The sequence below is a fragment of the Saccoglossus kowalevskii genome, chromosome 1 (genome assembly GCF_978046115.1).
Source record: "Saccoglossus kowalevskii chromosome 1, keSacKowa6.1, whole genome shotgun sequence".
NCBI lineage: Eukaryota > Metazoa > Hemichordata > Enteropneusta > Harrimaniidae > Saccoglossus > Saccoglossus kowalevskii.
Window position 1 is genome coordinate 14,565,183 of NC_140641.1, and position 72,089 is coordinate 14,637,271.

General features: G+C 36.0%; 3 protein-coding genes and 1 long non-coding RNA gene across 4 annotated transcripts; 3 read left to right on the forward strand and 1 right to left on the reverse strand.

The window, feature by feature from the left end:
- The first annotated feature begins 1,013 nt into the window (after window positions 1-1,013).
- On the forward strand, window positions 1,014-7,979 carry LOC146750379 (uncharacterized). The gene is made up of 2 exons (XR_014929939.1): window positions 1,014-1,167; window positions 7,111-7,979. It is a non-coding gene; the product is annotated as an uncharacterized LOC146750379 (long non-coding RNA).
- A 12,487-nt stretch (window positions 7,980-20,466) lies between these two features.
- Window positions 20,467-26,088, reverse strand: LOC102800687 (uncharacterized). The gene is made up of 9 exons (XM_085496478.1): window positions 26,002-26,088; window positions 24,558-24,650; window positions 24,046-24,144; window positions 23,392-23,490; window positions 22,640-22,738; window positions 21,971-22,069; window positions 21,744-21,842; window positions 20,767-20,865; window positions 20,467-20,472 (listed from the first exon to the last, which is right to left on the reverse strand). Exons 1-9 carry the CDS (start codon window positions 26,002-26,004, stop codon window positions 20,467-20,469), a joined length of 696 nt encoding a protein of 231 aa, XP_085352604.1. The 5' UTR covers window positions 26,005-26,088.
- A 1,557-nt stretch (window positions 26,089-27,645) lies between these two features.
- On the forward strand, window positions 27,646-28,191 carry LOC102800576 (transmembrane protein 79-like). Its single transcript, XM_006813444.1, has one exon. It carries the CDS (start codon window positions 27,646-27,648, stop codon window positions 28,189-28,191), a length of 546 nt encoding a protein of 181 aa, XP_006813507.1.
- Window positions 28,192-30,816: 2,625 nt separating this feature from the next.
- LOC102800460 (transmembrane protein 79-like) lies at window positions 30,817-31,365 on the forward strand. The gene has a single exon (XM_006813443.1). The coding sequence runs from the start codon at window positions 30,817-30,819 to the stop codon at window positions 31,363-31,365; it is 549 nt and encodes a 182-aa protein (XP_006813506.1).
- The last annotated feature ends 40,724 nt before the right edge of the window (window positions 31,366-72,089 follow it).

The following is a 72,089-nucleotide window of genomic DNA, read 5'->3' on the forward strand; positions in this document are numbered from 1 at the left end:
TATGAATCTTGTTTTATTTCAAAGTGTATTTATAAAATAAAAATTGTTTATGAAAATGTTTTTTTATACTTTTTCGATGGATTGAATTCTGATAGTTTAGGCTTTGTGTTCTTTCGAAAGAGAAGACATTTACTGGTGTACAGTGGACATCGATAAAAGCAAACGTATTTCGACAGTTGTGAAATCATGGTACTGTTTTGGCATTATACAACTTGCAGTTCCCTTTTGATGGATTTTGTGTGACTGGCCATGTTATCGAACTGTTGTATTATGTAAATCTGCCCCGGGAAAATCTGCAACTGCAAGTTTATATTGCCATTTTCACGCTGCGTTATAACGTGGAGTCGTCATCTAAGTATGCACAATTGTTCGTCTGGTGTTCCCCAGCACATTTAAAAATCCCTTTTGAATTTCGGGGACTGACCGTGGTGTTTGTAAACTTTAGTCAAACTGTAGTAGTGTGTAAATTTGCAACAACGTGGAGTTGCCACCGTGTCTTGTTTACTAACTCATTTAAATACGTTTGTGCCTCAACGAGGACTGAAAAGTGATTTCCATTTACTTCACTGTTATAAATCAACTGTATTAGCTTCCCTCGAACTTCCTATTGCCATCGGGATTATGTCTACTACACTCGGCGGTGTAGTGCGTATCGATCTTCTTGTATGAAACGCACCCGAACTTGGAAATCGACGGCAAATCGGGATGGTCTCGTCATGTAATTTCTTGCCTTGTGCTTGACCGCAGTACGCTTGGCAATTAACTTCCATATACTCACGTTTGTTAAGCCACTATTTTGGTATTTGTCACTATTTTGGTACCCGGGAAAATTAAAACCAACGTTCTCTTGCTTTTTGTTATTATTTTTCTTCACAAATCAATAAATCTCATAATTCTGAATAATTCTGGACAGTTTGTGTATAATTTGGAGTAATTTGTTATGTTTAGTTTAAGTTTTCTTTGCTTGCGCATCTTTTCCGACCGAATTGTCATCTTTTTGACGCAGACACAGTGACGCTAACTTAGGGGGTATTACAATCAGCTGTCCTGACAGCCATATCACGGAGCTCAACTCAACTGTCGTACTTTTAAAAATCAATTGTATAGCATATCCGTCGCCGATTGAAATGGTATTAGTGCATCGAAACTGTTCGGCGAAGCTGCTAGGTAAGTATATGGCGATTCAATACTAATATTGATATTTACTAGCTAGCTATCCCACTATGACTTGTTCAGTGTGCCTGCTCAGACTGCTGCGGCGTCTCGAGTCGTCCATTTGTTGTGTTCAATTCCAATTTTAAATGTGCATCGATTTCTCAAAACAGTAATTTATAGACATGTACATGTATATAGTTCATCTGATCCAGAAAGTGATAGTTTAAACTTCATGTACATGTCCAGCTTGAATTTACATGTAAATAATCTATATGCGGACGTTGAGCAGGCGGACAACAACAGAGCCACCGAGCGAAATGATATTTTCAGTTTTGTGTTTCTTCCATTTGAGATGCATTTCTGTAAAATATTCCATATATGATGACTTTCCAGAATTCGCTGGTGTTGTCAAGAGTTGTAGCATCCATTCTGGAAAATCAATATTTTAGCAGCTATTTATTTTCTTGAAATTAAAATGTTTTAATACGCAAGATTTACAGTAATTAATGAGGTCTTGATGTTAGTAATTTATATCCATAACCTCAATGGTATTCTTGTATAAAACATGTCAGTCACTTTCTTATTTTATCATATTTTTCTCTATAACATGACGAGATAAAACAATTTGTATAATATATTATACACTTGCGTAAATGACAAAGGTGTGTCAATAGTCAATAGTCAATAAAACAGCCTTGGCAATACTATGGTCAGTTAGAAAAGACGTACAATTTTGTTATTAATCTAATTATCTTATCTTTGTATTACATTTTAATTTGTTTAATAAGTTTTACAATACAAAAACCATCTTTATTATTGCTGCATTGTGGATATACATTTGTAAATGTAGCTCCAGAATGTGAGTAACCACTTGGAATTCCTACTGAATTTTGGGACGCCATGAATTCACAGAAATGCTTTCTTAATTTCATTTCGAAATACTTGCTGTGATAGATGAATGTTTAAACTATACTTTATACATGTACCATAAGTGAATGAATAATATTACTAAAAAAATCCTTTGAAAATAAAAAAGTTTGCCATGCAATCTATTTGTATCTAACTACCTTGGCCTGTCTCACTGACCTGATGATCAATGGGATAGTGGCTTCCTATAGAGGAGAAATGTGTTAACTCAATATTGGATTTTGCAAAGAATTGTGGGATTGAAAATTCAACTGAACAATATAACCATAACATTTTTAAAAATAACTTGCACGTTGCTTGAAAACAGGAGAGGTAAAAAGCTTATTTTAACGGAGGGCTCTATGGAAAAGATGTGAGCCCCCCTCCCCCCAAATGCCCTCTTCAGTTCAATTATCTATCCCACAACTTTTTGCAAAATCAAATATGGAGTTAACACAGTTCTTCCCTATACATGTATATCTAAAACTGGATATTATGAATCACTGCCTTAACTATGAACCAAATAATAAGGTATAATTATTCCCTTAGAACCTAACCTGACTCACTGCACTAACAACCAATAAGACATTTGTTACTCATAATTAGGACTAGGTATTATTATTATTTTTAATAATTTTTTTGTGCCAGGCAACAGTTCCGGACATTGAATGTCACTGTTGTCTCTCCTGACATTTTTTTATGTGCAAATTGCAAGTGCTGACACATAGTGCATTTTTGCCACAGAAGTCATATTCAAGTTTGGGACTACATGACAGGGCTGTGCAGCCATTTTCCTATCAAATGGCAATTTAATGCGCTATCCTAGTGGACCTTAATCAAGGTTCCCCCAAAGTCGCATTTGTTAGTGAATAAATCTTGGCCAGTGGAATTGGGCTTTCCATGTTCAGCCTGAGTAGGATTTGAACTTGGGTCTACAAATCATGAGTCTGATGCGACAACCACTATGCTACCAGTGACCGGTAGGACTAGGGATGATTAATCGAAGACGACCTGACCCGACTCACTGCACTAACAATAAAACTAATAATAAGGTATTATTATTCCCCTAGAACCTAACCTGACTCACTGCACTAACAACCAATTGGACATTTTTTACGTACATGTATAACAACAGTGTTCTCCCCAGACCTCTAAAGCGTCATAGTACAGTGATGTGACCCTGTGAGAAGTTCTTTCAAGGGTGTGGCCAATCTAAATCCAAATCAAATACTAGAATATTAATAATTTGCCCATTGCACGTAACAGCAACAATGTGACAAAATAAGTCTCACAAATCACAAATGCTGCATACGTCTGGAAAATATACTGATTTGGTACACTTCTGTTATTTGCAGTTTTTGCTTTAATTTAAAAAAAACAAGTGAAATTAAGTCCCTTTGAAAATAAAACTGTGCATAAATCGAAGCAAAAATTATTCAACTGCAGGCGAGATCGCCAAAGAAAAAAACTGACTGGCAACACTATTGTTTGGAGGTGTCAATCTGCCCAACGAATGTGTGTCTCGGCTACGCTGGTGGCTCACGCTTTGCCAAATTTTGCCGAATGGCGAGTACACACATTGAGTTTTAAGTTGAGTTGCCAAATAATATATTTTATAGCCAAAATTGACCATATTTTTGGAAAGTAATGATTATTTGAATGTCTAAATCATCTTTATAGTAATGTTCTTGAATGTATAATAAAGAAAAATGAACGACTTTTACCATAACATTTTTTCTGATAGTCGATTTTTCTAGGATAGTTGACGTCGCCATGTCTACAACAGAGCTGGTATTATGTTACTGTATTTTGCCGATCATGTATTAAAAAACTCTTGAAAATATGATACATCAGGGCAAAATGTAAGATAAAATATTAAACTTCGGTCTAACCTTTTGCATCACTTCCTGTTGAAACACCATAGTTCCTCACAAAGTCGTATGTTATCGCATGACTTTGTGGACATTTTTTTTATCATCCCCAGTTCTTTCTAAGATTAAAACATTAACTCGAGACACATGTTAGATCAAAAGAAATACCTGGATTGCCAGTCTGTTTATTAGTGGTTCTAAGATAATCGCCAATGAATCATTTTCAGGAATTTTTTAGCTCCGCTGTCGACTTTGTCGAGCGGAGCTTATCATATGAGTGATTGTCTGTCGTCGTTTGTGTCAATGTTTTACTTTTTCGACTTCTTCTTGAAAACTACAAGCCTGAATGCTTTGATACTTGGTGTATAAGTACCTTGGGTAGACTTCTCTTAGATTTGTTCATTTCATGATGATATCTTCAATTCTCTAATTTTAGTGAATAATTTTGTCATTTTTGGTAAAAAGTGATATTTTCGACTTCTTGTTAAAAACTGCTAGTTCGATTGCTTTGATATTACATATATAGGTACTACATGTGGACCTCTCTCATATTTGTTCATTTTATAATGATATCTTAAATTCTCTAATTTTGGTGAATATTTTTGGTAAAAAGTGATATTTTTGACTTCTTGCTGAAAACAGCAAGTCTGGTTGCTTTGCTATTATATATATATATATATAAGTGCTACATATGGACCTCTCTCAGATTTGTTCATTTTGTGATGATATCTTTAATTCTCTAATTTTGGTCAATATTTTTGTAATTTTTGATAAAAGGTGATATTTTCGACTTCTTGTTAAAAACTGCAAGTCTGATTGCTTTGATACTATACATATAGGTACCTCAGGTAAACCTCCCTCAGATGTGTTCATTTCATGATGATATCTTCAATTATCTAATTTTGATGAATATTTTTGTCATTTTGAGTAAAAAGTGATATTTTTGAATTCTTGTTGAAACAGCAAGTCCGATTGCTATACATACTATATTGTTCATTTTCTTATATGATATCCTCAGTTCTTTAATTGAAATGTGCCTTGTTAACAGCGGAGCTATCTCAGCCGACAGGCTGCTTGTTTTGCTGTTCTATTTCAAACTTTATTTGACTTGATAAATACATAAAAGACAATGGAGTAAAATGATATAAAATATCAGACCGTCTCGTCTTTATTTAATTGTAGATAGATTGTTAAATAATTTTATACCAACAGTTATTGTATCAGAATGTTCAATGGGGAAAATCATGCAAATTAGATACAGTGTTTGACATGGGGTCTGGGGAGAACACTGAACTTGGACTGGATTTTATTAATCCTGAGGCCCTGACCTGAATCTCTGCACTAACAACCAATGAGACATTTGTTATCTATAACTAGAACTGGGTTTTACATGTATTAATCCTGAGACCCTGGCCATAATCATTGCACTGATGACCAATGGGACACAGGTTACCTATAACTAGAACTGGGTATATTAGTTTCAGAGGACCTGACTTGACTCAGTGCACTAACTACCAATGGGTAATTTGTTACCTATATCTAGGACTGGGCATTATTATACCCAGAGAACCTGACCTAACTCACTGCATTAACTAGCAATGGGACTTTTGTTACCTATATCTAGGACTGGGCATTATTATACCGAGGGAACCTGATCTGACTCACTGCACTAACTAGCAATGGGACTTTTGTTACCTATATCTAGGACTGGGCATTATTATACCCAGAGAACCTGACCTAACTCACTGCACTAACTAGCAATGGGACTTTTGTTACCTATATCTAGGACTGGGCATTATTATACCCACGGAACCTGACCTAACTCACTGCACTAACTACTAACTACCAATGGGACTTTTGTTACCTATATCTAGGACTGGGCATTATTATACCCAGAGAACCTGACCTAACTCACTGCATTAACTAGCAATGGGACTTTTGTTACCTATATCTAGGACTGGGCATTATTATACCCAGAGAACCTGACCTAACTCACTGCATTAACTAGCAATGGGACTTTTGTTACCTATATCTAGGACTGGGCATTATTATACCGAGGGAACCTGATCTGACTCACTGCACTAACTAGCAATGGGACTTTTGTTACCTATATCTAGGACTGGGCATTATTATACCCAGAGAACCTGACCTAACTCACTGCACTAACTAGTAATGGGACTTTTGTTACCTATATCTAGGACTGGGCATTATTATACCCACGGAACCTGACCTAACTCACTGCACTAACTACTAACTACCAATGGGACTTTTGTTACCTATATCTAGGACTGGGCATTATTATACCCAGAGAACCTGACCTAACTCACTGCATTAACTAGCAATGGGACTTTTGTTACCTATAACTAGGACTGGGCATTATTATACCCAGAGAACCTGACCTAACTCACTGCATTAACTAGCAATGGGACTTTTGTTACCTATATCTATGACTGGGCATTATTATACCCAGGGAACCTGACCTGACTCACTGCACTAACTAGCAATGGGACTTTTGTTACCTATATTTTGGACTGGGCATTATTATACCCAGGGAACCTGACCTGACTCACTGCACTAACTAGCAATGGGACTTTTGTTACCTATATCTATGACTGGGCATTATTATACCCAGAGAACCTGACCTAACTCACTGCATTAACTAGCAATGGGACTTTTGTTACCTATATCTAGGACTAGGCATTATTATACCCAGGGAACCTGACCTGACTCACTGCACTAACTAGCAATGGGACTTTTGTTACCTATATTTTGGACTGGGCATTATTATACCCAGGGAACCTGACCTGACTCACTGCACTAACTTCATGTACAAATCAGACTTTTGTTACTTATACCACCGGACGGTGCTTATACTAATACTGGGTATTATTAATCCCTGAGGCTCTGTTCTGGCATTTGTTAATGAGGGCTGGGTTTTATTAATCCCAGAGAACCTGACCTGACTCACTGCACTAATGACCAATGAGTCATTTGTTACTTATAATTAGGACTGGGTACTACCGGTATTAATATTAATTCCCTGACCTAACTCACTACACTAACTACTAATGGAAGACTTGTTACCGATAACCCTTAGGCCCTGTACCGGGATAAATTAGCATAACATACAAGCTTTGTATTTTGATAGATATTTTAACAATTTTTTTTTTTATTGTAGGAAACTTGGAAATACTATACAGAGAAATGAAAGAATATGGTATCAATGGCTTCAGTACCCATAACAATGATTTAGTAATTGTTTAGTGTCACTGAGAATGTTCTAGAACCGTACTGTGTCTGGGTGGAATATTCTAGATTTTGTTTAGAAACTGGTTGAATAGGTAATAGAACACTGTAGGAGGTAATAGAAGGTAATGGAACATTCTAGAAATTGGTAGTAAGTTTCAGACTCATTATGTATGCTGATGTAATGGTCTATTCATAGACAGTGTGGGTATATATAGGGGAGTTGTTCAGCACTGAGTTCAGATCGGAGATCTCGTTGAATTGTATTAGTTATTGGAGTAGTGGTGTTTTACCGCGTTATTGTACTTGATGTTTGCAGAGTATAATAATACCAGTACCAGTTGAAACCTCATCTGTTGGCTCCGTGTTCGTATTTTATCATCGCCGCCAGGGAAGTCTTTCTGTTACTGTTGCCATTTTGGTATTTGAATCATCACACCTGTACTATACCAATTACGGTAATATTACGTTGCGTGTGACATTTAGTAATTTTTAGTAATTGTATTACCACTTTTTCAGTTTTCTGATTATTTCGTGACTACTAGTATATGGTGTATTTTGTTATAACATGATGATAATAACAAAAATATTATAAAACTGTATTACAAGTGTATTACATAATGAGTGAGATAATAAGTAAGATGGTGCATTGTTTATTTTTAAGCATGCTATATATTAAATTGCTCAGTACTATGGAAAATTCTATAATATTTGAAATTGCAGTGTTGGATTCTTTAATTGGGCAAATAATACAGTTTGTACACCTACAAGAAAAAAATATATTATTTCTGATTCTTGCAATACCACATTGTGTTGTGTTTATATTCTACAAAATGTTTGCTTTAAAAATTTAAACTTGATTGAAGCATAAAGCTTTGATCTCTATGATTTATGTCTAATAATTTAAAAACAACTGTTCATATGTACCTGCATTGTTAACATGCCAGGACTGCTAACATTCTAACTGTACACGTGCATCAAACATCTTGTGATATACCGGTATATATCAATATGTATATACATTGTGCTAAAAAAAGAATTAGATATTTCTATCATTCTGAAACCAGATTCTGGTCGTGTGTATGGGGTTCTTTCAAATTTGGTATAAACATGGGATCATCCAATATGACAATAAAATAGATCATATGTGGGGTCCAGTGCCCTTTAGTTTAGTTCTATATTTTCTGATAAGTCAAGTCTACTCAAAAAATGTAGCCCAAATAGAAAAATTCTTGTTATAGATAAGTATATGAGGTGACTGAGGTGGTACAATAACCTCAGTGTAGATCCACTGTTACACTACTGCCACCTGCAGCTGTTGATTCATTCGTCGAGCAGAGGGCAGGGATATTAGGTAGGGTTGCAAATTCCACACCATGCCAAAGCATCATTAGATTACAAGTGGGAACATCAGTACTGTATTTTTGGTGACAAACCAGATTGTAAAGGAGACCCTGTATCATATGATCCAGTACTGTTGGTGGGCCCAGATGTACCATTCTTTTGCAAAGAAGAATGTCTAACCTTGCGCATGGTGTTAAAGAAATTTTAATTTCCACATAATTTGCATTTTTCTGATTTACCAAGTGCTGCTGCAGTCTCTGGCTTTAAGCTGGCACTCAATGGACAATACAAGAATTTGCTGATCGTAACATGTCCCTTTTTTTACACGGCTAACATCACCCAGAATGTTGTATTTATGGTAAAAGGATATTCACTGAACAGGGGCATGCAAAACTATTTTGATTCAATGGGACCAAATATAAGGAATTAGTTTGGCCCAGTCCTGCCTATGTAGCTTGCCATTTTGAGGGCCTCAACAGAGGCAGCAGTCAACCACATTGCCAGAACCAATGATGCTAGGCATAGATGCACCAATATAATATGTGTTCTAAATATGGTAATCTGAAGACAGATACACACGAACAGTAATCTCATTCATAGGGTCAGAATGCCCAATAATGACAGTCTGGTCGAGGGGAATACAGGAACAATCATAGCAACCAAGGAAATGATCGTTGAGGTGGATGTGGTTGGGGTCAGGTGTTTTCAGTGGTATGAATTAAAGGATTCATTTTGTTTCCCAACCCTTATTTCCTGTGGCCTTAAATTGTTCAGTTACCGTAGCAAACTGGCTAACTATCACAATGACCCTGTAGGACCTTTCAGAAGTCAAGCACAGCTACAAGATCAAGTTGGCCAAAAAGCTTCAGTTGACTACATCACCAGTGTCTATGGCTCTGATTTTCCAGGAAGTGGGAGAATTATTGGCAAATGGCAGCAGTGCGCAGTGCCTGTTATTCTCCCATATTTTTGGTAAACAATAAAGAACAATATAGACCCAAGCCAACTGAATCAGTAAATTCTCTCAGAGCATTTCATGATGGTGACCCCAGCAGAGGTACACTGCTGTGTACATCAGGGGATTTCCTGATATCACTCAATCTCATACATTTGATTTAAGATATTAGTTCAATGTTTGCCCATTGTAGCCTCACAGGTTTTTTCCAAAATTAATGGTAGTGCCAGTTTTGTGGCTGCACAGCAGGCCAACAATGTGAATCCATTCTATCAATATCTGGTTGATACAAGAGCAGTTATTTTAGCACACATCCTTCAAACAATCACATTTACGGTAGTATTTCCGGGAATGTATTCTTGGGAGTGTTTCAGGTTGAGAGACCCGGCAGCCACACTTTTTAGCATGCAAGCACAGCTCAGACAATTAATGAGCTTTGTGGAAATGGCTCCATCTATGAGAGGCCTTGTGCCTCAAACAGCTCTCAGGAGTATGCTCGTCCAGGTCCACACACTCCAGTTGTGTGGGTCGCCACATGGGAAATATCATGGATCCCACAAAACTTGACTGCCCTCAAGTGGATGGACTCAACCAACATAAGACGGAGATAACAGATTGCTCCATCAACTCCGGCTATAACACTGGTCATGGACGCCTTGAAAATAGAATGGGGAGTGGTTCCCTTGGAAAGCACAGCTCCACATAAACATACCTAATATGTTGGGAGGGCACTAGATTGCTTTCTAGATGAAGTATAAAATAAAACAGTTCCCATCCATTGCAACAACACAACTGTATTAGCATATATCACAAAACATGGGTGGACAAATCCCACAAACTAGCCAGCTAGTGGAGGAGATAAAGAGTGGGAAATAGAAACAGTGTGGCCAACACAACGTGCAATGCTGTGTTGCACATTCCAATCTTGTGTTTCAGTTTATATGTTCATATATGTGCCTGTAATTTTGAATAGATAATTATTTAGCTGCGCCCCTTTCCCCGTTTTGGAATTTACTTGAGGGTCACTAATGGGCTTGAACTCCCGCAGTTCACCCACCACCAGGGTATACTTTGTACCCATTGAACATACATACAATACATTGGTTTTGGCAAGGTAGGTATGGCTTCACTATGCAAAATTTCGAATAATTCCCCGGGAATCTGATAATGCAATGATCAGTACATTAACAAAGGGAATTATGAATTGTTTTGGGTCATGAGACAACAAAAGAATGCACACTCCTATGTTGGCACCTTTCATATATCGATTAATTACAGATCCCGACAAGAGAATAATACATGCCACTATTTTCGTACCAATCGTATATTGAATAATAACAGATCCCGACAACAGAATAATACATGCCACTATTTTTGTTCCAATCCAATATCGAATAATAACATATACCGACAACAGAATATTACATGCCACTATTGTACCAATCCTATATCGAATAATAACAGACACCAACAACAAAATAATACATGCCACTATTTTTGTACCAATCCTATATCGAATAATAACAGACCCCAACAACAAAATAATACATGCCACTATTTTGGTACCACCCCTATAGTAAAGTATAGCAGTTCCCGCCAACTAAATTATATGTGCTACTATTTTGGTACCATCACCATAGTGAAGTATAGCAGTTCCCGTCAACTAAATTATATGTGCTACTATTTTGGTACCATCCCTACAGTGAAGTATAACAGTTCCCGACAACAAAATTATATGTGCCACTATTTTGGTACCATCACTTTAGTGAGGTATAGCAGTTCCTGCCAACTAAATTATATGTGCTACTATTTTGGTACCATTCCTATAGTGAAGTAAAGCAGTCTCTGACAACAAAATTATATGTGCTACTATTTTGGTACCATTCCTATAGTGAAGTATAGCAGTTCCAGACAACAAAATTATATGTGCCACTATTTTGGTACCATCCCTATCGTGAAGTATAACAGTCCCCGACAACAAAATTATATGTGCTACTATTTTGGTACCATCCCTATAGTAAAGTATAGCAGTTCCAGACAACAAAATTATATGTGCCACTATTTTGGTACCATTCCTATAGTGAAGTAAAGCAGTTCCAGACAACAAAATTATATGTGCCACTATTTTGGTACCATTCCTATAGTAAAGTAAAGCAGTTTCTGACAACTGAATTATATGTGCCACTATTTTGGTACCATCCCTATAGTGAAGTATAGCAGTTCCTGCCAACTAAATTATATGTGCTACTATTTTGGTACCATTCCTATAGTGAAGTAAAGCAGTCTCTGACAATAAAATTATATGTGCTACTATTTTGGTACCATTCCTATAGTGAAGTATAGCAGTTCCAGACAACAAAATTATATGTGCCACTATTTTGGTACCATCCCTATCGTGAAGTATAACAGTCCCCGACAACAAAATTATATGTGCTACTATTTTGGTACCATCCCTATAGTAAAGTATAGCAGTTCCAGACAACAAAATTATATGTGCCACTATTTTGGTACCATTCCTATAGTGAAGTAAAGCAGTTCCAGACAACAAAATTATATGTGCCACTATTTTGGTACCATTCCTATAGTAAAGTAAAGCAGTTTCTGACAACTGAATTATATGTGCCACTATTTTGGTACCATCCCTATAGTGAAGTATAGCAGTTCCCGCCAACTAAATTATATGTGCTACTATTTTGGTACCATCCCTATAGTAAAGTATAGCAGTTCCCGCCAACTAAATTATATGTGCTACTATTTTGGTACCATCACCATAGTGAAGTATAGCAGTTCCAATCAAATAAATTATATGTGCCACTATTTTGGTACCATCACTATAGTAAAGTATAGCAGTTCCAGACAACAAAATTATATGTGCTACTATTTTGGTACCATCACTATAGTGAAGTATAACAGTTCCCGTCAACTAAATTATATGTGCCACTATTTTGGTACCATCACTATAGTAAAGTATAGCAGTTCCAGACAACAAAATTATATGTGCCACTATTTTGGTACCATCACTATAGGAAAGTATAGCAGTTCCCGCCAACTAAATTATATGTGCCACTATTTTGGTTCCATCCCTATAGTAAAGTATAGCAGTTCCCGCCAACTAAATTATATGTGCTACTATTTTGGTACCATCACCATAGTGAAGTATATCAGTTCCCGTCAACTAAATTATATGTGCCACTATTTTGGTACCATTCCTATAGTAAAGTAAAGCAGTTTCTGACAACTGAATTATATGTGCCACTATTTTGGTACCATCACTATAGGAAAGTATAGCAGTTCCCGCCAACTAAATTATATGTGCCACTATTTTGGTACCATCCCTATAGTAAAGTATAGCAGTTCCCGCCAACTAAATTATATGTGCTACTATTTTGGTACCATCCCTATAGTGAAGTATAGCAGTTCCCGACAACTAAATTATATGTGCCACTATTTTGGTACCATCAATATAGTGAGGTATAGCAGTTCCCGTCAACTAAATTATATGTGCCACTATTTTTGTACCATCCCTATAGTAAAGTATAACAGTTCCCGCCAACAAAATTATATGTGTCACTATTTTGGTACCATCCCTATAGTGAAGTATAACAGTCCCCGACAACAAAATTATATGTGCTACTATTTTGGTACCATCCCTATAGTGAAGTATAACAGTCCCCGACAACAAAATTATATGTGCTACTATTTTGGTACCATCCCTATTGTGAAGTATAGCAGTCTCTGACAACAAAATTATATGTACTACTATTTTGGTACCATTCCTATAGTGAAGTATAACAGTTCCCGCCAACAAAATTATATGTGCCACTATTTTGGTACCATCCCTATAGTGAAGTATAACAGTCCCGACAACTAAATTATATGTGCTACTATTTTGGTACCATCCCTATAGTGAAGTATAACAGTCCCGACAACTAAATTATATGTGCTACTATTTTGGTACCATCCCTATTGTGAAGTATAGCAGTCTCTGACAACAAAATTATATGTGCCACTATTTTGGTACCATTCCTATAGTGAAGTATAGCAGTTCCAGACAACAAAATTATATGTGCCACTATTTTGGTACCATTTCTATAGTAAAGTAAAGCAGTTTCTGACAACTGAATTATATGTGCCACTATTTTGGTACCATCCCTATAGTAAAGTATAGCAGTTCCCGCCAACTAAATTATATGTGCTACTATTTTGGTACCATCACCATAGTGAAGTATAGCAGTTCCCGTCAACTAAATTATATGTGCCACTATTTTGGTACCATTCCTATAGTAAAGTAAAGCAGTTTCTAACAACTGAATTATATGTGCCACTATTTTGGTACCATCACTATAGGAAAGTATAGCAGTCCCGACAACTAAATTATATGTGCTACTATTTTGGTACCATCCCTATAGTGAAGTATAACAGTCCCCGACAACAAAATTATATGTGCTACTATTTTGGTACCATCCCTATAGTAAAGTATAGCAGTTCCAGACAACAAAATTATATGTGCCACTATTTTGGTACCATTCCTATAGTGAAGTAAAGCAGCTCCAGACAACAAAATTATATGTGCCACTATTTTGGTACCATTCCTATAGTAAAGTAAAGCAGTTTCTGACAACTGAATTATATGTGCCACTATTTTGGTACCATCCCTATAGTGAAGTATAGCAGTTCCCGCCAACTATATTATATGTGCTACTATTTTGGTACCATCCCTATAGTAAAGTATAGCAGTTCCCGCCAACTAAATTATATGTGCTACTATTTTGGTACCATCACCATAGTGAAGTATAGCAGTTCCAATCAAATAAATTATATGTGCCACTATTTTGGTACCATCCCTATAGTGAAGTATAACAGTTCATGACAACTAAATTATATGTGCTACTATTTTGGTACCATCACTATAGTGAAGTATAACAGTTCCCGTCAACTAAATTATATGTGCCACTATTTTGGTACCATCACTATAGGAAAGTATAGCAGTTCCCGCCAACTAAATTATATGTGCCACTATTTTGGTACCATCACTATAGTGAAGTATAACAGTTCCCGTCAACTAAATTATATGTGCCACTATTTTGGTACCATTCCTATAGTGAAGTAAAGCAGCTCCAGACAACAAAATTATATGTGCCACTATTTTGGTACCATTCCTATAGTAAAGTAAAGCAGTTTCTGACAACTGAATTATATGTGCCACTATTTTGGTACCATCCCTATAGTGAAGTATAGCAGTTCCCGCCAACTATATTATATGTGCTACTATTTTGGTACCATCCCTATAGTAAAGTATAGCAGTTCCCGCCAACTAAATTATATGTGCTACTATTTTGGTACCATCACCATAGTGAAGTATAGCAGTTCCAATCAAATAAATTATATGTGCCACTATTTTGGTACCATCCCTATAGTGAAGTATAACAGTTCATGACAACTAAATTATATGTGCTACTATTTTGGTACCATCACTATAGTGAAGTATAACAGTTCCCGTCAACTAAATTATATGTGCCACTATTTTGGTACCATCACTATAGGAAAGTATAGCAGTTCCCGCCAACTAAATTATATGTGCCACTATTTTGGTACCATCACTATAGTGAAGTATAACAGTTCCCGTCAACTAAATTATATGTGCCACTATTTTGGTACCACCCCTATAGTAAAGTATAGCAGTTCCAGACAACAAAATTATATGTGCCACTATTTTGGTACCATCACTATAGTGAAGTATAACAGTTCCCGTCAACTAAATTATATGTGCCACTATTTTGGTACCATCACTATAGTAAAGTATAGCAGTTCCAGACAACAAAATTATATGTGCCACTATTTTGGTACCATCACTATAGGAAAGTATAGCAGTTCCCGCCAACTAAATTATATGTGCCACTATTTTGGTTCCATCCCTATAGTAAAGTATAGCATTTCCCGCCAACTAAATTATATGTGCTACTATTTTGGTACCATCACCATAGTGAAGTATAGCAGTTCCCGTAAACTAAATTATATGTGCCACTATTTTGGTACCATTCCTATAGTAAAGTAAAGCAGTTTCTGACAACTGAATTATATGTGCCACTATTTTGGTACCATCACTATAGGAAAGTATAGCAGTTCCCACCAACTAAATTATATGTGCCACTATTTTGGTACCATCCCTATAGTGAAGTATAGCAGTTCCCGACAACTAAATTATATGTGCCACTATTTTGGTACCATCAATATAGTGAGGTATAGCAGTTCCCGTCAACTAAATTATATGTGCCACTATTTTTGTACCATCCCTATAGTAAAGTATAACAGTTCCCGCCAACAAAATTATATGTGTCACTATTTTGGTACCATCCCTATAGTGAAGTATAACAGTCCCCGACAACAAAATTATATGTGCTACTATTTTGGTACCATCCCTATAGTGAAGTATAACAGTCCCCGACAACAAAATTATATGTGCTACTATTTTGGTACCATCCCTATTGTGAAGTATAGCAGTCTCTGACAACAAAATTATATGTACTACTATTTTGGTACCATTCCTATAGTGAAGTATAACAGTTCCCGCCAACAAAATTATATGTGCCACTATTTTGGTACCATCCCTATAGTGAAGTATAACAGTCCCGACAACTAAATTATATGTGCTACTATTTTGGTACCATCCCTATAGTGAAGTATAACAGTCCCGACAACTAAATTATATGTGCTACTATTTTGGTACCATCCCTATTGTGAAGTATAGCAGTCTCTGACAACAAAATTATATGTGCCACTATTTTGGTACCATTCCTATAGTGAAGTATAGCAGTTCCAGACAACAAAATTATATGTGCCACTATTTTGGTACCATTTCTATAGTAAAGTAAAGCAGTTTCTGACAACTGAATTATATGTGCCACTATTTTGGTACCATCCCTATAGTAAAGTATAGCAGTTCCCGCCAACTAAATTATATGTGCTACTATTTTGGTACCATCACCATAGTGAAGTATAGCAGTTCCCGTCAACTAAATTATATGTGCCACTATTTTGGTACCATTCCTATAGTAAAGTAAAGCAGTTTCTAACAACTGAATTATATGTGCCACTATTTTGGTACCATCACTATAGGAAAGTATAGCAGTCCCGACAACTAAATTATATGTGCTACTATTTTGGTACCATCCCTATAGTGAAGTATAACAGTCCCCGACAACAAAATTATATGTGCTACTATTTTGGTACCATCCCTATAGTAAAGTATAGCAGTTCCAGACAACAAAATTATATGTGCCACTATTTTGGTACCATTCCTATAGTGAAGTAAAGCAGCTCCAGACAACAAAATTATATGTGCCACTATTTTGGTACCATTCCTATAGTAAAGTAAAGCAGTTTCTGACAACTGAATTATATGTGCCACTATTTTGGTACCATCCCTATAGTGAAGTATAGCAGTTCCCGCCAACTATATTATATGTGCTACTATTTTGGTACCATCCCTATAGTAAAGTATAGCAGTTCCCGCCAACTAAATTATATGTGCTACTATTTTGGTACCATCACCATAGTGAAGTATAGCAGTTCCAATCAAATAAATTATATGTGCCACTATTTTGGTACCATCCCTATAGTGAAGTATAACAGTTCATGACAACTAAATTATATGTGCTACTATTTTGGTACCATCACTATAGTGAAGTATAACAGTTCCCGTCAACTAAATTATATGTGCCACTATTTTGGTACCATCACTATAGGAAAGTATAGCAGTTCCCGCCAACTAAATTATATGTGCCACTATTTTGGTACCATCACTATAGTGAAGTATAACAGTTCCCGTCAACTAAATTATATGTGCCACTATTTTGGTACCATTCCTATAGTGAAGTAAAGCAGCTCCAGACAACAAAATTATATGTGCCACTATTTTGGTACCATTCCTATAGTAAAGTAAAGCAGTTTCTGACAACTGAATTATATGTGCCACTATTTTGGTACCATCCCTATAGTGAAGTATAGCAGTTCCCGCCAACTATATTATATGTGCTACTATTTTGGTACCATCCCTATAGTAAAGTATAGCAGTTCCCGCCAACTAAATTATATGTGCTACTATTTTGGTACCATCACCATAGTGAAGTATAGCAGTTCCAATCAAATAAATTATATGTGCCACTATTTTGGTACCATCCCTATAGTGAAGTATAACAGTTCATGACAACTAAATTATATGTGCTACTATTTTGGTACCATCACTATAGTGAAGTATAACAGTTCCCGTCAACTAAATTATATGTGCCACTATTTTGGTACCATCACTATAGGAAAGTATAGCAGTTCCCGCCAACTAAATTATATGTGCCACTATTTTGGTACCATCACTATAGTGAAGTATAACAGTTCCCGTCAACTAAATTATATGTGCCACTATTTTGGTACCACCCCTATAGTAAAGTATAGCAGTTCCAGACAACAAAATTATATGTGCCACTATTTTGGTACCATCACTATAGTGAAGTATAACAGTTCCCGTCAACTAAATTATATGTGCCACTATTTTGGTACCATCACTATAGTAAAGTATAGCAGTTCCAGACAACAAAATTATATGTGCCACTATTTTGGTACCATCACTATAGGAAAGTATAGCAGTTCCCGCCAACTAAATTATATGTGCCACTATTTTGGTTCCATCCCTATAGTAAAGTATAGCATTTCCCGCCAACTAAATTATATGTGCTACTATTTTGGTACCATCACCATAGTGAAGTATAGCAGTTCCCGTAAACTAAATTATATGTGCCACTATTTTGGTACCATTCCTATAGTAAAGTAAAGCAGTTTCTGACAACTGAATTATATGTGCCACTATTTTGGTACCATCACTATAGGAAAGTATAGCAGTTCCCACCAACTAAATTATATGTGCCACTATTTTGGTACCATCCCTATAGTAAAGTATGGCAGTTCCCGCCAACTAAATTATATGTGCTACTATTTTGGTACCATCCCTATAGTGAAGTATAGCAGTTCCCGACAACTAAATTATATGTGGCACTATTTTGGTACCATCACTATAGTGAGGTATAGCAGTTCCCGTCAACTAAATTATATGTGCCACTATTTTTGTACCATCCCTATAGTAAAGTATAACAGTTCCCGCCAACAAAATTATATGTGCCACTATTTTGGTACCATCCCTATAGTGAAGTATAACAGTCCCCGACAACAAAATTATATGTGCTACTATTTTGGTACCATCCCTATAGTGAAGTATAACAGTCCCCGACAACAAAATTATATGTGCTACTATTTTGGTACAATCCCTATTGTGAAGTATAGCAGTCTCTGACAACAAAATTATATGTACTACTATTTTGGTACCATTCCTATAGTGAAGTATAACAGTTCCCGCCAACAAAATTATATGTGCCACTATTTTGGTACCATCCCTATAGTGAAGTATAACAGTCCCGACAACTAAATTATATGTGCTACTATTTTGGTACCATCCCTATAGTGAAGTATAACAGTCCCGACAACTAAATTATATGTGCTACTATTTTGGTACCATCCCTATTGTGAAGTATAGCAGTCTCTGACAACAAAATTATATGTGCCACTATTTTGGTACCATTCCTATAGTGAAGTATAGCAGTTCCAGACAACAAAATTATATGTGCCACTATTTTGGTACCATTCCTATAGTGAAATATAGCAGTTCCAGACAACAAAATTATATGTGCCACTATTTTGGTACCATTTCTATAGTAAAGTAAAGCAGTTTCTGACAACTGAATTATATGTGCCACTATTTTGGTACCATCCCTTTAAGTAAAGTATAGCAGTTCCCGCCAACTAAATTATATGTGCAACTATTTTGGTACCATCACCATAGTGAAGTATAGCAGTTCCCGTCAACTAAATTATATGTGCCACTATTTTGGTACCATTCCTATAGTGAAGTAAAGCAGTTCCAGACAACAAAATTATATGTGCCACTATTTTGGTACCATTCCTATAGTGAAGTATAACACTTCCCGCCAACAAAATTATATGTGCCACTATTTTGGTACCATTCCTATAGTGAAGTAAAGCAGTTCCAGACAACAAAATTATATGTGCCACTATTTTGGTACCATCCCTATAGTGAAGTATAACAGTCCCGACAACTAAATTATATGTGCCACTATTTTGGTACCATCCCTGTAGTAAAGTATCATTTGTGTGCAATTTTACTGTTAAAGATTTTTTATCATCAAATCCATTTTCAAGAAACATTTAATTTGGAACACACCTTCAATTTATTTTATTTTCATGCTAAACGTTGATACTTTTACAATCCACCAATGTCCAAACAAGCTGCAAGTATTTTGGTTACTAGTGGCGGTCTTTATTGTCGCAGTAGTTATTGTCCGCTTGCTCATTAGTAGTACATGTATTCAATAGGCTTTACTGCCACCTCTTAGGTCGCTCATTATTGACACGGTACCAAAATAGTGGCAAATACCAAAATAGTGGCTTAACACATGTTTATATGAATAGTGCATCGTGGGTAATACTGTACTGATCGAGGTGAAACAAACATGGCTGCCGTAATGCATGTTGTTCGACTACATCGCTCGCTCAATGAGTATGCGCAGTTGATTTACCCAGAACTCGAATCCCCCTTGATTCTGGCTGCTAGCCATTTTCGTTCATGAAATCGTCGGATATCATCAGAAAACGCGGGATTTGTGCAGTTTTGAATAAAACCAAGCTGTCGATTATGTACAATGGTTATTAACGTAACACCAGATCCCCTCAAAACTTTTTGTTTCGCATTTTAAGGTAAGAAATCGAAATTTGAAACCGACAAGGTGTCGATTTACTAGGTGCCATGTTTCACAACTTGTTTATTTATATGCGTATAGTGGATGATTTTTTTTTAAATTAGAATTTATTGATTTTCAGCCCCCAAGTGACTGTGAATTAAACGTCCCGAGTTGAACGTAGTAGTAGTCATTTCTAAGATTCAAAATAAACAAACATGATTATTTAATTTAGTTTAATTCCTTCAGTTAGAAATTGAGTTTCCAAAATTAATAACACGTACCCTCATGTATACTTCAAGTTTTCATTGAAACAAAGTCAAAGTCACTGAAATTGCTTTCCTGCCTGTTCGCCAATCCATTGCTCCAAAACACACCTTTAAATACTTTTTATTTTCCCAGCATCGAGATGGCTCTGCCAACTCTTGTTACTTCTAGAAATGTTTCAATACAGCGGACCTAATGTAGGATGTATGTGATAGATACTTACCTTATTTCGTACATTTATAAGGCAACCAGCCAGAACCAGACATCTGATCACCTCTGTGTTATTGTTCCATGCTGCCATGTATAATGCCGTGTTACCATTCTACATAAAAACACGGAAAATAATATATCCATGACAAACTTGCACGTATAAAAACACGTGTACTTGTTGTTTGTTTCGAGCCAATTAATCCACATGAAAACACAACATAGCAATGGTACGAATAACGCAATGATAACTTTACGTCACAACAGTGAAATAATTTACCCCTCTCGCACATTAGAGTAAAAAAAAACATATCCAACCGTTACGTAGATCATTAAATTGTCACAATAAAAAGAATATTTTTTAGACACAATACAACTACAACAAAACACGCACCGTAAAAAAAATTCACATGAACCTCAAGGCATACAGTGAAGAACTAAAGTCGAATGTTCGAAGACAGTGGACATAGGCTGCATGTGAGTCATAATCAACGAGCGTCTATAAAACAGGTTAAGTTCTGGCTCGTGACATTGATGCAATCTGAGATCACCCGTGTAACAGTATGTGACACCAAACGCTGGCGTAGTCGAAATGTTATTTACCAAGTTACATTTATGCCTACTGAGAACATAGTCGTATTCATGTTTGCCATACACTCATGATATCTACCAAACATTATATTAATTGTCTGGAAGAGAGACAAGTTTAAACGTCTAGCATATGTACTACAGCAAGACATGGAATAACCATATAGCTGGGAAATGTGTAAACAACTGGAGTTAACTACTAATAATGCACCGTGACTTGCCATTGATAGTTGTCAAACATTCAATACTGATGGACAATTACAAATTTATACATACAAAAGATAACATGTAAGAGAACTTAGTATAATATAATCAAACTTCAGGTGAAGTTATAAATGTAATCTTTTTGGAAATGTATCATTTATTTAAAATACATCAATAAATTCCAATAGTAGACAAACCTACCTCATTTTGAATATTTAAATCAGCGCCAGTTTGGATGAGGTACTTTAGGGTGTCAACACAATTGAATCCTGCCGCGGTATACAGTGCTGTATTTCCTTTCTAATAAACCCAAAAAAACATGTCTATATTAGAATGGTATTCACTCGAACAAACTTTACACAAAAGGCAATTGATCACGATCCTGTTTATTGATGCATTCACGCATGCGCAGAGACAAAGGTAAATACCTTATTTTGATGATTAATGTCGGCGCCAGCACGTACAAGATATTTCATCATTGTCGCATGGTTATTCCCCGACGCTGTATATAAAGGTGTATTACCATACTGTGTAGAAATAATAAACGTATATCTTACAGATACGTATGTATATATAGATAGATTGAGCAGGTTAGCGTATTCACATCCGGGACAACTCAAGATATATGAATGTTTAGTTTTTAAACAGGTGAGACTTGTTTAATTTATAACCCCAAACCGCCTATTTTGAAAAAGACTTAGAACAGGAATATAATCTGTGAGAAATAATAGTTTTACTTGGTCACAAAGTTATCTCCAAGTTAGTTTCGATATGGTACCCTCTACGACCAATAAATGTTACTCTATGACATAGCAATAAACATATGCAATTTTAACGCATTTGACTCATTGTATGAAATACTAGATTTATTAAGCTGAAGTGATAACAATCGTTGTGAGAATATACTTAATTTTGAATTAGCGACACCTTGAATTAGCAAAATTACCGATTAGCTATGTGAGTTAAAAAGACACGTTTTACAGTATCATTTTCATTTCGAATATTTACATCACGTATAACGTGACATTAGCAAGAAATGAGACATTATATATTTGGTACAGTTACAACACAGATATATTGCTTCAGAAGCGTCCTACCTTGTTCTTTATGTTCGGGTCTGCTCCGGCCGATAGAAGGCACTTCACTACATCCACCCCAAAGTTAAGTGATGCCGTATGTAATGGCGTGTCGCCAGACTATGTAGGAAATTTACAATATTATAAATTAGATTTAACGTTGACTTTTGTTCAATTTGTGTTTACATACATGTATCCAGCAAAACAATGTTAAAGTTAGGGGGTCGCAGGTTGATAATCATGTGAAATCTCACGAGAGTTTGTAGAATACACGGCACCTCATGACCGAAAGACAGAGATGATATACAGAGACACTTTTATTGCATTTATCACGTGAATCAAATTAATTTATGAAATAGGTATAATTCAAAAATTGAAACCTCATTTTCAGTAAACACTGTGAATGCGAAAATCACCCCCGATATAAACGGCATCTCCCTCTCTCTATACGACACAGGTACGACGCTAGGAATTTCTCATCACCCATGAAGATCTGTTCAAAAATCACACACTATTAAGAAATCATACCATTAACAACTAAAATTGGCCAGTTTAAATACTACATGCAAGGGACTCCTATAATCACGCTACCTCCAAATGATTTGCAATGCGGTAATGGCGTTTTCATTCAACCAATCACATTCATGGTCAATAGCCATAATTTAAAATTACCAACATTGTAGGCGTTAGTGGAGCGGCGCCATAACGAATGAATGTTATGCTAAAATATACCGCGATAATGAACTTAAATTCATGAAACCATCTGAACTAACCTTATTTTGTGAATTGACATTGGCCTTTGCCTTGATAAGAACCTGTACAATTGACACGTGGTTTTTCCATGACGCTTTATATAAAGGAGTGTTCCCATCCTGTACAATTGAATAGCTGGTCATAACACAATCACAAATCATGACATTATCATGTACTTACAAACCATCTAGTCTCTCTCGGTCAATTACAACGCACCATTGTCTGACTTTATTTAACCTTAATCTCCTGTCCCAAGCCTCGTACTCGGACTCTTAATATCCCGGAAGTTATCTCGGGTTTTATCCTATACAACACCTTGACCAAAACATAAATTGTAGTTGCCCCGGAAACAGTTTGTCTTATGACGTATACCACAGTGAGCCATAGCAACACCCCATGCAGTTGGAACACATTCGTTTACAATAAAAACACAATATTAACACATACATCGATATCATGGTTGGAGGGGGGCACTTTACCATCGCCGTAATTACGTTAGCAACAATCAAATTACTATATTTAACATTAATCGTTGTCAATGGTAAATATGGTAATTTAGTATTTATCTATTCACATGATTAGGGTAATTTGGTAGTTACAATTAATCGTTCAAATCATTTCTCAATGCATTTAAATTTTCCACTATGTTTCATATATAGTAATGTGATTCTCACTGAGTTTGGGAGAGATGTATCTGCGTCCGCGTCCAGAAGACACTTTACTACTTCCACGTGGTTGTAATCTGTTGCTTTATATATGGGTGTGTTTCCATCCTGTGGAAGAAGACACATTGTGATATCTCAAGTATTGAAATGTCGTCGGAGTGTGGGTTTAAAAAGTTAAATATGAAAAAGTATTAGCAAAGTAAAAAATAAGACATAATAGTTTTATTGCTTGTCAAAGTTTCTGGTCCGGAATACAATAAATAAACGTACTCGTGCATACACCATTTCAATTGCATGCCAGGTAAAAGTCACAAAAAAGAAAGGCTTTCCTAATCGGAGGTCTGATTTCAAACAAGAGACTCGATTCTTCTTTTAGTACTACTAAATGTTGTTATGCCATTTTACATTTTCACAATGTCATATTCTATTCTATATCAGATCAAAGGTCAAAGGTCAACCCATACATTGATCTACAACAACCAACAGAGAATAGGATTACTAGTAAACTACTTGTTATTTACCAAATCTCTTTCATTGACCTCTTCGCCACACTGGAGTAATCTTTTAACTTCGTCGACCTGTCCCAGCCTGGATGCAATGTGCAGTGGGAATGCCTTGAATAATACACAGAATAGTATAAATTTTGATAAATTCTGACTCTGACATCGATGAACGTACGTATCGGCTGGAAATCGTGCGTATCGTATCACCGCAGGGGTCCCGAAAGCGAGGTTTGAAACGCAAATTATTCAGCAAAGGCCGTCGCACGGTAAGAGCGAATTGGTAAATTCATTACATGTGACCTGCTAACTTCAAACATCAAATGCTGCAAAAAAATCTACAATATAATACAAATTCAAACAATTTCAAGTGATTTAGAAGATCGTTTAATATTTGACATAAAACAAATTCACCATAACAGTAATCGCCGCAAGATATCCGGGTAAGAATTTGCTTGCAAATATCCGTAAATAACCGAGAATTTCCGAAGATTCGGTTGTGTTTTTAGCATCATTGAGTCCAGCAAATTGCACACAGGACGATTCGAATATGTCTTCTTATCAATACTCAGCGGATACCATTTCTCTCGGCACGTGTTTGCGATTAAAACCCTCCTCTACGTTTTCTTGTAGATGTGCTTTTACACACTTTTTATTTTACAACTCTTAATTATTACGTGTAATTATGACGTTTGCTAGTACGTATTGATGAATACAAGGAAATATATATATTTGTTATACACATGTATATGAAAATCTGCGATCAAACATCGATAAAATATGTGCCTGTCGCGACGTATACGGCATACTACAGTCTATACATAAAACAGCTGCAGGTTACAGATAAAGGGATCAGTTTTATATTTTAATCAAAAATTCTGTCCAAAATTGGCAGTGGATGTTATTTATTAACTTGTATTTGAATATTCCATATAAAAAAAATCTTTATGAAAATCAACGATGCGTGTTGATACTGTCGGTGGCGTCTATCCAGATTGTTCTTAATAGAGCGATTTGTGCAGCCAACTTACAGTGGGAGTATCGACGCTTACTTACTCACGCTGTAAACCTATGACAAGGTCAGTATATTTGAGTTACGTAGTCATTGCAATCATGCAAAAATCCCATTTGCGATGTGATTGCTTTGTATCAATGCCGTTGCCATGGCTACTAACTGGATGCCACCAACAAATACGACGTTCTTTTGAAAAGGTGACACAGATCACTATTGTAGTTGATGCAAATTTCTCGACGATTCTCACTAATTGAGATTCAGTGTTTCTAAGCTAAACCCCAAATAATATGTAAATACATGTAAACACTCTGACGAATGCTGCTGATGAGATTGTGATCATCGATTGTGATCGAGTCTCAAGGTGTGTTTCTTGAGCAAATCTATATTAACCTATGTCCTCGGTATAATAATAAACAAGCAATAAATAAACATGTTATTCAGTAGCCCTACCATATTTCTTCCTATGCTACGCCATTCCCCGGAGAACAAGGAGCTCTATACAAATATATTAAGTCCACCATCTTTCGACTGCAAAAGTAAAATATTCTACGCATGCGCGACTTTATGACAATGAAAATTGATACGAGCGATTATATTGCATAGTTTATCTTTTGTAACATTAAATATATATATATATATCCTTTCGCGCAATGAGTTTTCTCGTTCCATGTTTTGCAAAGAGCGTCTGGAGTAAGTCATATTTATTTATTTAACAATGTCTCTCGGCGTAAATAAAGAAGGATGTACAGATAATTTAAAATAAATAAATAAAAATAAATAAATATAAATAAATATAAATAAAAATAAATAAAAATAAATATAAACAAAAATAAATAATAAAAATAAAAAATAAATAAAAATAAATAAATACGTTCTTTAAAAACATTCTGGCTATACGTGTCATGCACACTCAATCTTGACATTATTTCTGTAAAAAAATGTTTAGGTTTCCTAAACAATTCATTTCAGGTTTGATTTTACCGTTTCTGTGGAATCTCTTTAAAACAAAGAAGAGTGAAAATAAGCCACGAACCTAGGTCTCAAAACATTTCACAAGATATTTTCGCGTATCTACAGAAAACAAACGACAGGAAGTCAATAGATTTGGTGAATTGCGGCTTTGTATGTGCGATACATCCGCATTTAGTTTTTTTCTCAACAAGTGGTCTCTGTGTACCCTATTCGATTCGAGTCTGCATAGTGTTAAATTAAAAAAGTCGGGCATACAACTATCACCATGTTCTTGAAAGAAATATCGCATTATTAAGTTTGAAGGGTAAAATAAGTACCGCTATGATAAATACAATACTAGTTAGAGCCATTTATTTGAAGTTTACTTACTTAATTCAACCCCAAAACATTTCCTTAATTTGGAATGCTGTATTTCAGATTAGTCTTTGTCACTCCCCCCCCCCCCCATGTTGAGTGCCTGTAGCATTTCAAAGCAAAATTCTACTCAGGTGATTTTTCTGTCAGTATTTCAATAGAGTGGCAACCACCAAACTGCATATACGAAAATGATTCTGGGTGACAGGATATTAGTCACAAAACGATACCTTTTGAAGGTGATTGTGACATTGACGACAATCTACATGCATCTATTTATGTTCCTGCAAATCATAAGTAGTTTACAAAGATGCATGATTCGAGTACAAGTTTACGTTCAGTTAAATTATATTCATAATTTATTTTTTGTTTTTGTTTTTAAATAAAAACCGTTCACATTCCTCGCGTGATTCACTCTAACATGAAACTAGAATAAATCGTCCAGTCATTGGTAGTTCTTCAAATTTAAAATGACAAACACAAACAACGGCTTATAAACTGCTGTACTTTTTCTATTAACATTTTGGGACAATTAAAATGTAATCGTTTTTCGGACTTATTTTTTAGTAACAAAAGTTACTTGTTTATGCAGGAATTGTATGAAAGGGCCATCTATGACAATGTCTATTATGCGTTTTCATGATACGTGACCCCTATGAAGAATTGAAGGTCATTCACGGCAGTCTGAAAAGTGACCTCAGATACCTCAGATATCTCGGGACTCTAGACAGAACAACGTAGGAATTCGACGTCCGGCGCTACACAACAATGGCGATCACACCTGATCAATGGCGAATCCGTAAACAAATTGCTGCGTCGTTTGTATTTCGCCTGGCGGTGTACGCTGCTGCGTATTGTCTACCCCTACCAACGCCGGTCTTACCAACGGTCTTCGATCGTCTTATATTCACCCTGCGATGGCTGACATTGGACGTATTCACCCTATTCATGATAATTATCGTGGTGGCAAACACACGTTTCTCAACCTCGCAGATTAATCCATTGTCCAAGAAAGACATTCAGTATGTAGAAATACATGGTCGATGTCTACAGAACACCCTGGAACAGCTGATAATCGGTGCGTTTGGTAGACTGGCGCTGTGTACTTTCCTCGGAAATGACGGTATGAGTTATGTACCCGTAATGACGTTCATGTTTGTACTTGGGAGGATAACTTTCTGGATCGGATATCTGAATCACCCGTTAAACAGAGGGTTTGGTTTCGCCACCAATATGGAAGAGAACATGATAATATACCTATTGCTGGCGTACTATCTAATTGTGTATGGACCGATGTATGGACTGGGGACATAGTCGCCACTGGGTCAGGAGAATACATCAACAAAGGACACGTTTATCCGACATTGAAAAAAACCGACCCACGTCAGACTTTACACCTGACTGAATTCTGCAAGGTGTTACATCGAGCTAATGTATTGATTAAAACTGCTATTGTATTATAAAATGAATAACGTGGAGGAGATATATAACTTCAGAAAATATTCTATAGTGTACGTGTTTCAAGTATGTTTAATTTTCTGTCAAAAACATGCAAAATGCTTTAATAAATTGACGTGACACGAGAAATTGATTACTCCTGCCGGTATGTACACTTGTCACGTTACAATCGTTATCACGTTGTTACCACTCGAGTCTTATCTGTTTCGCGCGCGCGTCTGGTCAATGATGTTTTAGTTGTGCCTTGCCGTTTACTACGTGTTTACTACAGTAATACTATTTTTGGCTTGTCTATTGTTCTAACAGTAGGCTAACCTTTGATAGCGAACAGTTTTCGTTCAACATTTAAGAGAAAAGTACTATTCTTTGTTTCAATCTTCAAATGCTAGTTGTATTCAATTGTAGATTAAAAACGCCACAGTTGTATTCAAATATAAAATGTAAACGCCACAGTTGTATTCAAATGTTGGTTATAAACACCACAGTTGTATTTAAATGTACGCAGTAAACGCCAAATTTGTATTAAAATGTAGAATAAAAACGCCACAGTTGTATTCAAATATAAAATGTAAACGCCATAGTTGTATTCAAACGTAGATTGTAAACACCAGTTGTATTTAATTGTAGATTGTAAACGCCACAGTTGTATTCAAATGTACGCAGTAAAGGCCGAATTTGTATTAAAATGTAGATTAACAACGCCACAGTTGTATTCAAATATAAAATGTAAACGCTACAGTTGCATTCAAACGTAGATTGTAAACACTAGTTGTATTTAATTGTAGATTGTAAACGCCACAGTTGTATTCAAATTTACGCAGTAAAGGCCGAATTTGTATTAAAATGTAGATTAACAACGCCACAGTTGTATTCAAATATAAAATGTAAACGCCACAGTTGTATTCAAACGTAGATTGTAAACACCAGTTATATTTAATTGTAGATTGTAAACGCCACAGTTGTATTCAAATGTACACAGTAAAGGCCAAATTAGTATTAAAATGTAGAATAACAACGCCACAGTTGTATTCAAATGTACGCAGTAAAGGCCAAATTTGTATTAAAATGTAGATTAAAAACGCTACAGTTGTATTCAAATATAAAATGTAAACGACATAGTTTATTCACGTGAAGATTGTAAAGATACAGTTGTATGCAAATGTGGATTGTGAACGCCACAGTTGTATTCTAATGAGACAGTAAACGCCATAGTTCATTCAAATGTAGATTGTAAATATTGTTATGATAGCGACTTCACGATTGCACATTAGAATATTGTTCAGAATAAAAAACTTGTATGTTTAGGGTGGAGATTATAAACATATATTACAGGAATTTGATAAATAGATTGTTTACGAGTTGTATTTAGTAGAGGCAACTTTGCAAGACTTCAACGGTGAGACACATCCTTGGTAATCACGTGATCATGCCAACGACTGCAGCGATTGGATGATCGCATGTTTACTTCGCCACGCCTTAGTGTTTTGAATTTTATATGGAGAGTTTTTAACCTTGGTAAAAGGAGGGAGCTGGAGAGAACGGTACAGCGAGGGGTTACCTCAGCTGACTGCTTGTGTGAATAAAGCTGGACTATCTGTAATGAACTAATGTGTATTCATTTGGGTCGAATCTGGTATCTCTACGTGTGAGTGACATCAGCCAAGTGCGACGAAGTTCCCAGATCCTGAACACAACGCTTGTGTTCATAACAATATACAGCTGGATTCAAATGCAGATTGTAAACGCCACAGTTGTATCCAAATGTAGACTGTAAACACCACAGTTGTATCCAAGTGTAGACTGTAAACGTCACAGTTGTATCAAAATGTTGACGGTAAACGCCACAGTTGTATGCAAATGTAGACTGTAAACGCCACAGTTGTATTCAAATGTAAATTGTAAATATACAGTTGTATTTATATGTAAACAATAAACGCCACAGTTGTATTCAAATGTAGATTGCAAACGTCACAGTTGTATTCAGAAGTAGATTGTATACGTCACAGGTGTATTCAAATGTAGATTGTAAACGCCGGTTGTATTCAATTGCAGATTGTAAACGCCATATTGTAAACACCACAGCTGTATTCAAATGGAGAATGTGAACGCCACAGTTTTATTCAAATGTAGATTGTAAATATACATTTTTATTCAAATGTAGATTGTAAATATAGTTGTATTCATATGTAGACAGTAAACGTCACAGTTGTATTCAAATGAAGTTTGTAAACGCCACATTGTAAACGCCACAGGTGTATTCAAATAGTTTTTTATAAATAGGTTGTTTGTGAAAAACATGGCGTTTTATTACGAATAATGTGTGCCAGTGTTGGGCATATAGTATGCCTTCCATTGACACATGGCCTTTATGACGAGTTAAAGATAATTCATGACACTTTGTAAAGTGACCTCAGATATCTCTGGACTCCAGACCAACCAACCAGCTTAGGAAATCACCACGGCGTCCAGTACAACACATTCATGGCGTTCACACCCGATCAATGGCGAGTTTGTAAACACTCTGTTGCGTCGTTTGTGTTTCAGCTGGTGGTATACACTGCTGCGTATTGTCTACCCCTACCAACGCCGGTCTTACCAACGGTCTTCGATCGTCTTATATTCACCCTGCGATGGCTGACATTGGACGTATTCACCCTATTCATGATAATTATCGTGGTTGCAAACACACGTTTCTCAACCTCGCAGATTAATCCATTGTCCAAGAAAGACATTCAGTACGTAGAAATACACAGTCGATGCCTACAAAACACCTTGGAACAGCTAACAATCGGTGCGTTTGGTAAACTGGCGCTGTGTACTTTCCTCGGTAACGAGGGCATGCGTTATGTACCCGTTATGACATTCTTGTTTGTACTTGGTCGGATAACTTTCTGGATCGGATATCTGAATCAACCGATAAAGAGAGCGTTTGGTTTCGCCACGAACACGGGAGTGAACTTGGTCATATACGTATCCCTGGCGTACCATCTAGTTGTGTATGGTCCGATGTACGGACTGGCTTCATGGTAACCGCTGAGCCAGAAGAGTAAAGCCACACACAACACGTCTATTTATCATTGAAACAACCCTAATACTTTGAACCCCTCTTCTTCGGATGTTAAACATTGCAACAGACGCCGCGCTGCACATGGGTCCCATGCCTTGTATACAACGTGTGTAACACGGAATTCTAACACGCCATGCAACGACTAAAGCGTTTCATTACATGACCTGGATTTTAGAGGAATCTCACAAGTAGACAATATCTCGTTACACTGTACAGTTTGGGTTGAGTGAATACGATATTATATACGTATTTTTTTATGGTACTTTACTGTCAAAAACATGGAAATGCATTAATAAATTGTCAGATAAGACATCATGAACTGATATCGAGAGTTTTGAATTTTATACTAGTCTCGTCTAACTTGTCCTACCCTTTGGACAGGTGACCCATTTTTGCAGAGAGTTCATTTATTCCTGCAAACGTCACACTTGTGTCCGTGCGGCTATTGTAACTGTTATCCTTATACAGTGGTCTGAGCCAAATTGTCCTTTATAGACAGGTGGTCTTTATATGAAGCTGGCCTAATTTATTCATTCATCCATGAATATTAATTAGGGCGGGGATTTTAAGGGAGATCATAATAAATCTAAACTTAAAAAGCAAACCTGCACATTGTACAATAAATAGGTCATTTTTAATAAAAGTCACTCATTTTCATCTGGATAATTACACAGCTTTACTTTCTTACTACGAATTATTACCAAACGCTTCAGCGTGGTATTAAGAGTTTGTTTTCAGGGGTGGGTGATACCAAGGTGGGAAATGGATGCACATATGGGGTTAATTCCTTGAATTGCAATATTGAGGGTTCAGGCTGAAATACAATATATAGTGTTTTCATGTTTCGTCTGACATTTCTGTGGTATTCTGCTGCTGTAAGTAATGCACGATTTGTTCCGAAATTCAGTATATTGTGTGTATTCCAGAGTTATTCGTTTTTTGCTGAAAACACCCCTATTTTTTAGTGGCAGAGTCGAATAGTTTCCACTCCCACTGGGAAATCTGCATTGTTGCTTGAATGAGAGCTAATTAAACACATTTTCCAGACCGGCGAAAGAGTATGCAACAGCCAATTTTAACAGTCTGTCACATGGTTTTACTCTGAATGTCAACATGAAAAGAGACTAGTCCATTTTACGCAGGAGTAATTGGGAGTCGAATATGTGAGGGATAGTATCAACAGAGATGTGTATAGTGAAAAGTAATATCTATCCTTCTTTTTCATCGCTGAGCATTTCTGTTTTAGTATATTGGTTTGAAAATGTTGAATTTGCATGATTTGCAATGTTTTTTTTTACTGGAACTCTCCTATTGATCGAATCCCGGGTTTGAACAAGAACGGCACACCGCGTGATTCGTTTGAATACAATGCTGATGGCAAACATGCCGTGCTACTGCGGTACTCCACTGACGGGATGACTTACTAGTACTGCATGCTACAACTTCGCTTGTGATGTTGCTTGTTAGTCATGGATTAAATGAATCTTGATTACCAGTCAAATGTTGACGTTGGTAATCTTTATTTGGAACTGAGTAACCTCCTGGTACTTCGTACTATGATAAAAATCAGTCAACATACATCATGTTCTCTCAATCGTAGTATTCCATGTAATGTACACCTAAAATGCCAAAAATGTTGCTGAACGATTTGAACTGGATAAAAATACTAGACAAAAATTTGTTTACAAAATAAAAATACTTCGGTTGCCAATGAAAACAAACCGGTAAAAAAAGCAATATGTCATGGTAGGAAATGAACGTGAAGCTAACGTCTGTTTATAACTAAAACCGGGCACCTTATACGAGGTTCGCAAAATAACATTCAGTCTTTAGAAGTCACTTTATTTTATTGTTAGGACGTATTCAGCCGTTAAATGTATTATTTCCAACCGTTTTGTGATAGTATTTTCTAGATTGGAGGCAGCATTTACATTTTATTCAAAGTTCAAAGCTGCGTTGGGATTACATTGACAGTGGTAACAATGTCGGCGCCGGTGATCTCTTACCAGTGCGCAACGTAGCCAAAATAAAAGGCATGATCATTTGGGCACTGCTATTACAAGACTGGTTGGAGGTAATAAATTTGGGGCGAAAGTATTCAAAAAACAGATTTTGGCTGTTGCCATGGTAGCGGTAGGTCAGAATTGTTTTTCCAATTAGTGATGGTACGACCTGCCTGTCAAGTATGAACAAAATCAGACAAGCCAGAAAAATCACAGAAGAATTAAAAAGCCATTCCTGCTGAACAGTTACTCTAACTTCGGGGTCAACTTTCTCATTAATGAAAAAAGATATCAAAAATTCAAAAAGTAACTTTTTGCCCACACTCAAGCCGAGTACAATGAGCTATGTCTGAGGTGTTGTATCACAGGGAATTGGACAAACTTATGTATTTTAATAAATTATTGAATAATAAAATGTTATATAACTTTTCTTTTACCCCTTCCCCTTCCTGGTATCTATTTCAAGTAATCACTATTTTTATTTTCGTCTGCTATTTTTGTCGGGTTCAAATCGTTCACCAGCATTTTTGGCATGTTAGATGTACATCACATAGAATACTAGGATTGGGAGAACTTAATGTTTGTTGACCACCTGGAAACTGAGTTTTATAAATCTTGAAGGGCTCTCGGAAGATCCACCCGCTGCCTGGACCCGCAGTAAAATCTCCGATTAATATGCAGCCGCAACCATCAACATCGATATACCATGAGCTTTCTGCTGGCGACTTTGCGGCGTTACTCAGTTCCAAATAAAGATTACCAACGCCAAATGAGCAACATTTAACCGGTAACCAAGACTCAGTCTATCCACGACCAGCAAGCAACATCACGAACGAAGTTGTAGTGTGCAGCTCACGAGCCAGCGACGACCGATGTCAACGAAAGTCATTCCGTCAGTGGAGTACCGCAGTTGCACGGCATGTTTGCCAATGCACAGATCTGTGGACGAACTTTTAACTTCAACATAAACCGTATATCGTAGTCGCCCAGTTTAAGTTCTGGTTCTGTCGTGGTCCCAACTAAAGGGCGACAGTCGTCGTGCCGCGTCCTGTTCGATATGGGACTCATAGCGACGTATACAACGCGTGTAAAATACATTGTTTATTTACATGAAATTCGAACACGCGCTGCGCGACGACCACCGCGCTTAAACATCCACGAGTTATTTATTCGGACAATGACTCAAATTAGACGTCTGATTATTTTATTTTCACACGTACAGCGACACGCGTTCTACACTGACAAGCGTTACTAGGTCGCAGCACTGTCTTGGAGCATATATTAATGGGCAATTGGGTTCCCCGACCTAAATTTCTATCCCGGTTTGTTGCACGTTCTTTTTTTTAATATGAAATAATCAAATATGGGACCCATATATAATAACAGAACCCCACACCCTCCACGTGGCTTCGCTCGTGAAAGTACGGCAGTAGGATACACCACATCACTCGTGAAAATAACTTCCATACGCAATGAAAGCCACGGGGAGGGTATCTGTCATAATACTTCATTATCACTGAAAACATTTTTCCCCTGAAATAAATTCCAGTGAAAATGCCATTTCCCCTCATACTCTATTGAGACACAGCGCAGTGAAAAATAGATTCACATGTAATGCTTGAAAACATGTCAGCAAAAATAAATTAAGTGAAATTATACGCGTCTTCATAAGAGTTGGAAATGAACAAATTACACCCGACCCTACCACTCCATATAGAATGTAAACTACACCCCAAAACATCCTTTCACCCACAGTTACTACCGTGTTTCACCAGTGTATTCTATTTGACGTCAGGAGAAATTGAAATAAACAAATTAATTATAATTTCAGCCTCTAGTTGAGCACTGATTAAATAAACTACCTCGTCTTTATGTCAACTTGCAGTTATTCGTTGCCTACATCAGTGACTTCAAAATATATGTTTCAATCCCAGAAATTTCACTCGCTGTTAATTGCATGGGAGTGCCAGTCTTTAATGAATTTCTATTGTCATGTCAATTTCTTGCGATTACTCGAACATTAAGCTGTAACCACATACCGCCTAGGTGCTGTAACTAAATCCTGGTGTGTGCACCGGTTAGGCAGGCTTGAACTATGCATGTGAAGCCAGCTGTGGGGTATATTCAATCCTATAGATTTCTCATTGTTTGGTAACTATTTGCTGCAAATGCAACAAAAATCAATATAAAAAAATATTACCCACACAGCATTCTACAGGTTACTTGTATCATGTAGATTCACTGGAACTAAGTGATTCTGCCCATGGATTCATTCGTGTATTTAATGCATGAGAACAATGCAACGATTGTCTACGACAGAGAAGCAAGGAGTCAAAAAAACAGTTAAAGTGAGAAGAAGAGTTGTCGATTTGTATTTTCGTGGACTGTCATTTGTTGAGATTAGAGATCGAAATGATGTTTCAAAGCAGACAACTTATAATATCGGCAAAGAGTATCCTGCCAGGAAACTGATAATGTTATAGACTATGTCGAATATTATAAAACATTGCGACCGCGCATTCAGGAACGGGAAATTTGACAAAAACTACTTGTGTACGGCGGCAACCCTCCCCGGACGTGTGATCCTGTGTTGCCAGTGATAAGCTTTTTAAAGCGATTATTTGGTGGCACATCAACCTTTTGGTTCTCATCGTCGGGAACTAATAATTGAATAACACCCATTCTACTTATGTGATCAATTTCATTATTGATATACTGGATGAAGTCTTCATAGGACATTTGTTGCAAGCAGCTTTCAGTTATTCCTCAGCTCCTGAGAGCGAGGTTATTTGTAGATATGTTGTCGATCGCCACTGTGTCTGTGGAAGTACCATGGGAGATGATGGGAGTGAAAATTCTTTTGATCTGTAAAATAATTTTAGAAAAGTGACAACTAAAGTGACTGTTTTAAATAAAATGAAATTTGAAGGTAATAATTAAAGGAAATTGAGCTGGTATGAAAGGGCAGTAGTAAATTTAGCCAGAATGCAAGGTCAGAATCCTGGGTCAAAATACGTCACAATACATCTATCAAGACGGTTGCAAAGTGTCAACAACTATGGATGAGGTAAAATACTTCGTTTGCAGTTTGCGTGAATGGCCGGGGAGAAAAATTCATGCAAATTCTGTGCTTCAGTAACAATATTTGCTACTTTTTTGTGCAATGCTGCCAAAAGACATGTCCTTCTAGTAAACAAAACAACCATGGGACGTTTTAGGCCTGCAGATTAGACCAGCATTTAGAGGTGGGGTGGCAAGTGGAGTACTACCAGCTAATTTTTATTTTTTATTGAAGTATGGGTACAGAATACCTCAAAAACAAAAATTACCAAAATTTCCTCCATGGCAACATTATCAAATGACGTCATCAAAATGGCCGCCATTCTAATTATCCTAGTTTTCAGGTTACGTTGTACAATATCAATTAATTTTATTTTTTTGACAGAAAAACTTTTTTGTTTATCACAAACACATATTATCAAGACTGTAAAAAACTGACCATGGTCAGTGACGTTAGCAAATTACGTCATCGTCGCCATTTTGATTCGATAACTGGAAAGTATCACTGTCAAAAGGTAACTGATTCATGGCTCAATATGCAATTACTAAGTAGCATTCATGGATGTTTTATATATCAAACATATACTTAATCTCACAATATTGTCTGTTAGTTTGTCACATGAGTGAGTGATTACAGTCAGTGTGTGTATTTACTCTGAGCCACAGGCGAATATCTATTTATCACCTGCATAGTAACATAGTAATACGATGCAAACATAGTAATACGATGCAAAAAAATATGTTTTAAATTGCGAACTGTTGTTTATCGAAGAGTAGGTTAATGTGCGCTATTCATATGCAAATTATATTGACGCGTCTGCGTCTATGTTCCAAAACTAGTGCGCGCGATAATCGCATACGTTTATTGAGTCATATTACATTGAATTTGGGGAATATTTTTGAACGATTTAATAGCTGTTTTCGGCTTTAGTTTAATATTTAATGCAGTATTATGGGTAAGTGAATCACCCCTATTCTACGTCACAGGTATTTATTATCACATTGTGCATGTTATAAAATATGCAATTATTACTGACATGTTTATCTTCCACCATGTTTTGATATGTATATATCCATATACATGGGATCATTGTCACCTATCGCTATGATATTTTGAGTTAGTGTAGTGTAGAGTAGTATTTTGTAATATAAATATATATGCGTATTGGTAACAGTTAGCATGATTTTAGATTAGCTAGTAATAGAAGCCTTCTTCTTTTACAGAAATATAGTACATATGATGGAAACCCATGCTGAAGCAACAACAAGCTCTTTTCTGAGCACTGACACCTGTATTATTTGCAATGGAAAAAAAGGGTCTTTATCTGAGAAAGAAAAAACATTTAAGATTACAACAAAAGGTTTGAATACATTTTTGCAGTCCTGTGAAGAAAGGCATGATGAAGTTGCTAACTTGGTATTGCCAATGCGTGAAACATCTCAGATGTCTCAGATTCGTTTCCATCTATCTTGTAGATCAGTGTACACAGATGTACGCAAACGGGCAGCAGCCAAGAAACGTCAACTTGAAAGAGGTTTGAGTGACGACAACCCAAAACAGCCCAAACGTGTATCAAGAGAAGCAACTTCGTCTTTCTCATGGGATGACCATTGTTTCATATGTCGTAAAGGGGAAGATAAAAAGCATGGAAACATTCTTTCAAGGGTAAACGTGAAGCCAGCAGAGGTGCGAGAAAAGGTGTTACATGCTGTCATTGAACGGGAAGATGAGGTTGTCACCCAAACACTTAATTTTGAAGAAGATATATTTGCAAAAAATGCAAGATGTCATAAAAGTTGCTACCAAACATACACAAATCCAAGAAACATTGAGGCATGCAAACGCAAGACATCAAAAGAGATAACAGAATCTATCCATGACAAGGCATCATTATCTGTGTTAGCAGATTTCAAAGAGAAGCTAGATGATGGCATACTAATCCCTCTTCCTACAATTTGCAAGCAATACAGAAAATGTTTAATTAATATGGGCGTTGATCCTGAATCAGCCAAGCTGACCAGGTCATTTTTTATCAAAGACAAGTTAAAGAAGAATCATGGCAATACAATATCTTCTTACAGTCAGAAGGGGTTGCCCGATGTTGTTTCCTCAATCAGCATTTCAGTGGGACATCTGTATCTAAAAATACAGTCATTGTTGGAATCTGATATCGACCCAGAGATATTTGAGGACGAGGACAATGAGGACGGAAAGTCAGAAAATCAGATTCTTCACAATGCTGTTGGGCTCATTCGGAAGGATATTGAGAAGTTAGAAACAACAAATGAATACCCAAATGCTCAAGAACTTGACCTGAATGCATCAGAAGCCTTTGTTCCTGAATCTCTTCAAAAGGTCCTTCAATGGTTGTTTGACAAAGAAGCATTTGATTCAGTGAATCCAAACTACATATCAAGCAATGATATAAGGCGGAAATATCTGTCAATTGCAGAATGTATTATATAATGTTGTCGGCGTGGTAAAATGCAAGTTATTCCACCATTTCACATTGGTCTTATGTTACAACTACAACACGAATATGGTAGCAGAAATCTTATCCAAACTCTCAACTCATATGGAATGTGTGCAAGCTATGATGAACTCAGAGCATTCCTTACAGCGGCTGCAGAAGACCAGCTATCGCACATGGAAGATGGGATCTATGTACCAGCAGGCATTGTTCCAAGGACAGAAGGTGGTGCTCTTATCCAAGAAGGTGATGATAACATTGATGTTAATGTTGAAACTATTGACGGCAAAAATACATGTCACTCAATGGCTAGAGTACTTTTTCAAGAACAGTCTGTAGAAGCAGACCAGCGGCCATCGATTTCAAAACTGCCATGCTCTACTCACAAAACTCTTGGATGTATGGATGGTTCATTTTCACAGATTCTTGCATTTGAAAAGCCAAAACAGCGTGCAGAACCTAAACGAATTGCAAATGCACTGGACGTGGTCACCGAACAGCTAGAAATATTTGAGCCATTTTACTGTATTAAAGACATTTTATGGGTCTTACTACGCCAATTACCCCGAAATATTTTACCAGTTCCACAAGGAGTACATTATGCACACAGCCAGGTGATTCCATTCTGGACAGGTTTTAATACCAAAGCAACACCTTCAGTCAACATAAATGCAGTGACAGTTGCAGCATACGCGCCATCAATTGAAGCTCCAACATCAGACATGGCTACAGTTTATACTACTCTGAAAAGGGGTAAATCTGTTGCTGATGCATGTGGACAGGATTGCCACATTCACACATTTGATCAGTTATATGCAATTGCACAGATGGTAAAGCTGAGTAAGCCAGATGAATTTCCAAATCTTGTTGTACGTCTGGGAGGATTTCACAACCTGTCAACGTTTATTGCCTGTATTGGAAAAATCTGGGGTGATGGTGGTGTGAGGGACATATTGGTAGACTCAGGAGTCTATGTACCAAACACTGTAGAGAGAATGTTGGCAGGAAAGCAATTTCACCGGGCCACAAGAGGGCTAACATTGGTATATGAGGCGCTCATGCAATTGTTTATTAGTAATTTCTTGAACTGGGTGGAAGAGACCCACCATGAGAGTGATAGGTTTGCTGATGTTTTCATCAAACTCTGTGATCTACAGAAGACTTATTCAGATTTTGATGATGTGTGTGAGACTATTGACGATGTAACACCTGTGATAGAAAGAAATCTGGTCCCACTTTTGAAAGAATTCAGTGAGTGGGGTCGACAGCAATCAGTAACTTTTGCATTCTGGGACAACTGTTTGACTGCTCTACAAATCTTACTTTGCAACATTCGTGCTGAAAGAGTAGGGAACTGGCTATTGCATCAGTGCACTCAAATAAACATGCTTCCATATTTTTTTGTAGCAGACCGGCACAACTATTCTTGATGGGCAACATTGTATGCAATTGAGATGAAGACATCACTGCCAGAGACAGTCACTGAGGCTTTTGCTGGGGGTCAGTTTTCAGTAAAGCGAACCTCTGGTAAATTCAAGGGAATATGGAGTGATATGGGAGTAGAAACAACCGTCATTAGAGACAGTAAAGGTGATAGTGGTATAATTGGATTGACGAGAAGAGGTTCAGCAGTTCTGCGATGGACAACTACGCAACATATCTTGGGTCAATATGCCGAGTCAATGCATCTTCGTAGTGGTTTAGGCCTGACCAAGTCTAGCAGCCATGAGCAAGCAATGCCTGCAATGATGAAAAGAGATGAGGTTGACACACAACAGATAGTGAAGTACATAGAAGACAACATGACAGACCCATTTGATGCCAACTCACATCCACAACTACTTGTAAACATAGGCAGTGGTCTAGTTGCGACACCTGACATCAGCAATTCACTTCTTAATGCAGTAGTTAAAGGCTCGACCATGCTGAGTAACTTTGTGACTTCTCGTCTTACGATACATTCTGAGAATCCCACATCATTCTATGACACAATTACCAAGTCAGGTTTGAAGACATTCAAGGACATGAAGAAAACATCAAAGGTAAATATTTGTGGAAAAACCAAGCAAATAGCAGGTTCACCTGAGTTGATTTACCAAAGAGCTCTAACATTAGCACAAGTGTGCCCAGAAGTGAATCTGGCTACAGTACTCAGTTACCCTGTTACAGCAGTTCCACCAACTCTTTTCAAAGAAGATGGCAGTAGACGAATGACTACAAAAGCTGATTTTCTTCATGCCCTGGAAGACTGTGTCAAAGAGGCTGTGTCAGAAAATGACAGTGATGTGTCTGCCCATATTGTGGATGCTATGGCTCTATTGCAACAGCTGAATATGAAAAGTATGAAGATATTTGATGACATTGGAGAAGCCTGTCTTAAAAAGATAGTAATTCTTTTTGAAAAGTCAAAAGAAGTTCATTTTGTATTCGACCGTTATGATGATAAACATTCTCCAAAGTACGAGGAACAATCACGTCGACAGGGTGCAGGAAGCACCCACAAATATCAAGTTGCTGGCAAGAGGCCACTACCAGACTGGAAGAACTTTATGTGTGTTTCATCAAACAAAGCAGAATTGACAGCTTATCTTTCAGTATATCTTGAGGAAAATGTAGCAAAACATACCATAATACTCAGCAACCCTAGTTACAAGTTGTTCTTGCAGGAAGATATTTATGTGCCCTCACTACAAAATGTATTACAGCCAATGGTATTCAAGAAGTAAGTGAGTTGTTATCAACCCAGATTGAAGTTGACACTCGCATGCTTCTACATGCAATGGACTTTGATAGCAGGATCAGTTCCAATAGCCTTAGTGGATGACTGGTTATGCAATCACCAGACACTGATGTGATGGTGCTCCTAATTCACTACATGCCACAGATGCAGGCTGTTAGTACAGTATGGATGGAGACAGGCAGGATCACTAGAACTCTAGATCTGCGGCGCATGATTCCAATTCACAAGATAGCAGACAAAATTGGGTCACTTGCCTGTTCAGTAATGCCTGCAGTTCATTCTTTAACTAGCTGCGATATAGTTTCCTCATTCTTTGGTATTGGAAAAAAGACAGTGATACAGAGAATGCTGAAACTTTCCAAAACAGAGTTAACTCATCTCCAGGCACTTAGTAAAGGCAATGAAGACTCAGCGGTGAATGCTTCTAGAAGATTTGTGGTTTCCCTCTATGATCCAAAGAACAAATATAGTAGAGATAATCAGTCATCTCTTAACAGCCTCCGTGTTCGTCTAGCAGCAGTGTAGTGTATCTGTAGCAAAGTTTCCTCCATGCAAAGCTGCATTCATTCAACATGTTAAACGTGCATCATGGCAGACAAAAACATGGACATCAGCACATCTGGCAAAGCCAATACTCCCTAAGCCTGCTGGACATGGCTGGAATATAGAGAATGATATTCTTGTTCCCGTTTTCTTTGAGGGACCTACAGCATTGGACAAACTAAAGGACTATTTCTGTGGCTGCAGTGGGGCTACCAAATGCCAGAACGAACGACTTTGTCCTTGCTATCAAGACGGACATGTTCCCAGGTCTGCAACTGTGGAGGTGATGATGAGTGTGGCAACCCTAACAGCTCGGATTAAGCAGTAGACAATACTTCAGATAATATATAATTGTATATTTCTGACCATCATAACATTTTATGTTTATATTAAGTTATTTTTTCGAATATTTATTTAAGCAATAGATGAATACAAGGAAAACTGTCTATCCTGATTTACCTTCTGAGGAATCGTTTAAACTAAAAACAAAAAAATGTATAACAAGACGTGCTGAATAAAAGATGCTCAATGCCTTTATATTTCAGAAAACAAAATGGTGGATAATCATGTGACTATATGCAAATTAGGTAGCAATTTTTACACTGAATGTTCTAAGTGGGTCATATAGTGTATATTTCAGTAGTGCGTTAGTTCAACAGACGTGTGTGTGTGTTAACAATGTAAGTAATCTGCTAATCATTACTCAACGGGATGCAAATCAGCACAAAATGGCGGCAATATTGATGACGTCATTTCAGTATGTTCCCGTGGAAGGATTTTTGGTAATTTTGGTTTCTGGTGTCCTCAGAACCTATACATTACAAAAAAATTAAAATTAGCCGGTAGTACCTCACTTGCCACCTCAACTATTTTTAGAGCAGATATTGGCCACAATCTATTTATCTTGAGAAATTGAGAAGACGAAAATCCTTTGGGACAGTCGTTGTGAAACAATGGATATGCTTCGCCAGGGTATCAAGGTTATTTTGATTATTTGAAGATGGAAACTGCTGTTTTATTTGGAAGAGCAAAGTTCAATGTCATTGGCACAGTAATGACGTTTTTAGAGGGGTGACTCACTTGAAGTAGTGACTTTTCATTCGGGTTTATACAACACTTACTTGTTACTATCAAGAAGGTTTAATGTCTTGTTTGTATTTGCACAATGTGAATGAGGGGTTTATTGTCAAAATATATACAGGTGCTTGTATGCCTATTGAAACTATACAAAATTCGACCAATGCACAGTTGTTTCATGTGTTAAAAGAATGTTGCGATATTCTCATGGAATTGTTAAATCTTGGTATCATTCCCAATGGTCGCCAAACTGTACGTTTTGACGACTCGTATATACTTCTGGAACTTGTAATAATTTTCTGGAAACTGTACAGCAAATCACATATTTTCCTTATTAATTGTTCATACTTTTTCTAAATTTCAGTTTTTATTGTTCATAATTATTTACAGTAATAACATATTTTTCCGATTGTGTGCATGACAGCTTTACCCACACACAATAAGACATGATGATATGTACGGATATGTGTGAGTATGTTTCATGGATTAATAGGCCACTCCTTTGCTTCAATTCCAACGACATTGTACATCTCTGGAAATATCACTCACTGTTTATCATCTATATTTCGATATCTCACAATGTGTCGATTGCGTATCTGGAAACTACTGTTTCGCAAAATTTGACCAGCCTTGCTTCTACCAGTCATAAGCTTTCCGAAAATATATAGTTTTGTGGACAATGGAGGTCATCATGGTTTCCTAATTAACTAATTAAAATAAATAAAGTAAACTGCATCTCTACCTTAAGTCAACTCTCATATTGTCCTTCACAGTGAAGGTTAATGCAGCTATAAACTACACAGAGGTAACATTACAATACATTTCCCTTCACATTCCCCTGTATTACATAACAATCTTTGAGCTGAGGCAGTTATGATTCTACAACCATCACCAGTTCTGTTGTATACATTGGTGTGATACGGATATTTCCATAGTAGGAATAATGCACTAATAATGCATCAATGATTCTGTCATGATCAATCGGTCAACTGGTTCTGTAAAATAACATTCTTTACAGTGCCACCACTTTATGCGCCTCTCTCACTGAAATAACACGTGACGCAAATTGAGTACGAAACTAAATTGAAATCCTCGATCGCTTATTGGAGGAGAAATTCAAAACTAATGTATCGCCGCTTTTATGGGCTGAGCTTCCTTCCGGTGCGCTTCAAATCGCAGACATGCTGTCTGCATTATTTGTAACAACTTATGTAAATTTGAAAACAAAGCGTGCAACCTATTGTATTAAGTTATCAACATCTAGCACTACTTCAGCGTCAAATCAGTGCCTGGAATTGCTGTAACGCGGGGAATCACTACAGCTGAACTTATTAACTCCCAATTACGGCGGAAAGGGACTTCCTACATTACTCGCCGCCAGAACTGTTCAACATGCGATTTATTTGTCCCTATCATCAATCATATATCTGTGACACAGTCACCTGACCAAATAACAAACTCGCGTGTCATCATTAATGACGCTTCAACCCATATCAATGAAGATGCTACAGAAAGAACCAACTACTCTTCGACTAATGACGTCATCCGTGCAAATGACCTTTTGATACGCATCACCGTGGATGCTGGCGAGAATACAAATCCGCTCCCCTTGGTCCAAGATACAGAAAACCTTTCAGATGAACCCATCGGCGGTAACGCACAATCAGAAACTCACCTCCTTAATACATTTATAGGTTTATCGGAAATAATCAAAGTTCAACTCTTTTCGAGCTACAAAAAACTGTTGAGAGCTATCTCCTTTGTTCTGCGATTCGTGAATCGCCTAAGAAATAAACTCGTGCTTGAAACAGCAACAATTACCGCTTAGAAATAAATAATTCTGAACTGTTGTGGATCAAGAATGTACGAAGAGAATGCTACCCAGAATACTATGCTTCGTTGCAACGTTCCCAACGTAAATACGGGCTAGTCTATTGACCCGGCAATTAAAGGTATTTATCGAAAGTGAGGACATACTTCACTGTAGAGGGCGACTCCACAATGCACCCCTCGAGTATGATGTCAAGCTTCCAATATTGCTACCACATAGACATAAATTGTCATCGCTGATAATCATCGCTGTCATCAGAAACACCACCATGTCGTACACAACAGACAGTCACAGTGATTCGTCAACACTTTTGGATAACTAATATTCGTTGCACCGTAAAAGCTGTGTTGAGACAATGTAACAATTGTAAACGAGTTGATGGTAAGTCGTATACACTACCTGTAGCCGCGCCATTATCCTACAATCGAGTGAATATCAATAAATATTTCGTAAATTGTCGTTAAATTATTGTAGTGTTCCTCGGAGTGTGTAGAGGTCATAGATCAATTCTATAAGGTACTTGTGCAAGCAATATCAATCTTAAAACATTCCAAAACATGAAATAGCCGCCAATTCAGTTCATTTTCATATAACTCATGCAGCTGTGTGGTTAGGTGACCAGCAATGTCTAAAATAAAGCACAATCGGGCGTGGTTAGTAATTGCATGGGAGACTCCCTGAGCAAACATGATGCTGGATTATTTTGTTTCATCACGCACATTGAAAAGATATAAGGCAAAGTTCCTCCATTCTTTCTTACTGTGATGTCAATCATTTATAGTAGAGAATCGTGAATATTTTGTAATTTCTTTCATTAATGGAAAGTTTTCAAATTCCTTCGAATTTTCATAAGCAAGGTAATGCTGTCAGCACGTATTGGGTTTTGAGCAGTTAACACGCCGTGCAAAGTTCTTCAAAGTGATTGCAAAGTTGTGCAAAGTGATTGCATAGTTGGTTGATGTATTTGTATATATGACCTAAGTTGTAGGCATATAGAAGTAAGTTGTTGTCATATCGAACCGTGACGTTATACAGTAGAAATAATGAATAAAATCCAAGTGAAAACCGGTATATGAACGGACATTCATATGAGCTGACCATAACATGTGCAAAAACAGCCTAAAATAAAAAGATATGAAAAGCAATTGAAATGTGGGTGGGTTGGCATATAGATTTGACTTAAGTCATTGTCATATCGACGCCGCAGTTAAATTTAGAGAAATGTATGTAAAAGTTTTGGAAAAAGCCTCTCTTATCAGGAGATTATACCACTATCAAAGCGCAAAATGATAAACAAGTTGCTTACAAAGTTGTGGAAAGTGATTGCAAAGTTTGCAAATTTACATGGAAATGTGACCTATGCTGTCATACTATCGAGGTTCATCATTAAAAGTTCGCAAACGTGAATAAATATTCTTAAATAGCCGTTCTATTGTCGTAGGTATGTAGAGGTCATAGGTCAACTGACGGCAGGCGCAAATGGAAACGATAGCAATTTTGAAACATTCGTAAACATTAAATGGCCCCTAATTGAGATACAATATAAATGAACATCATAGCTGAGTGGTCAGGTGATCGGTAATTAGCCGTTCTATCGACATAGGTATGTAGAGGTCATAGTTCAATTCTAGAAGGTACTTGTGCAGGTGATATCAATTTTAAAACTTCCAAAACATGAAATGGCCGCCAGTTCGGCCTGAATTTCAAATAACTCATGCAGCTGTGTAGTTAGGTGACCAATCAATGTCTAAAGTAAAGCACACTCGAGCGCGGTTAGTATTTGCATGGGAGACTCCCTGAGTAAACATGCTGTTAATTTTTTTCTTTTTGTTTAATCGCACACATGGAAAAGATATAGGGTAACGTTCCTGCATTCTTTCCTATTGTAATGTCAATCATTTATAGTAGGGAATCGTGGATTTTGCAATTTCTTTCATTACTGGAATGTTTTCAAATTCCTTCAAATTTTCATGAACTAGTAGTTAATGCTGTCAGCACGTATTGGGGTATGTGCTGTTAACACACCGTGCAAAGCGATTGCAAAGTTGTGCAAAATGATTGCAAAGTTGGTAGATGTATTTCTATATGACTTAACTTGTTGTCATATTTAATAAAAGTCAGTTGAAAGCAGCCTATACATGTTCATATGAGCTGACTGTAGATATTGGAAAACAGCGAGCAAGGCTGGATGATTGTATATTTAACCTAAGTCATTGTTATGACAACCCCGCAGTTAAATATTGCAAACATTAAGTAAATGGCTCGATAATTTCTCATATATAAGCAGATTACCACAGCAACGCACCGCAAAACCGCTTACAAAGTTGTGAAAAGTGATTGCTAAGTTGGTGGATTCATTCGGGATTGTTACCTGAGATATCATACTAACATATCTGATAGCTAAAAGTTCGAAAATGTGAATAAATATTTCGTAAATTGCTGTTAAATTATCGTAGTGCTCCTCGGTGTATGTAGAGGTTATAGGTCAATTGTAGAAGGTACTTATGCAAGCGATATTAATTTTAAAACATTCAAAAACATGAAATATCCGCCAGCTCGGCCCAATTTCAAATAACTCATGCCCCTCGAGTAAACGCACTGTTGGATTTTTTTTGTTTCATCATACACATGGAAAAGATATAAGGTAACGTTCTTGCATTCTTTCTTAATGTGATGTCAATCATTTATAGTAGAGAATCGCGGATTTTTTGTAATTTCTATCATTGCTGGAAAGTTTTGAAATTCCTTCAAATTTTTATGAACTAGTTGTTAATGCTTTCAGCACGTATTGGGCTATGAGCTACTAACACACCGTGCAAAGTTGTTCAAAGTGATTGCAAAGTGATTGCAAAGATGTGCAAAGTGATTGCAAAGTTGGTAGATATATTTGTATATATAACCTCAGTTGTTGGCATATATAAGCGCGCAGTTGTAAAGTCGATACATTTATTTAAAGCCAGTTGAAAGCAGCCTATAGATGTTCACATGAGCTGATTGTAAAATGTTAGTCAACGCGCGTAGTCGGCGCCTCTGATTGCGTTCATTTTTTTTAAATGTATCACTGGCAGCGTTTGTGTTGTCATGTCTCACAACTGTAAGTCGAGGCTGACTTTGTTTTGGCTGTAATAAGGCAACTGATACATCACCAAAAAGTGTTCAGTACGATCATTGTCAACAATAGTAGTCCTTCGAGTTTAAACTTATTACGGTGTTTCAATGTGTACGCACTTAAAAATCCTGGTACAAACGGGTGGTATTCAAATCTTTAACAGCCGCTGACAGAAATAAACATATATTCTTCTCTCACCGAGTGTCACTTTACAGAAATGTGGGTAAGAGAGTATCAGCTATGTATATACATGCACAATATGTGATCAATCCGTCTGCTTTGTCACAGTACTACACACTATTGACTAATTTACCCAAATGAGTGACGTGCTACGTGATGACATCACCAACTAAGTACCTTTGCAATACGCATGTTCAGTACATTTCAATTTAGTGTAGTGTTTTCGTCACCTTACTAAAATAAAAAATACCAACAAAATAATGAAAAATAAAATAAAATGAAAATGTGGACATAATGATGAAATAATTTTAAAATATGTGAAGAAAATAAATATAAAAATAGAAGGAAATTGTAATATATTAAGAATGACAATTGTGCTAGGGAGTCAGTAGTTCATTGTAGGATGTAATTTATTATGAATGACAATTGTGCTAGGGAGTCTGTAGATTTTGGGAGTGCGGGCAGTCTGGAATAAAGCTTGGATGTGGCCACACGTGTTGCAACAGTGTTTGTCTTTATTGACTCACAAACATTACAGAAATAACCTATGAATCAATCGTGATACTGTAAAACTGGCTACGGTCCCATCAAACTGGATATATTTTTGCTGGTTGCCTATCCGTACAATTAAAAATAGGTTATTTTTATTTTTAAGCTGTATTCAACACGAACTATGAAAACATCTGGATGACCATAAGATAAACATTGTTTTGACAGAAATATTGTGTGTTATCAAACCTGTGCAAAGTGAATGGACAATTGTTTTCACACGCGATAACATGTTATCATATTCACCGTCATTTGTGAAATAAAACGTCATTGAATTGGATTGACAATTCGCAGTATCTCAAATACCCGCGTTTTTGGAACGTGTAAAGTGTTTCGCGCATTGCATTACGGGAAAAAGGTAGACATAGTAGTGTAATGGAAACCTGTGCTTTATTGCATTATTAAACTAAGATATTTGTTAACCTAGGTAGACCTTTCGGGTCGCCAGGTAGTGGTGGAATATTCCACTCCATATATGTATTACATGTACGTCTATTACAGATATTAGCCTATCGGGTTGAGTATATAATATCACATGACTATCATACGCGATAACATGTTATCATATTCACCGTCATTTGTGAAATAGAACGTCATTGAATTGGATTGACTAACGTTGCAGATAACCACTCAAAAAATTGGTACGTATGGAATTGTTTTTTTGCTATTCATAATTTGTACATTCCATCACTACGCCAAAAATGTACTTGCTATTGTCCTGTCCGGATATATTGTATTTGTTTTATTTTATGTATTTTGAATTTTTTTTTCAAAATTTCGAATCCATTCAATATTATGTCCCATCAATTCTTTTATTGCATGTTTTAATATACTGTTATTTTGTATGTTACATAAGGTAATTACATTACCTGCATTTATTTTGCATAGCTGTTGCTTTCACTTCAATGAGAGTTCTACCAAATTTTCCTCTAATACAAAGTGTTGCTGTTACACTATTATTTCACCATGAGCCGAATTTTCTGATTCGAATCGAACATTTTTAAACATAACAAAGTGGTATACTTTTTTGACTTTGCATATAGCAGAAGTTGACCTACTGAACAACTTTCAATACAATAATCCAAGATGGCCGTCACAATTTTGATGAAATTATCTTTTATTCCATGTACAAACACGATTCTTTCGTTAATTTCGCTATGATTTGTTCCAATCATGTATTATGAATTGAACTACAATGTTTTATAGGCAAAATGATAATGGTTTAAGTATACAACATTTTAATAGTACACGTGCATTTTAGTGCGATGATTCAACAGTTTGTAAATTTGGTTTTGTACATTAAGAGCACATACACCTCCACACCCGCATAGTACAGTACATCTCATGTCTGCTTTAACGCATTTTCAACATGCCAACAACAGGCACAGTGGCGTTTTAATGATATATTTTTTAATACATTCTTTGTTATTTTCCGTGATGTAATTCGAAATCGTTCGTAGTGTCCGCGTTTCACTGATAATTATGTTTATCCGAGTGAGTGTACTCAGACGCCATCATTTGTCCTATCTTCAGTTGGCGATACTTGCTGGATGTTCCCTCTGGCCGATACATTCAAAACGTGTACGTTAAGCTATTCAAAACGTCAATCGCTGAAATACAAAATTGTTATAGTTACACTTTATAAAAATAGAAGGATATAACCTATGAATCAAATTATGAACAGTGATACTGTAAAGCTGATTACGAACCCATCAAACTGGATACAATTCTGCTGGCTGCCTATCCGTACAATTAAAAATAGGTTATTTTTGTTTTTTGAGCTGTATTCAACACGAACTATAAAAAAAACATTAGGATGCCAATGAGATGATTGATTGGACAGGAACATTGCGTGTTATCAAACCTGTGCAAATGTGACAAGTGGACGGATAATTGTTTTCATATGCAATAACATGTTAAGGCGAATTTATATAAAATATTACAAATACCATATTCACCAGCATTTGTGAAATAGAACGTCATTGAATTGGATTAACTAACGTTGCAGACAACCACTGACAATATTGGTAAATGCAAATGTTAATCTTATTCCTGAAGCCTTAGCTTTGGAAAATGTATATCATTTCCGAATGCACTGCGTTTGGGAAATTATATAGTAATTGTTCTGAAAACCGTCTCTCGATGGCAGACATCATTGGTAACAGGCAACCATAGTTCTTTGTCCCGTCGAGTAAGGATTTTGGTCGCCGCATGATGTAAACATCACATGTCAAAAACACGACTGACCAGCAAGGTACTGTAAATGTCTCAGGAGGTGGCGAGTGCCAGCAAGGTACAGTAAATTGTGATGGCCTCTGGAATGTGGTCATGTGATCAAGTATAAGTTATGTAGATGAGTCAAGATTATGACTAGGGACTAAGAGCCCACATGTTAGGTATTGTGATCATTCTAGTTAGTAATGTCAGTTACGTTAAAATACGTTAAGTATATTATTATAATTTGGCACAAGTATTAGCCTGTATTACCTGTGAATTTACTCACGAGTGTATGTGAGATAATTTTAGCTTAGTGAATTTAATAATAACCTTAATAGAACATGTGTAGTACAAACTTGTGAATCACTTTGTTATGTAACTAGGTAAACAGAATGTTGAAACAATAGACAGGTAGAGTAAACTAAAAGGCAGATTGTACCAAGCCAGTGAAGGAGCAACATCTCCTCTTCCGTTCTGTGAAATAAAGAACCCGTCTTTCTTTGTAAAGTTTGCCTAGTGTTAATTGTCATATTGACACCACAGGGAGCCCAGGAACTATAATCAACTATCAACTGTAGTACGCAGTCTCTATGAGCGGGGGGTGGGGGTATCGGCTGGTATATAGTGTAAGAAATAGACAAGGGATGAAGGCTCCAGCCAGCTCACATTTTTTAAACTCGAAAAAACAGACGAAAAAAATAAAATCTAAAAAAAATACCAGGTTGAAGAATATTAGATGCTCCTTCGAATTTCGCCAAAGCCTTACCTACATTTTACAGATATCTGCAGAATAAATCAAGAAAACTACACAAATTGACTCCATTTAGGAATTCCTAACGGTTAGTCCGAACGCACGACACCGTTAAAAGTTCGCAAAAGTGAATAAATATGTCGTAGGTATGTAGAGGTCATAGGTCAACTAACGACAGACACAAGTGGAAATGATAGCAATTTTGAAAACGTTTCTAATCATTAAATGGTCCCTAATTGAAATACAATTCAAATGAAGATCATATCTGAGTGGTCATGTGATCAGTAAACAAAAGTTGAGATCAATCGTGCATGAATAGTACTTGCATGGGAGACAATCTGAACAAACCAGTTGGAAAAATATATATTTTTTGGGTTTCGGCACACACAAGAAAGACGTAAAGCAATTTTTTCTCTATTCTTTATTGCTGTGATGTCAAACATTTATAGGAGAAAGTCACGTTGATTATTTAGATTTTTAAAGTTAATGAAACGGTTTAAAATTTGTATGAATTTTCAATGAACAACTGTTTTTTGCAGTCACCTTATGATGGCCTGAGCTGTTAAAACAGTGTGCAAAGTTGTGCAGAGCTATTGCAAAGTTGGTAGATTTGCGTACATATTTGAAGTAAGTTGTTGTCATATCGAACCGTGACGTTATATCGTGGAAATAATGAATAAAATCCAAGTGAAAACCGGTATATGAACGGACATTCATATGAGCTGACCATAACATGTGCAAAAACAGCCTAAAATAAAAAGATATGAAAAGCAATTGAAAAGTGGATGGGTTGGCATATACACTTGACCTAAGTCATTGTCATATCGACGCCGCAGTTAAATTTAAAGAAATGTATGTAAAAGTTTAGGAAAAAGCCTCTCTTATCAGGAGATTATACAACTATCAAAGAGTAAAATGATAAACAAACTGCTCACAAAATTGTGAAAAGTGATTGCAAAGTTTGCAAATTTACATGGAAATGTGACCTATGTTGTCATACTATACGATTTTTCAAATTTCAAATAACTCATGCAGCTGTATGGTTAGGTGACCAATCAATGTCTAAAGTAAGGCACAATCGGTCGTGATTAGTAATTGCATGGGAGACTCCCTGAGTAAACACACTGTTGGATTTTTTTTCATTTTTTTTTCAACGCGCACATTGAAAAGATATAAGGCAACGTTCCTGCATTCTTTCTTACTGTGATGTCAATCATTTATAGTAGAGAATCGCGGATTTTTTGTAATTTCTTCCATTAATGGAAAGTTTTGAAATTCCTTCAAATTTTCATGAACTAGTTGTTAATGCTGTCAGCACGTATTGGGCTATGAGCTACTAACACACCGTGCAAAGTGATTGCAAAGTGATTGCAAAGTGATTGCAAAGTGATTGCAAAGATGTGCAAAGTGATTGCAAAGTTGGTAGGTATACTTGTATATATAACCTCAGTTGTTGGCATATATAAGCGCGCAGTTGTGAAGTCGATACATTTATTTAAATCCAGTTGAAAGCAGCCTATAGATGTTCACATGAGCTGATTGTAAAATGTTAATCAACGCGCGTGATCGGCGCCTCTGATTGCGATCATTTTGTTTTTTTTAAAGTATCACTGGCAGCGTTTGTTTTGTTATGTCTCACAGTCTGAATTTGTTTTAGCTGTAATACGGCAATTGATACATCACCGGAAAACGTGGTCTGAAAACTGTTCAGTACTATCATCGTCAACAACCGTAGTCCTTCGAGTTTAAACTTATTACGGTGTTTCAATGTGTACGCACTTAAAAATCCTGGTACAAACGGGTGGTATTCAAATCTTTAACAACCGCTGACAGAAATAAACATATATTCTTCTCTCACCGAGTGTCAGCTAAACATATACATCCATCCATAGTATGTGATCAATCCTTCTGCTTTGTCACAGTATTACACACTATTGATTAATTACACAAATTAGTGACGTGCTACGTGATGACATCACCATCTAAGTACCTTTGCATTACGCATGTTCAGTACATTTCAATTTAGTGTAATGTTTTCGTCACCTTACTAAAATAAAAATACCAACAATATAATGAAATAAAATAAAATAAAAATGTGGACATAATGATGGCATACAATATTGTTGGCTGCCTATCTGTACAATTTAAAATAGGTTATTTTTAAGCTGCAGTCATCACGAACTATGAAAACATCTGGATGACATTATGGTGATGAACATTGATTTGACAGAAATATTGCGTGTTATTAAAACTGTGCAAATGTGACAAGTGAGCGGATAATTGTTTTCACACGCGATAACATGTTAAGACGAATTTATACAAAATAATACAAATACCATATTCACCAGCATTTGTGAAATAGAACGTCACTTAATTGGATTGACTAACGTTGCAGATAACCACTGACAATATTGGTACGTAGGAAGTTGTTTTTTCTTTGCTATTCATATTTTGTACGATCCATCATTACGCCAAAAATTTACTTGCGCTTGCTCTGTCTGGATATATTTTATTTGTTTTATTTTATGTATTTTGAGATTTGTACCATACTTGTTTGTTATAGCGTCTTTCCATATTACTAAAGTAATTCTGGTACAATTTTTTTCAAAATTTTGTATCCATTTAAAATTATGTCTCTTCAATTCTTTTATTGCATGTTTTAATATACTGTTATTTTGTATGTTATATAAGGTAAGTACATTACCTGCATTTATTTTGCATAGCTGTTGCTTTCACTTCAATGAGAGTTCTACCAAATTCTCCGCTAATACAAAGTGTTGCTGTCACACTATTATTTCATCATGAGCCAACATTTCTGATTCGAATCAAACATTTTTAAACATAACAAATTGATATAATTTTTTGACTTTGCATTTAGTAGAGGTTGACTTACTGAACAACTTTCGATAAAATAATCCAAGATGGCCGTCATACAAATACAATTTTAATGAAATTATCTTTTATTCTATGTACAAACATGATTCTTTAGTTGATTTCGCTATGATTTTATAAATTGAACTACAGTGTTTTTTTAGGCAAAATGATAATGGTTTAAGTATGCAACATTTTAATAGTAAACATGTATTTTAGTGCTATGATTCAACATTTTGTAAATTTGGGTTCGTACATTAAGAGCACATACATAAATTATTAAATATAAGTATCAGAACCATTTAATCAGTATCTCTTTCTTTATTTGAATCTCAATATTAATTATCATTCACGCTCACATACACCTCCACACCCGCATAGTACAGTACATCTCATGTCTGCTTTGACGCATTTGCCTCACTGATACAATTCGCAGTATCTCAAATACCCGCGTTTTTGGAACGTGTACACAGTGTTTCGCGCATTGCATCACGGGAAAAAGGTAGACATAGTACATATATTTGCATAACACAATCGAATGATTGACGGTTTTTGTGAATATTTTATCGGGTACCAACTTGATAGAAGCTGTCTAAATTATGTTAAAAAATCCGAGAGAGTGCAAATGTTAATCTTATTGCCGAAGCTTTAGCTTTGGGAAATATATATCATATTCGACTGCACTGCGTTTGGGAAATGATATAGTAATTGTTCTGAAAATCGTCTCTAGACGGCAGACATCATTGGTACCAGGCAACCACAGTTCTTGGTCAAGTCGAGTCAGGGTCTTGGTCGCCGCATGATGCATATGTAAACGTCACATGTCAAAAACACGACCGACCAGCAAGGTACTGTAAATGTCTCAGAAGGTGGCGAGTGCCAGGAAGGTACTGTAAATGTTGCTGGAGTTGAGCAATGCCAGCAGAGTATCATACACTTTGTAGGGGGTGGCAAATGCCAGCAGAATATCGTAAATGTTTCCGGAGGTGGGCAGTGCCATCAAGATACTGTAAATGTCTCTGGAGTGCCAAGTGATGGCATGTTACTGTAAATGTCGGTGGAGGTGGCGAGTGCCAGAAAGGTACCGGAAATGTCTCTGGATGTGGCAAGTGATGGCAAAGTACTGTTAATGTCGGTGGAGATGGAAAGTGCCAGCAAGGTCCCTTAAATCACATTGAAGGATGCATGACGATTGCATTTTATTCGTGGTTGCTTGCCTGAATATTGAACGTACATGTTATTATCATTATGTCGGAGTCTTGCTTGCAATTTATTAAAACTAATCATCCACCCCCCGTGATTTTAAATAGTCGACCCCTAAGACAGAAATAGGTGGCCTCTATATTTATTCCATTACCTGATTTAATAGACTATATATTTTTAGTTTCACTGTCATCGAATATGAATGGATGCTGCTCATGGATTGACTGGACCTGTCGTCGTCTGTCCGTAGTATGTCGTCAGTCTTTTTTTTTCAGGCGACTTCTTCTTCAAAACCATTAGCTAGATCACCTTGCTCTTTTTATCACAGCTAGTACCTGAGATGGTCCTCTGTCAGATTTGTTCATTTTATAATAACACATCAAAATCACTTTCTTATATATATATGGATATGTATAATACATGGATAGTAATAGATTAAATGTATTGTTGGGTTCTTAACCATATGAGCAAATGTTTTTCCATAATGTTTAATTTTAGGTCAAGGGTATTTCAATGTTTTGCTGCTATTAGACAACTGTTGAAAGGTTTTCTTTTTCGGTGCACATTGTGTTAGGTACCTGGGCCAATGTTGAATTTTACGTCAAGGTTATTTCAATGTTTATTGTTAGGGCCAAATCAACATTTCATGTATTTAATTGCTCTTACATTTTTTGCATTTACTGCATGCTATGCTATGTAGTGTTTACTGTCATCTTAGATAAAACCATGTGGCGAATAGCGCCACCCAGAGTTATTGGTAAAAGTTATTGATAGTGGCAAGGTCAATTCTTATCTGAGATTAAAAAACAGATGGGTTGGCAGTGTGACTCAACCAACTATACGGAGATCCATCAATATCTTGCTATTGCAAACCGTTTCACTGGGAATTGATTGGCTAGGAAGGTCTACAAACACGGTGAGTGTTTAATGATTCACATGTGTTCTTTTCGCAGTTTAATTTTAGTGCCATTATTGTGCAAATATATCGTACACTGTTTACTGTGCCATTACATTGATTTTAAGTGTAAATAACTTCACTATAGCCAGAGCAACTAAGACTTCAGTATAGATTTAAATAAGTTTGACTATACTTCTTCATTTAGTTTACATTTAGTTGGTTTCACGTACAGCCATTGTTAGTGTACTAGTTGCACTGTCTATTTCTGGTCTCATGCCACTAATTAACCAATTTAAATGCCTAGCAGGAACCAATGAAATTTTTTTAATATTATTTTTCTCAGGTGTTCCCTGTTTGAGGGCGCGATCACCTGGGTCAGAGGTGAGACTAACATGTGGTCTTTTGTTTACTACTTAGCGGCTGTGTACCTGTGGGATTATTCCGTGTGTATTTGGATGTTCTAATCTTGGTGTTTTCCCAGTGATTTCTCTAGGTGCAGTCCAAATACAGTAGGTGTGTCTTGTTTACCTGAGTTTTGCAAGAGTTTGAGCTGGCCAACATGTGTGTTTTTTTCATGTGGTTGATTACAGGCATGTTGATTTCCCATTTTAGAGCTATGTTTTCAACTTTGTTTATTATTTTCATATAGTAATCTCGTCATATGTTAACATTGTCGTCTATGGAGTTTCAATTAGTGGTATGAGCCCTTCTCAGAGCTATTGATAGAACTTAACCTTGTCCATGCATGCATATATAATAGGTTATTTGGAAGAGTCATTCCACTCATATTACAATTATGCAGTGTTTTTGTTGAAGACAGGCTGAGTATTATAAGCCATAAAGTACTATGTGCATTTTTAGATATTTTACACTGTGTGTATTTAATACTTTATTTTATCATTGTATGTGTATTTATCATTTGGTTTGTGTTACATTTCAGTTAATCGTCATTCTACATTTTAAAATAAAGAGTCCAATCTGATTAAAATAAGATCCTAGTTTTTTGTATATTTATTTTATTTTATTTTGATGTAATATTTATTTTTTAAAGTTTTAGTAATTGAGAAAGCCAAGGCGGGATTAAAACAAATCACAAAATCAAAATCAAAGTAAAATAATGAAATAAAAATGCATTAATAACAAAAGTAATACAAAAATAAAATTAAAATAAATTTATAGCCAAAATAATTAAAGCTCGTACACTGCATCAGGTTTTAATCAGATTGTAAAAAGTCGTGATTCAGAAAAGAGACTTTTGTTCAATTAGTGTGGAAGAACGCATTGGCGAGAGGATGACTTCCTGGTGTAATCAATAAATGGTGTCAAGCTTATTCACGGTGTCAGCCATTAATTAGGCGATTTACGAGCCCGCAGAACTTGGAATCTGCTTGTGCACTACATTTACTGCTATTAGACAATAATGTTGAAGTCGAGGTCGAGGTCATCCCCCCTCCCGATCTTCGCGGTTGTGTCAAGGTCTTTAGAAGATCACATGTCAGAAAGACCCCCAATCGTTAATGTCACACCAAGGGTATTTCAAGGTAATGATCTTGCAGCCGAAAGAGCTCAGATGTGATTGTTAACTGAGTTGGAAACATAGGGTGTAGCGGAGCTTTTTCGGCCGCAACGTCCCTTAGGAATATATACTACATATTTTACATAACTGTTGAATTTCAACAGTAACTTGGTCATGCTAGTTGTTCGTTGGAGTATACGTTCATTCAACAAAATATTGGGGGCAGTTTAAATATGAATTGTTGGTAATGGCAACAAAATTATAAATATCCAACTATACTATCCAACGAACCAAGGAACATGTCTATATGTTACCAAGTTTCACCACTTGTACTATTTTTTGCTGAAAAAAGATTCAATGTGAAAACGCCTACTTTTAAAAGTGAGCGCACTCAAGCATTCCATTGTTTGGCTCATGCAAGTGTGCGCAACAACTCGTTGTCACTGAGCGTTGTTTGCAGACGCCGACAAATGAAAACACTCAAGACAAAAACAAACGTCAGAGTTGCATCTTTATTACTATTAAATATAATTGTGGCCGATCCCAGCATATATCTTTCGTAAATCAAAATAGTACTCTCAAAAATTTCATGTATACACTGGCGACCTATGGTAATTGAAATCAGACACGCGCACTTCTCATTCCATTATAGGCCCCATGCCTACTATTACATGTAAAAGTGGGCGTAGTCCCTCATTACCAGTCGCGTCCATCTTACAGTGTCATAGGGTTCAAACTGCGTAACTATCTAATTAAATATGGTTGCATCAGTTTTAACAAAGGTCTTGCTCATGTGAATCCAGATTGGATTCTTTAACTTAAGTTAGACCTCCAAAATGAAATTGTATCAACTTCATGTTAAACTGAGCGTAGCTTCCATTACATCACTAGAATTCCATGGTTCGTCTCCACGCTTACTTTTAAAAGTGAGCGCACTCGAGCTTTCCATTGTTTGGCGTACGCTCAACTCGCATCTTCGTGAAAACTGAGACGCTCAGTTACCGCGCGCGCTCAACTACCAAATAGAGACTCATTCACATATCTCTCTACCTATATGGTTGCAATAGTAGTTCGTTGCATTTCCTTTGCCATTCTGGTTGCACTGTTGAACACAAAATGTGTCGAAAAGACACGCTGTATTCGAGAATCCGACACACGACAGAAAACCCCAAGTACATTTGCTCACACATAATAGTTAGTTCTGGCTTTCAGTTATTATACTATTATGTTAATTTCCAGAATTGTTATTTTCTTTCATTTGTGTAATATTTGTTCCCTCTTGTCATATGATGGTTACCGGCATTGTCTTGGTGTCTGTAGTGCGTAATCGCTCACCAACCAAGTATTCATGATTGTTAGTTGCCACGGCCACATTCAGCGGCAAAAAAATGCAAGGGCGAGCTATACAGCCGTAAACGAAAACTATACCAAGCATGTTTCACGTCTTTTGTGCATGTGGATACGACTTCTTTAGTCGGGCGCACACCCCTAACTCTAATCCTAACCTCACTCCTCCAGTACCCCTTCATTTGTATTGTATATGCCCCTATTCATGACAGTATAGTTGTCTTGAAGGATATATACAATTAAATTGGGGGGCTCAGGTGTTAGGATTAGGTTTGGAATGAGGGCCTTGAGAAAGTCTTTCCAAATTTAAAAACTTGGAATTCAATTACTTAGTCATGAATCATCTGGAATTTATAAACTAGTTTTAAATTTAGATTTGAACCTACATACGAGGTGGAACAATTTTGATTATTTCGTGTTGTGGGGTTAATATCCATGACCTGAACAATGCTATCTGTAAAATTTAGTCACCCCTAGCAGACGAAGCTACAAACTTTTGCACGGGGGAGGGCGAGATCTTCTCACCATCTCTCGCGGCCAAAAGTGTGTCCTTACTAAGGGGTTCGGGCAATTTTGTAATCTAGACACTTTGAAACGTCCCTGCATTTTGAGGGCCAAGAGGGCATTCATCTTCAACTGTATCGACAAAAATACACAATAGGTTTCAGCTTGATTTGGGGGAATAGGCCCCACTGCCTAGAACTCATTAGTTTAATGGATCAGTACCAGAATGTGTTACTATAAGGTAATTAATGTAATTGGCCTTGTGTGATGGGCATTGTCAGGCAGTACAAAAATAGTCATTAATCATCTGGAATTCATTAATTTAGTGAATTATATATTTATTTCATCAGGAGAAAATGAAAATACAAGTAGTTAAGTAGATAAAAAAATAAATAACAAATCTGATGAGGACTGTGAAAATAATTCTACTGAACTAGTCTAGTCCACAGCCCTGCCATTCTAGTAAACTTATGTGTAAAGGTCATCGACAGACAAAAAATATTTATATTTCTAAATCTGTACTAGGAAACAAAATAGATGAAAAAATTTATCAAAAAAATTAATCATGCAACCAGTTGATATAATAATTAATTAACCTGTTATGAAACAGCTAATCAAACAAAAATAAGAAATACAAAATTAATAATGAATTGGGATGGAAAAAAACAAACAAAATCTTCCAAGGAACTAACAAATCAAAGGAAATAAAGTAACTAAATACTACTTAACTACTTATGAGATGGGTTTTTAAATCTGATTTAAATTGTTTTCTATTATGTGAACTTTTTAATGAAACTGTGAGGGAGTTCCAATGTGTAACAGTTGCATATTGAAAATTATGCTGGGAAATGAACAAATGTAATTTAGGAATTGACAGGTTTCCTTCAGTTGTTTCTTTAGTGGGGTAGCTATGTGATGGTTTGCTTGCATAATACCTAAGACCTAAGCGTGCCCGTGATACTTAGATGGCCTGTTATTGGGTTCGTTACACTCACTGTTAGTTTGTTTGCATTACACCATTCTATCACTTTACCCAAGTCGTTGTAATTGTGTTAAGGTCAATAGCATGTATTTTAATGTATTTAAACAAGTTTGTATCATTGGCAAATAAACGAAAAATAAATGCATTAGCGGATTGGTTAATATCATTAATATAAAGAAGGAAAATAATTGGCCCTAAAATGGAATCCTGTGGAACTCCGCATTTTATTAGTCTATGCGCTGACATAGTGCTGTCGATATTTACTGCTCGATGGCTGTTGAAAAGGTAGCTATGAAACCACTTGAGTTGGAGACCCCTGACCCTATAATATGCTATTTTTTAAGGAGAATTTGATGGTCAATTGTATCGAAGGCTTTTTTTAGATTAATAAAAATATAAAATGTTACAAAGCCTTCATCCATATTATCTACAATATCAGATACTATATCGGCAAGGGCAATTTTTTTCATTAAATTTTTTTCCGAAACTCATATTGATATGGCAGGAGAATATTGTATTTATCAAGAAAAGACATTAGTTGTTTGTTAATAATAGACTCTATCATCTTGCTAAGGACAGGTAACATTGAAATCGGTCTGTAGTTACTAACATCTAAAGCTGACCCCTTTTTATATAATGGTATAATTTTAGCAATTTTAAGGGCAACTGGGAATATACCATGTGTTATGGAAGAGTTAGCAATGTGTGCTAGAGGACGAGAAATATGATAAGCAGCGTCAGTTATAAACCGGGGGTGTATGCAATCCTGTCCCATAGCTTTCTGGGGATCAAAACGAAATATTTCGTTGGCAATGTCATTTTCATTGACTGGACGAAAAAAAATGAGGCTGGATTACTGTCATTGAGATAATGCTCAATTCTCAATTCATTGTTAGAAATTATTTTTGCTGCAAGATTGGGGCCAATATTTATAAAATAGTCATTGAATTGTTCAGCAACATAGATACTTTTCGATAAAATATTATCTGTATTATTATTAGATTTAATGTTTTTTGGGGAGGACATATTTTTGTTTTTATTAAGAATTCTGTTAACAGTTTTCCAGATTGCATTGCAATTACCATTGGCACTAGAAATTTCGAATAATAATAGCTTTTTGGGCCACTTTTAGAAGTTTTGTCAATAGATTTTGATGTCTTTTATACTTATTACTGATTTTGGTATTATCTGGTGACTTTAACATACTACAATATAATTTATTTTTTGATTTTGGCTGATATAATTTAACCTTTTGTTAGCCAAGGTTTGTGAACAGATTTACACTTTTTTTTCAATTTGAATTGTTGGTGCATGATTCGATATTACACAATAGAAAATTTCACAGAAAACGGAGTAGGCGTTATTGGGGTCACTTATGTTAAAAACGGGGTCCAATGATATATTGTCCAAATCTCGGAGGAAGTCATCGCAATTGTATCAAGAAAAGTCACATTTGCGATAAGTAGTGTTCTGATTAAAAATGTGGTCAATGTTTTTAATTGAGAAAGTGGGGTAGTGATCGCTGATGTCAGCTTGAATACTGCCACATTCGATATAATGATCAGTAATGTTAGTAATCACGTGATCTATTACAGTATTGGTATCGGCAGTACATCTAGTTGGGGTATTAATTATTTGCGTAAAATTGTAACTGTTTAAAAGTGAAATATAATTTGCAGTGGATTGAGTATTCAAACTGACATTATTGTTAAAATCACCAAGAATCATACATTTTTTATTTGCAGAAGAAAACTTGTCGAGGCATTTTTCTGAAGTGTCGAGAAATTCCTGTAAAGGGGTATTTGGCTGCCTATAAATTACACCAACAATAATTGTTTGGTCAATGAAGACTTCCACAAATAATGATTCACAGTAGGCAATTTCAAAAGTATCGATGCGTGAAAAAGACAATGAGTTGTGTATATTGGGGGTCCAGGATAATAATTCCAGTCTATATTGATTGGATACGGTCTATGTCGTTGTTTAATTATATCCTACTGGCACTACTTGCAGCTCTACTAATTTCTTCCCAAGCGAGAATATCTTATCGATTTTTTTTCAAGTGACTCGAGCTTTGTCATGATTGTGTCAAGTTGGTTGATATCCGCCATCTTGTCTTTGTCTACGGAAACCGCTGAACTTGAACTAGACTTGAAATTTCTGCTGGTTTCACAATCATTGCAGTTCATCTTGATCGATGTCTTTTATAAACCAACGCTAAAAAAAATATCATAAATTTTGAAGAGCGGTAGAAAACCACGTCTGACCTCTGTCTTGGACCATCTGGAATTTAAAAACTTAGTAAAAACAATCAGTCGCGAATCATGTGGAACTAAATAGCTTAGTCATGAATCATCTGGAATTTAAAAACAAATCATCTGGAATTTATAATCTTAGTTAGGAATCATCCAGAATTCGAAATCTCTGTCATGAATCACCTGGAATTCAATACCTTAATAATAAGTCACTGGAATTAAAACTTAGTCATGAATAATCTGGAATTTAAAAACTCACTAACTCATACTAGACAAAAACACTCGTTGTGTAACATAGATGTACAAAAAAGTACAAAAAACAGCCAAGAATCATCTTGAATTCAATAACTTAGTTATGAATAATCTGGAATTTAAAATCTCGGTTATGAATCATTTAGAATTTAAATACTTAGTAAAAAAAGGTCATGAATCATTTGGAATTTATAAACTCGGTCATGAATTATCTGCAATTTACAAAAATCAGTCATGAATCATGTGGAATTCAATAACTTAGTTATGAATCATCTGGAATTTGACATCTCTGTCATGAATCACCTGTAATTCAATAGATTAGGCCATGAATCTAAAATTTATAAACTCAATCATGAATCATCTGTTATTAAAAAAAATCATACATGACATTCAATACCTTAATAAGTCGGCTGGAATTAAAAACTTAGTCATGAATAATCTAAAATATGAATAATTTAAAAACTTAACATTTAGTCATGAATAATCTGGAATTTAAAAACTCATGAATTGTCTGGAATTGAAAACAAATAACAGTCATTAATCATTTCGAATTCATTTGCTTAGTCATGAATCATCTGGAATTTAAAACCTTAGTCAAGAATCATTTGGAATTTATAAACTCAGTTATGAATCATCCAGTATTTAAAATGTCAGTCATGAATCATCTATAATTCAAAAAATCAGTTATGACTCACCTGGAATTCAATACCTTAATCATGAGTCATCTTAAATTACAAATTCAGTCATGAATTACCTGGAATTTCAGTCATGAATCTCATCTGAAAAAACAGAAAATCAGTCACGAATCATGTGTAATTCATTAGCTTAGTCATGAATCATCTGGAATTTACAATCTTAGCGATGAATCATCCAGAATTTAAAATCTCTGTCATGAATCATCTGTAATTCAAAAAAATCAGTCATGAATCTCCTGGAATTCAATACCTTAATTATGAGTTATATTAAATTACAAATTTGGTCATGAATTACCTGGAATTCAAAATGTTGATTATAAATCTGGAATTTAAAAACTGACTAAAGTCGTGAAACATCTGGAAATTGAAAAATCGTGCATGAATCATCTACAATTTATAAACCGCAGTCATGAATCATCTACAAACGCATAGTTACAAGTCAAAGATACGTCACGCCTATGCTAATCTAGGAGTTTGTTCACCATACATAAATTATAATTAAAAAGAAAATCATGTCAAATAAAAATACCAACAAAATGATAAAATAAAATACAAATGTAGACATAATGATGAAATAATTTTAAAATGCAGAGAAAATATAAGAATGAGGTAAACCTAATGGTAGGAGAAAAATGCACCAATCGTTAGAAATATGTTAATCATTTCGAAACGTCAATAATAGCTAAAATACAAAATTGTTATATTGACACTAATTTAAAAATTTTAGGATATAACTTATGAATGAAATTATGATACTGTAAAGCTGATTACGATCCCATCAAACTGGATAAAATTCTGCTGGCTGCCTATAGATACAATTAAAAATAGGTTATTTGTTAAGCTGTATTCAAGACGAATTATAAAAACAACAACATCTTGATGACCATGAGATGAACATTGTTTTCATATGCAATAACATGTTAAGGCGAATTTATATAAAATATTACAAATACCATATTCACCAGCATTTGTGAAATAGAACGTCATTGAATTGGATTGACTAACGTTGCAGACAACCACTGACAATATTGGTAAGTGCAAATGTTAATCTTATCCCTGAAGCCTTAGCTTTTGGAAATATATATCATTTCCGAATGCACTGCGTTTGGGATATTATATAGTAATTGTTCTGAAAACCGTCCCTAGATGGCAGACACCATTGATACCAGGCACCCACAGTTCTTGGTGAAGTCGAGTCAGGGTCTTGGTCGCTGCATGATGTAAACATCATATGTCAAAATACGACCGACCAGCAAGGTACTGTAAATGTCTCAGGATGTGGGCAGTGTCATCAATGTACTTTAAATGTTGCTGGACGTGGAGAGTGCCAGGATGGTACTGTAAATGTCTCTGGGTGTGGCAAGTGATGGCAAGGTACTGTAAATGTCTCTGGAGGTGTCGAATGCCAACAAGGTACTGTAAATGGCTCTGGGTTTGGCAAGTGATGGCAATGTACTGTAAATGTCTCTGGAGGAGGCGAGTGCCAGCAAGGTACTGTAAATGTCTCTGGATGTGGCAAGTGGTGGCAAGGATGTATCAAAACACTTTGGCAGATCGTTTATGAACAGATTAAAAAAGGCTTGAATTACAACCTTGCTTGACCCCGGTCTTTGATATGAAGTGTGTTGTAAGCCCTTGGTTTGTTTTGACTTTGTATTTCACTTTGTCGTACATGTCAGTAATAATTTTGGACATTTTACCCGTTATATCATTTTTTTGTAAAAGAGCCCATTATGCCAAACAATGTCAAATGCTTTTCACATGTCTATGAAGCAGGCATAGATTTTATTTGTATTTGTATCAATTTTATGCTCGTTCTTATGGTGTAGATATTTATTGATGATGGTTTTCAGGATAAATATGTTATCTGTTGTTCTGCAGTTTTTTGTCTGAAACCAAACTGTTGTGTTGACAGAAGATGGTGTTTTTCCAGGTAGGTAATGATTCCAGTGTTTAATGTGTTGGTGAAAAGCTTTCCGAGGCAGCTTGAGATGGCAATACCTCTATAATTTGATGGATTTGTTTTAGAGCCTGATTTGTGTATGGGGACTGAAATGATTGTATTCCGTGTTTCGGGGAATTTGTTAGAGTTGTATACAATGTTGAAGAGTTTTTGTAGTGGATGAAGTAGTTGATGACTGCCACTTTTTAACATCTCATTACAAATTAGGTCTTCTGCAGATGATATTTTTAAGTTGACATTTCATTGACATTATCCTCATTTTTTGGATCTCTTTTTGGATTGGATTTTGTGATTTAAATAACTATTATCTTTTTTAGGTCAAATTTTTTCTTAAATTGTCGCTTTGTCTTAAAGAATCTGGCACGAATAAATTGGTCATTTGAATATTTTTGAAGAAATTTAATCGTGGCTTTTAGCTCTCTGCGAAGACTCGAGCAATCACCATCAAACCATTTTTCTTTTTTTTCTTTTTTTTCTTTTTTTAGATTTGAGCATGTTCTGACCCTTGGTATAATTTTTTTTAATGTCAATGATAGCATCCTCAGGATTTTCATAAGTTTTAGTAATAAAATCATTTATTTTGTTTTCAGATGAGTTTAAGCCTGTTATGAACTTAATGTTAGTCTCATTGTCCCAAATGTATTTCGGAGGAAATAGTTCAAGTTTAACACATTTGTTTATCTTGTTTGTCTAGTGGTGCTTGAGGAATGAATGATAAAGACAATGGTCAGAAATGAGTGTTAGATTATTGACTTTAAAGTACTGTACTGTAGTATATTGATTTAGATACTATATCAAAGTCAATTGAACTGCAACCATTATCAGTGAAGCATGTAAATTTTCCCGCAGAGTCCCCAATAGTAAAACCGTTAACATTTATTAGGTTACAACTGGTGCATAGATCAATTAGATGCTTGCCAAATTTGTTAATACTAATTTTAGAGATTTTATCTGCATTATCTCTAGTTCGTAAATCGTCATTTAAATAATTATTGGGAAGCGGAATGTGTTTATTGTTTACATCAGTTATAGTGTCATTTAATGTACCAATCCTAGCAACACCAAGAAGTATGATATCCTATTCGGAAGCAAATTTCATAATATTATTTTCTAAATGTATCGGTATCTTTATTTTTTAGGGGTTTTTGAACTTTCAGGTGGGATGCAGATGCAACCGATGTAAATGTCATTACCTATTTTTTACAGCATTCCGTCAATTATACACCACAGAACCGCATGGTCTGCCATTTCATCTACCTGAGTAGGATTATTTTTATATTTAGATTTATACATGGCAGCAACACCGCCTTTATTATTTTTAGAGCTGTCTTTGCGAACAAATTCATATTATCTAAATTACTTGGTAGGTTAAAGTTTTTTGAAGTGTTATTTAGCCATGTTTCTTGAAAACAGATAAAATCTAAAGATGTGGCAAACTTCAAAAAATCATCATTCTCTATTTTAATATAAAATAAGTAAATTTCTCTTAGTAATAGTGACATCTGTTGTTTAGTATGATGGATCCCCACGGTTGGATACAAGAGCATAGAAGTTTATAATTAAAATTGTTTTCCATAAAAAACATGATGAAACCATCATAAATGGCCTTATAAACAGTCTTTTAATTCATAGTGGGGTGGGAAGAGTAAGCCTGTGCTTATTTTTATTACTTTCTGACCATCGAGTTTGCCATTCGCCATAACAATTTCCATATAAACAAAAGCTCCAGCCAATATCAGATTTGACTACTTGTTCTAAGGTGTGGCACTTGGAAATGAGTGTTGAGACATGTGGCAAATGTCCTGGGTAATAAGGCTAAATTTCAACTAGAAACAGGAAAACCAGTATACCTGTATGTATGAAGCCAGTGAATTTTATTCAAGTCAAAGAAACTGTATATATTTATATAAATTAACATGAACAGATAAAATTATCTTGGAGCACTAAATGTGACAATTGCCCTACTGTCTGTGTTAAATATACCACACCAGCCAAATAGCGCTCGACAAGGAGCTGGGTAGGTAGTAAAGAAAAACATTGACTGAAGCATTGCAAAAGACTGAATTGTTGTCAATAGCAACAAACATATTGGGAAAATCAAAGACAGTAAACAAAAACACACAGGCATATAAATACTAACTTTCTAGGATCTTTATTTTCTTCCAAGTAATCCAGAGTAGAACGAAATGAATCAACGTTATAGTCTGCCATCTTTATTTTAATATTAGATGCAACCACTATTTTATAGGGGACAACGGGTCATAACTTAAGGGGGTTAACACCCATGATTTTAAAAATGCCTTGATCAATAAGAGTCTAAATTACAGGGAAAAATTATTTTGATTTTTCAGTGGACCAATAAATACATTTGACAGGGAAATATAACAACTCTACCACAGCAGCAATTAAAACAGCTTGCTGCATTATAAGTATCACTTCTCTGTCAAATTAGTGGTTCATGCTTATTTGAATCTGAACATAACAGGCTAATTCTATCACACCTTGCTAGGCTCAAACTTCCATCCAATCAGAGCATTCCAAATAAACATGACTCCCCACAAATACTAGAGGGCGCTCTGACCGAAAAATGACATAGTTATACATATGGGGAAAATAAATGAAAAGGAAAAAGTTTAGTAAAAAAAGTTATTAAAATTTGAATAATAAAAGATCCAATACCAGTATACCAGTAAAAGAGAAAAGATAGTACGGTATTAAAATATTTTTTTATTATTATTTCAGTAACACTGTGTGTTAGTCACCCTTTTGGCCGGGGGGGGGGGCTATTTGTTTATTGGTAACTTTGGAGAATTTAAAAAGGCTAAAATAAAAGTAAGGTTTAAAAATGTTAATATAACAGTAGGGTGTGCTATGCGATGGTGTTTAGAGGCTATTCGCCCCCGCGGCTGTGTGAATAACGGATATATTTCTACTATTCGCCCAGCTGTCAAATCAACCAATGGAATCACCTATTATGAAATTGAGTATATATCGCCAATCACATCTCTCCTTCTATTGTCGTAATGGCTTTGGTAGTTTTGAAGTACCAACAATTCAACTGTTAATGCAACAAACGTTGAGTGGCGTACGAAGTCTGTTCGTTGCAATGTTCTCATCTCTCAGCTTCTTACCGTCCCAGTTCGAATCACGGTAGGATTTTTTTCGCCGATCTTTTTTTCCCCATTTTTCGGTGCTCTTTGTATTTCTACTATCCGGTCTTGGTTATAAAATTATTTAAAATACAAATGTTACTTTTTTCAAACATAACGTACACGGGACATGGCCCATTTATTTGGCCGAAGCCTCAACATTAAACCCATGGCAGATTTCACCACGATTTACTGTATGTCGCACGCCCTCAAACGATTATAAGATTCACTTCGGATCATTTGCATCACCCAATCAAAATTTTACATTTTCGACTTCTTCTTAAAAACCACAAACTGTATTGCTGTGAAACTTTCTAAAAAGGTACCTTGGGTGGTTCTCTCTCAGATTTGTTCATTTCGTGTGGATATGTAGTCTTATTTATAGCGAATATTTTTGTAATTTTTGGTCAAAAATGCTATTTTCGACTTCTTTTTAAAACCGCTATCCCAAATGTGTTGATACTTGGTATGTAGGTACCTTAGGTGTACCTCTCTCAGATTTGTTCATTTCGTGATGATATCTTTATTTCTCTAATTTTGATGAATATTTTTGTCATTTTTGGTAAAAAAATTATATTTTTGACTTCTCCTTGAAAACTGCTAGTCTGATTGCTTTGATATTGTATATGTAGGTACATCAGAAGGACCTCTGTCAGATTTGTTGATTTTGTGACGACATCTTCAATTCTCTAATTTTTATGAATATTTTTGTCATTTTTGGTAAAAAATTATATTTTCGACTTTCCTTGAAAACTGCTTGTCCAATTGCTTTGATATTGTATATGTAGGTGTATCAGGTGGACCTCTGTCAGATTTGTTGATTTTGTGACAATATCTTCAATTCTTTAATTTTGATGAATATTTTTGTCATTTTTGGTAAAAAATTATATTTTCGACTTCTTCTTGAAAACTGCTTGTCCAATTGCTTTGATATTGTATATGTAAGTATATCAGGTGGACCTCTGTCAGATGTGTTGATTTCATGACGATATCTTCAAATCTCTAATTTTAGTGAATATTTTTGTCATTTTTTGTAAAATTGTTATTTTCAACTTCTTGTTGAAAACCTCTAACCTGATTGCTTTGTAAATTTATTTGTAGGTACCTTGGGTGAATCTCAGTCAGATGTGTTTAACCATATCTTGAATACTCTATTTTCAGCGAATAGGTTTGTCATTTTTGGCTCAAAATGATATTTTCGACTTCAAAATTGTTAACCTGAATGTCATGTTTCTTGGTGTATATGTACCCTGGGTGAACCTATATCAGATTTGTTAACTTCCTGTTAACAACTTCAATGCTCTATTTTAAGCAATATTTTCGTCATGTTTCATCAAAAAACATATTTTCCTTCAAAACCAGTAGTCCAACTTATTTGATACTTGTACACATGCAACTTGGGTAGACCTCTATTAGATTTGTCTATTTCGTAAAGACATCTTCAATTCTCTATTGAAATATTCTCTGCAACAAAATCAAGAAAGTTGGTGTCTTGCGATATTAAGCTAGCAGCTAGCATTAAATTTAAATTGCTTCTTAGTCACTGCTTTCGGAGCAATATCAGCCGACAGGCTGCAGGTTAAATCAAGAGTTTGATAGTTGTCATGAATTGGAAGATGCTATCCGATGTTACCAGGCAGAAACCAATTCTCTTTTAGTCAAAGGCAACGGAAGGACAGTGGTCGCTGCCAACCGAAAGGTGTCGGACGGCAGGAAATATCCCGATAAATGTGTGTACATATCAGTGATGTACACATGCAAACATGTTTACAGGCAAAGCAAAAACGAAAAGTTTTATTTTAATTTCCATTTTCAATGCTCACAAAAAATATACTGACCAATTAAATGGATAGGAATTAAATTGAAAACAAAGAAATCGTGCCAATCTAAGCAAAAGGTACTGGTTAATTTGATTGTTGATTTTGTTTTTAATGCTGCCAGTAGTTATAAATGAATAGTTGGTGTCTGTGAGGCACTGTAATTACAACCCACCTTCCATGTAGATTACTATGATGACAAGGGGGTGTATAAGTTGTAAACTAAGCAATACATCGTGTTTGCCTGGTAATGGTAAGTTCAGTTACCATTATCAAATTATGTTGAGATATTAACCATTCATGCCTGAACGGCAAAAACGTCAATGGTAGAATAAAGAATGTTTCTGAAAATATCGTTCCAGTGTGTCTCGTCTACTGTAAAGCACAGCTGAAAGGAAAAGTTTTTGATTAGGGTTATGGAGTTTGAAAACCAGACATCTTCAATCAGAAATCATGTGTAATAATAATACAGTTTATTGTATCTTTAGAAACACAAATTTCTATTTATATGTAGCAAAAAACATTTTATGAATAAACAAGTACAAAAATATGAACTGATAAAATGAGAGATAACATTTATTGTTTTTTCAAATCTTAATGTAAACAAAATTATTCAATGGCAAAGAACAAACCCGGTCCAAGCGAATTGACGGCAAATGAAAATAAAAAGTTAGTTTTATTCTGTTGAACCTAAAATGACATTT

Bases quoted from the DNA above. Each gene is read 5' to 3' on its own strand.
- LOC102800576 (XM_006813444.1), top strand. From the start codon at position 27,646: ATGGCGATCACACCTGATCAATGGCGAATCCGTAAACAAATTGCTGCG.
- LOC102800687 (XM_085496478.1), bottom strand. The intron at 24,145-24,557 runs GTAAATAACAAG...CTTCTTCCACAG, and splicing joins AGGTCAATGAAAGAGATTTG to GATGGAAACACACCCATATA. The intron at 21,843-21,970 runs GTATTTACCTTT...TGGGTTTATTAG, and splicing joins ACATTAATCATCAAAATAAG to AAAGGAAATACAGCACTGTA.
- LOC102800460 (XM_006813443.1), top strand. From the start codon at position 30,817: ATGGCGTTCACACCCGATCAATGGCGAGTTTGTAAACACTCTGTTGCG.